This window comes from Hordeum vulgare, chromosome 2H (assembly GCF_904849725.1).
Source record: "Hordeum vulgare subsp. vulgare chromosome 2H, MorexV3_pseudomolecules_assembly, whole genome shotgun sequence".
Taxonomy (NCBI): domain Eukaryota; kingdom Viridiplantae; phylum Streptophyta; class Magnoliopsida; order Poales; family Poaceae; genus Hordeum; species Hordeum vulgare.
The window spans coordinates 489782768-489854856 of NC_058519.1; positions in this window are offsets into that span (position 1 = coordinate 489782768).

The following is a 72089-nucleotide window of genomic DNA, read 5'->3' on the forward strand; positions in this document are numbered from 1 at the left end:
GCATGAGGTTCAATAGCAATTCATATATCTTCGTTGTGGTGTTTGCATAAGTAAGATGCGATCCTACTAGATACCCATGGCAACCACGTAAAACATGCAACTACAATTAGAGGACGTCTAACTTGTTTTTGTAGGGTATGCTTGTGATGTGATATGGCCAACAATGTGATGTGATATATTGGATGTATGAGATGATCATGTTGTAATAGTTAATATCGACTTGCACGTCGATGCTACGGCAACCGGCAGGAGCCATAGGGTTGTTTTTAAACTAACGTTTGTGCTTGCAGATGCGTTTACTATATTGCTCGGACGTAGCTTTAGTAGTAATAGCATGAGTAGCAAGACAACCCCGATGGCGACACGTTGATGGAGATCATGATGATGGAGATCATGGTGTGACGACGGTGACAAGAAGATCGTGTCGGTGCTTTGGTGATGGAGATCAAGAAGCACATGATGATGGCCATATCATGTCACTTATGAATTGCATGTGATGTTAATCCTTTATGCACCTTATCTTGCTTAGAACTACGGTAGCATTATGAGGTGATCTCTCACTAAAATTTCAAGATGAAATTGTGTTCTCCCCGACTGTGCACTGTTGCGACAGTTCGTTGTTTCGAGACACCACGTGATGATCGGGTGTGATAAACTCAACGTTCACATACAACGGGTGCAAAACAGTTGCACAGGCGGAACACTCGGGTTAAGCTTGACGAGCCTAGCATGTGCATACATGGCCTCGAAACACATGAGACCGAAAGGTCGAGCATGAATCGTATAGTTGATATGATTAGCATAGAGATGCTTACCACTAAAACTATTCTCGACTCACGTGATGATCGGACTTGAGATAATGGATTTGGATCATGTACCACTCAAATGACTAGAGAGATGTACTTTTTGAGTGGGAGTTCTTAAGTAATATGATTAATTGAACTAATTTTCATGAACATAGTCTAATGGTCTTTGCGAATTGCGATGTAGCTTGCGCTATAGCTCTACTGCTTTTATATGTTCCTAGAGAAAAATTTAGTTGAAAGTTGATAGTAGCAAACTTTGCGGACTGAGTTTGTAAAACTGAGGATTGTCCTCATTGCTGCGCATAAGGCTTATGTCCTTAATGCACCACTCAGTGTGCTGCACCTTGAGCGTCGTCTGTGGATGTTGTGAACAAGTGACATACACGTATCTGATGACTACGCGATAGTTCAGTGCAAAATACTTAATGGCTTAGAAGCAAGGCGCCGAAGACGTTTTTGAAACGTCACGGAACATAAGAGATGTTCTAAAGAGATGAAATTGTGATTTCATGCTTGCGCCCTTGTTAAGAGGTATGAGACCTCCGACAAGATTCTTTGTCCACGAAGTAAAGGAGAAGAACTCAATCGTTGAGCGTGTGCTCAGATTATCTGAGTACGACAATCGCTTGAATCAAGTGGGAGTTAATCTTCCAGATGAGATAGTGATGGTTCTCCAAAGTCACTGCCACCAAGCTGTGAGAGCTTCGTGATGAACTATAACATATCAAGGATAGATACAATGATCCTTGAGCGATTCGCGATGTTTGACACTGCGGAAGTAGAAATCAAGAAGGAGCATCAATAGTTGATGGTTAGTAAAACCACTAAGTTTCAAGAAAGGCAAGGGCTAAAAGGGATACTTCGTGAAACGGCAAAACAGTTGCTGTACTAATGAAGAGACCCAAGAATAAATCCAAACCCGAAACTAAGTGCTTCTGTTATGAGGGGAACGGTCACGGAGGCGGAGCTACCCTAGATACTTGGTAGATAAGAAGGCTGGCAAAGTCGACAGAAGTATATTTGATATACATGATATTGATGTGTACTTTACCAGTACTCCTAGTAGCACGAGGGTATTGGATACCGGTTTGGTTGCTAAGTGATTAGTTACACGAAATGAAAGCTACGGAATAAACGGAGACTAGCTAAAGGTGAGGTGACGATACGTGTTGGAAGTGTTTCCAAGGTTGATATGATCAAATGTCGCACGCTCCCTCTATCATCGGGATTGGTGGTAAAACCCAAATAATTGTTATTTGGTGTTTGCTTTGAGCATGAACATGATTGGATCGTGTTTTTTGCAATACGATTATTCATTTAAAGAGAATAATAGTTATTCTATTTGCTTGAATAATTATCCTCAATGGTTTATTGAATCTCGATAGTAGTGTTACACATGTTCATAATATTAGTGCCAAAAGATACAAAGTAATAATGATAGTACCACTTAGTTGTGGCACTGCCACTTGAGTCATGTTGGTATAAAATGCATGAAGAAGCTCCATGTTGATGGATCTTTGTACTCATTCATTTTTGAAACGTTTGAGACATGCAAACCATACCTGTTGGTATGAAACGCATGAAGAAACTCCATGCGGATGGATCGTTTGGACTCACTTGATTTTGAATCACTTGAGACATGCAGATCATGCCACATGAAACAAGAGAGTAACTTGTTGGGAGTAATACATTTTGATGTGTGCAGTCCAATGAGTGCTGAGGCACGCAGTGGATATCGTTATGTTCTTACTTCACTGACGATTTGAGTAGATACATGAGTATTTACTTGATGAGTCACAAGTCTGAAATATTGAAAAGTTCAAAGCTATTTCAGAGTGAAGATCGTCATGACAAGAGGATAAACTGTCTACAGTATGATCATAGAGATGAATATCTGAGTTACGAGTTTTGGTACGCAGTTAAGACAATGTGGAAGTTGTTTCACAATTCATGCCACCTGGAACACCATAGTGTGATGATGTGTGTGAACGTCATAGCCACGCCCTATTTGATATGGTGCATACTATGATGTCTCTTATCGAATTACCACTATCGTTTATGGGTTATGCATTAGAGACAACCGCATTCACTCTAAATAGGGCACCACGTATTTCCGTTGAGATGACACAGTATAGAGTGAGGTTTAGAGAAATCTAAACTATCATTTCTTGAAAATTTGGGGCTGCGATGCTTATGTGAAAAAGTTTCAGTCTCATAAGCTCAAACCCAAAGCGGATAAAAGCATCTTCATAGGATATCCAAAACAGTTGGATACATCTCCTATCTCAGATCCGGAAAGAAAGTGTTTGTTTCTAGAGACGGATCCTTTCTCGAGCAAAGGTTTCTCTCGAAAGAATTGAGTGGGAGAGTGGTGGAACTTGATGAGGTTATTGAACGGTCACTTCAACCGGTGTGTAGCAGGGCACATGAAGTTGTTCCTGTGGCGCCTACACCAATTAAAGTGGAAGCCGATGATAGTGATCATTGAGCATCAGATCAAGTTATTACAGACCTCGTAGGTCAACAAGGTCGCGTACTACTACAGAGTGGTACGGTAACCCTATCTTGGAGATCATGTTGTTGGACAACAATGAACCTACGAGTTATGGAGAAGCAATGGTGGGCCCGGATTCCGACAAATGGCTGGAGGCCATGAAATCCGAGAGATAATCCATGTGTGAGAACAAAGTATAGACTTTGGAAGAACTGCTTGATGGTCGTAGTACTATTGAGTAAAGATGGATCTTTATAAGGAAGGCAGACGATGATGGTGAAACGTCACCATTAAGAAAAGCTCGACTTGTCGCAAAGATGTTTCCAACAATGTTCAAATGAGTTGACTATGATGAGACTTTCTCACTCATAGCGATGCTAAAAGTCTGTTGGAATTATGTTAGCAGTTGTTGCATTATTTATGAAATATTGCACATAGGATGTCAAAACATTGTTTCCTCGATGGTTTCCTTGAGGAAAGGTTGTATGTGATACAAACCAGAAGGTCTTGTCGATCCTAAGGGTGCTAACAAGTATGCAAGCTCTAGCGATCCTTCAATGGACTGGTGCGAGCATCTCCGAGTTGGAATATACACTTTGATGAGATGATCAATGATTTTGGGTTTGCACAAGGTTTATGAGAAACTTGTATTTCCAAAGAAGTGAGTGGGAGCACTATAGAATTTCTGATAAGTATATGTGGTTGACATATTGTTGATCAGAAGTAATGTAGAATTTCTGTGAAGCATAAAAGGTTGTTTGAAAGGAGTTTTTCAAAGGAATACCTGGATTGAGATACTTGAACGTTGAGCATCAAGATCTATGGAGATAGATCAAAACGCTTAATATAAGTTTCAACAAGATGCATGCCATGACAAGTTTTTGAAGGAGTTCAAAATAGATCAGCAAAGAAGGAGTTCTTGGTTGCGTTGTGAGGTGTGAATTTGAGTAAGACTCAAAATCCGACCACGACAGAATAAAGAGAATAGACGAAGGTCGTCTTCTATGCCTTAGCCGTAGACTCTAAAGTATGCCATGCTGAGTACCGCAGCTGATGTGTGCCTTGCAGCAAGTTTGTAAAGAGGTACAGAGAGTGATCCATGATTGAATCACTAGCAGCGGTCAAAATTTATCCTTGGTAACTGATGGACTAAGGAATTTTTCTCGATTATGGAGGTCGTTAAAGAGTTCGTCGTAAAGGCTTACGTTGATGCAAGCTTTGACACTAATCCGAATAACTATGAGTAGTGAAACGAATTCGTATAGTAGAGTAGATATTTGGAGTATTTCCGAATAGCACGTAGTAGCAGCATCTATAAGATGACATAAAGATTTGTAAAGAACACACGGATCTGAAAGTTTCAGAACCGTTGACTAAAACCTCTCTCACGAGCAAGACGTGATAAGACCCGAGAACTATATGGGTGTTAGATTCGTTAGAATCACATGGTGATGTGAACTAGATTATTGACTCTAGTGCAAGTGGGAGACTGTTGGAAATATGCCCTAGAGGCAATAATAAATTAGTTATTATTATATTTCTTTGTTAATGATAATCGTTTATTATCCATGCTATAATTGTATTGATTGGAAACACAATACTTGTGTGGATACATAGACAAAACACTGTCCCTAGTAAGCCTCTAGTTGACTAGCTCGTTGATCAAAGATGGTCAAGGTTTCCTGACCATAGGAAAGTGTTGTTACTTGATAACGGGATCACATCATTAGGAGAATCATGTGATGGATTAGACCCAAACTAATAAACCTAGCATGTTGATCGTGTCATTTTGTTGCTACTATTTTCTGCGTGTCAAGTATTTATTCCTATGACCATGAGATCATATAACTCGCTGACATCGGAGGAATGCTTTGTGTGTATCAAATGTCACAACGTAACTGGGTGACTATGAAGATGCTCTACAGGTATCTCCGAAGGTGTTCGTTGAGTTAGTATGGATCGAGACTGGGATTTGTCACTCCGTGTGACGAAGAGGTATCTCGGGGCCCACTCGGTAATACAACATCACACACAAGCCTTGCAAGCAATGTGACTTAGTGTAAGTCACGGTATCTTGTATTACGGAACGAGTAAAGAGACTTGCCGGTAAACGAGATTGAAATAGGTATGCGGATACTGACGATCGAATCTCGAGCAAGTAACATACCGAAGGACAAAGGGAATGACATACGGGATTATATGAATCCTTGGCACTGAGGTTCAAACGATAAGATCTTCGTAGAATATGTAGGATCCAATATGGGCATCCAGGTCCCGCTATTGGATATTGACCGAGGAGTCCCTCGGGTCATGTCTACATAGTTCTCGAACCCGCAGGGTCTGCACACTTAAGGTTTGGCGTTGTTTTATGCGTATTTGAGTTATATGGTTGGTTACCGAATGTTGTTTGGAGTCCCGGATGAGATCACGGATGTCACGAGGGTTTCCAAAATGGTCCGGATACGAAGATTGATATATAGGATGACCTCATTTGATTACCGGAAGGTTTTCGGAATTACCGAGAATGTACCGGGAAAGACGAATGGGTTCCGGATGTTCACCGGGGGGGGGGGGGGGGGGGCAACCCTCCCGAGGAAGCCCATAGGCCTTAGGGGTGCCGCACCAGCCCTTAGTGGGCTGGTAGGCAAGCCCAAGAAGGCCCCTATGCAGGAATAAAAGAAATCAAAGAGAAAAAAAAGGGGAAGTGGGAAGGAAGGGAAGGACTCCACCTTCCAATCCTAGTTGGACTAGGATTGGAGGAGGAATCCTGCTCCCCCCCTTCGGCCGACCCCCTTGGGGATCCTTGAGCCTCAAGGTAAGGCCCCTCCCCTCCCACCTATATATACGGAGGTTTTAGGGCTGATTTGAGATAACTTTGTCACGGCAGCCCGACCACATACCTCCACGGTTTTTCCTCTAGATCGCGTTTCTGCGGAGCTCGGGCGGAGCCCTGCTGAGATAATATCACCACCAACCTCCGGAGCACCGTCACGCTGCCGGAGAACTCATCTACCTCTCCGTCTCTCTTGCTGGACCAAGAAGGCCGAGATCATCGTCGAGCTGTACGTGTGCTGAACGCGGAGGTGCCGTCCGTTCGGCACTAGATCGGAGCCGATCGTGGGACGGATCACGGGACGGTTCATGGGACGGTTTGTGGGCGGATCGAGGGACGTGAGGACGTCACTACATCAACCGCGTTTCTTAACGCTTCGGTTGTGCGATCTACAAGGGTACGTAGATCGGAAATCCCCTCTCGTAGATGGACATCACCATGATAGGTCTTCGTGCGCGTAGGAAATTTTTTGTTTCCCATGCGACGTTCCCCAACACTTTCCCATGTGGATTTAATATGATCATTTTGGATGAAAAGGTCATGCTAGCAGGGTCACAGTCTGAACCGAGTCGTCATAATTTATAAAGCTCGCTCCAAAACCGAGCTTGGTGTAAAGTGTTGCGGTCTTGTGCTCCATTTAATAAATATGAGATGGAGGCAACCCTTTGATACAAAAAAACTTGCAACCTTCATATTTGCACGCTGCAGAGGTCCACTATGAATGTCACTCCAAACCCAATCTCCAACTTGGGACGGAAGTTTCAACTTGTTCCTCGCGTCATGACCCGGTCTTGAAGCCGTGCAACCTTTTAGGGGGTGTTTGTTTACAGGGATTTTTTGGTGTACGGACTAAAATAAGTCCCTTTTAGTCACATCTAAATCAAACAGGAGGGACTTTTAGGGGCAAAAAGTGGGCATTTCAGACTAAAGAAAGAAGTCCCTAAGGGAAAGTCTTTTTTGGGATTTTTTCCAACAATGCCCCTGCTTTTAGCATGTCATTTAAAAACCTCTAGTTCATTAGTAGGGGTAACATGGTCTTTTAGCATGTCATTTAATAACCTCTAGTCCATGTTTAGTCCCTGGAACCAAACAGGTAGGACTATGGACTTTTTAGTTGGTACTAAAAAAGTCCTAGGACTTTTTAAACAAATAGGGCCTCAGACACCACCGGAGAGTGATCACACTCCCATTAATGTCACATCCGCTCCGTGGGATTCCGTGACGGCCCCTCGGATGGCCACGACTCGGCATCATCTCATGGCTCCCTTGTGAGCAGCCTGGAAGGTTTAATGGGAGCAACAAGGATGCATGTGAGCGCGACCGTGCTTGTCATGAGAAGTGTGCCCCTTTGATGGTTGCCTAACGCGCGCACGTGCAAGCTCGTCAAGTGACCTCTTAATGGAGACAACAACAACCTATAAAAGGCCACCACAACCTCCCCTCTCCGGTGATTCTTTCCACCTATTCCTTTGCAAAATATTTTAAAAAATTCCAGCAGACCCCCTCAACCATTTCTCGGGCAGCTAGACGCCGCATTAGACTACCCACAATGGGAGTAACTAGGTAGTAACATAGATGCCACCTAAGTAAGAAATATAATGTGAAAACTAATTAATGAGAAGAGAGAGAAATTGAGTAACTTAGAATGTTACTCATAGTAGGAGTAACATAGCGGATACCGAGGCAAGATGAGTCTATAGGCTCATAAATGAAAGGTCAATGTTACAACCTTTATGTTACTATCCACTATGAAAGTAGTAACTTAGACTAGTAACACATGTATGTTACTACTCTATGTTACTCCCCATTGTGAGTAGTCTTAGGATTTGGGACCACACACCCGACCCCGCCCTCACCACCGACGTAGACGCATGGCCGACTTGGGGCGAGCGTACCGAGGCCATCTTCTGGGTCACTCTGGCACCCCCCCCCGTGGCACAGACGGGTTGCATGGATGTGTCGACCTAGGATAACTTCCCGACACGTGTTAGTATCATGGTACATAGCTCCAGACATAGATTTATTACTAATGCAGGATATATAACCCGATTACAAGGGGATCTACCCCATATAACTCCATAGCAGAGTTATTCCACAACACAAGAATTAAATCACAATGGAAGACTAGGTTGACGGCTGGGCTGGGATCAACAACTTACATGACTAGTTGAGGCAACAATCTGGCTTAGCCAACTCCTCCAGAATCTCGCCACGTGGAAGGCCAGGTAAGTACTTTGAATGTACTCGCCAGACAACAAATTACATTTCAATCAAGTAACATATAACAAAACGAGAGCAAAGATTAAGCAGTTATTAACTACAACATCATTATTTGCACAACAACACAAATAAGCTTACGACATAGCAATAAATACAGTTTCGTGGTGGGTGGAATGATAGAGTGGTTCCATCCATCACATCACTATTAAGAAAATGTCCTTGCAAGTTAGTCATAGAGGAAAAGCAAAATGAAGGCGGGAGAGTGAAGTGCGATCCTAAGTAAATTGTGTAAAATAAGTAAAAACAACACATAATAAATAATGTTATGAAACTAATAAAAGCACTAAGGCTTTCTTAGGGAGTTATACGTCTCCAATGTGTCTATAATTTTTGATTGTTCCATGCTATAACATTATCACTCTAGGATGCTTTTTGGGTGTTTATATACCAATTATTATTATTTCTAAGCACTAACCTATTGACCGAGTGCCCAGTGGAGTTGATGTTTTCTGCATGTTTTTGGCTTTTCAGGTTTACGGTACCAATCGAAGTCCAATTGCCTCGAAACTTTTTTATGACTTTTCTGGACCAAAAGAAGACGTGGAAGCATCGGGAGGAGACCAAACACTACATTAGGGAGGGAGCACACAAAAGGGTGCGTCCAGGTGGGTGGTCGCGCCCTGATGTGTGCTTCCCCCCTCTGCGTCTCCTCGCATACCTCTTTGTCCTATAAATTCTCAATTACCCGCAAGTTTCTGTTCCGCCATGAGGCCATTGGGATCCCTTTTCCGGTGCCCTGCGAGAGAGGGGATCAATCACGCATGACCTCTACATCAACCTTGCTGCTCCCATGGTGATGTGTGAGTAGTTTACCACAATTCCATGGGTCCATAGCTAGTACCTAGATCTCTCTCTCTCTCTCTCGATCTTCAATACAATGATCATTGCATCTCCGCTTTGATCTATCCGATGTAATCCTATTGTGCGGGGCATTTGTTGGGATCCAATGAATTGTGTGTTTATGTTAAGATTATTCATGATAAATATATAAGTCTTCTTTGAATTCTAATTATCATTCTTATTTGCATGATTATCGTAGCTTTGTAAATCTCTCCAAACTATTGAAATAGTTGGCCAACTAGATCGATATTTCGTCAGTGAGAGGGGTGCGTTGTAGTGGATTCAGTTTGACGGATTTTTGTATCCCACTAACAGAAGGGGAAAGGATACGTCTTTGTGTTGTTGCCACTAAGGATAAAATGACGGGGTAAATTCATATTGATTGAGTTCTCTTTTTCTACATCATGTCATCATTCTCCAAGCATTAGTCTGTTTCTCATGAACTTAATACATAGAGAGGCAAGAATTGAAACACTCTTAAAGTGGAGTAATAGTAGTAGGTGCAGGCAGCAGCCGACCTATTTGCATATGGACATGATGCCTATATACACATGGTCATTGTCGTGAATATCACAGATAACGACCGGTGCTTGTAGTAGTTTGAACAAATTGCTTGTCTTACATTGTCTACAACATGTCTTCTTGCGCCTAGCATTACTTCGTTTGTTATGAACTTAATACCATAGATGCATGCTGGATAGCGGTTGATTAGTGGAGTAATAGGAGTAGATGCAAAATAATTTTAGTTTAGTTTTTTATGGACGTGATGCATATATGCATGATCATTGCCATGAATAACATCATAACTATGCGATTTTCTATCAATTGTCCAACAATAATTTGTCTACCCACCGTATGCCTTGCTTTCGAGAGAGAAGCCTCTACTGAAAACAATGCTCCTCGGTCTACTTATTCGATTTGCTAAAAACCTAAATGTCTTACTGCCTTCTATTACTTTTTGTTTTACTTTTACTTATATATATATATATTTATCTCTATCAGAATTAATCCTTCCAAGTAGCGATTCCAAGCGGACCCTCTTGCCCGTGTTAGGTGCAAGCGTTTGGTTTTGTGTGTGCAGGCGCTAACGACGGGAGTTTGCCTTGATTTCCTATTGGTTCGATAAACCTTGGTTCTCAAGTGAGGGAAATACTTGCCACTTCTGTATTGCTTCGCCCTTCCTCTTTGGGGAACAGCCAACGCGACTCACAAGTAGGAGGAAAAAATTGTGGTGCCGTTGTCGGGGAGACATCATTCAATTCTCATCTGGTTCCTTCACATAAATTACCAATTACTTGTTCTACTCCTACGTGTATTTTTATACTTACATTTTGTTGCTTGTTATATAAAAATAAAAACACAAAAAACATTTCTATTTGCTTGTTTTGCTTGAAGTTGCTACCATGTCTGCTTTTGTGATTGCTAAGGAGGAAAGTGAGGGCACTAAGCCCAACGACAATGAACCCCCACTAATTTGGATACTAATATTTTGTAACATGAAGTGGGAATATTATTGGAAAAAGTGTTATTCAAGGTTTTTTCCCACTTGGACGGGAGCTTTGGTGAAAAATGATGAGCCTATCCTTAAAATAACTAATAGTTATGCGCAAACTATTTTGGCTGTCATTATTAAACTTGAAAGGCAATTTATGCATACACATCCAACTTTGCAAAGGTTATTCTATGAGTTCTGTGTTATAAATAATCCTACAGGTATTTTTTTGCTACATTTGCCCATGAATGAATATGATTATATAGTTCGGGAAGCTAGGGATTTTTTTTATCATTATGAGGGGTATTATGAATGCCCAATGATAGATGATATTCTTAACGATAGGGACTTTATGAGGAGATATATGTCTGGGAATGATCATGCTTTTGAGGAAAATGCTAAGAAAGAAGTACCAAACGTACACCTAATCCAGCACCTATTTAATAGTACCAATCACCAATATTCATGGACTGTTAAAGGTAAGAAATATGGGTTTGATGGAGAATGTTGTGATAAGGTTAGAGTTCTTATAGAATATGAATTTACTATCCCTTATGAAAAGCCACTTGAGAGCAATACCTTCCAAAATTGAACTTAGAAGATATAAAAGTTAGAAAAGATAGCTCTTTGCATTACTTACGGTCTCCTAAAAGGAAATCTATGTTAAAAGAAGGAATTAATAACTATGCCCATGGTGATAGTATGTACAAGGAGGTAATGGATATGAAGAGGAAAGACAACACTTGATACTATGCATTATGCCTAGCTAAGGGCATAAACAATAGCGACTGTTGGGAGGCAACCCAATAGTTATCTTAATTTTTTTGCTCTTACCTTCTTTTTTGGTGTGATAACATAATTACTGTTACTATAGTAATTGAGTTTTTTTGTTTTAGTTAGTGTTTGTGCCAAGTAAAGCCTTTGGGATGATTTGGATGATAGTAGAATTGATCATGTGCAAAAACACAAATTGTTTTGTTCAATATATAATTTCTCTTATTTTAATGGAACGTCTTTTTGATCTGATTTTTTTACATAGTATTGTTATGCAAATTTCCCAGATTTTACTATTTTTCAGAATTTTTGGAGTTATAGAAGTATGATTTTCGTAAATATCATTACACACTGTTCTGTTTTAGACACATTGTATTTTTTTCTTGCATAGTTTACTTGTTTTGATAATGTTATGGATTCTATCCGGGGTATAATTCATGGAGAAGTTAGAATACACTACCTATTATGCAATAACAAAATATTAATCAATTTATAACAATACCTAATGTTATGATATGTTCATTGTACTAATGGATTTGCGAGGATTCTGTTGAGTTTTGTGTGCTGAAGTTTTCAAGTTTAGGGTGAGACACCATTGGATGAAGGAATAAGGAGTGACAAGACCCTAAGCTTGGTGATTCCGAGTGCACCCCAAGGTAATATTCAAGAAATACACAAATGTCTAAGCTTGGGGATGCCCGAGATGGCATCCCCTTTTTGTCTATCGGTATGTCACTTGGAGCTATATTTTTATTCATCATATGATATGAGTTTTTCTTGGAGAGTCATGTATTATAGTTTGATTTTCTTTTAGTTTTCCACAATCATTGTTTTCTAGACGCACAACTATTGAGACACACACATTTTCATCATTATAGTTTGCTTATATATTTTGATCTAGGCAGTTGCTCTAGTGCTTCACTCATATATTCTTAGAGCATGATGATTGTTATATTTTAAAGAAATAATTGCAATCTCATGCTTCACTTAAGTCCCTTTGAGAGTCTAGGGAATAGGAATAGCAATTTGAACATGTTGTAAGACTAGGCCAAAAATAGTAGGTATTCAAGGAGGATATAAGAAAACCTTCATGTACCTCACCAAATAAGAAATGCATTTAATTATATTAACGTAGTAATATGAAGGGTATAGGTACGTGATCATTGGTTAGTAGAAATATCAGTATTAAAGCTTGCTGTTTTATTCTCATGTAAATATTGGTCATGGCAAGGTGATGGGGTGTGAGCATTTTTATGTCTAAAATAAAATCCTATCATGATGTTTGAATCACAGGCCCACGATGGCTAAATCCTACCAACCTATTCCCTAGGGGATGTAGTAGTAGTTTGCTTCAAGAGAGCTAAAATAAGGCTTTACAATAAGTATATGAGTTCTTTATGACTAATGTAAGTCCATGGATATACGCACTCTCACCTTTCCGCACTTTGCTAGCCACTTCGGTGCCATGCATTGACCTTTCTCACCTCGAGAATTGGTGCAAACTTTGCTGGTAAATCTAAACCCCCTAATATGATACGCTCTATCACACATAAGCCTCCTCATATCTACCTCAAAACAAGCACCATACCTACATATTATGGCATTTCCATAGCCATTCCGAGATATATTATCATGCAACTTACATCGTTCCCTCGTATGACTTGTGTGTTTACCATCATATTGCTTTACATGATCATATAGCGCTGAAATAGTATTTTTGGCAAAGCCACCGTTCATCATTGTTTACATATTATGCTAGATCATTGCACATCCTAGTACACTACCAGAGGCATTCATATAAAGTCATTTTGTATAGTTGTATCATTATATCGAGTTGTAAGGAAATAAAAGTGCGATGACCATCATTATGAGAGCATTGTACCAGTGATGAAAGGATGATGGAGACTCTGTTTCCCCCACAATTTGGGATGAGACTACGGACGAAAAATGAAAACATGGGTTAGGACAAATGAGACCACAAAGGAAAAAAGGATATAGAAAAAGAAAGTAAAAAGGGAGAAAATGATAGAAAAAGTGAGAAGGGACGATCCAACTATCCTTTTTCCACACTTGTGCTTCAAAGTAGCATCATGTTCTTCATATAGGGAGTCTCCAGAGTTGTCATTTTCATATACTAGTGGAATTTTTTCATTACAGAACTTGGATTGTATATTCTGATGACGGGCTTCCTCAAATGCACGAGGTCTTCTTTAGCAAGAAATTTGGATGCACACCCACTTAGTTTCATTTGAGCTTCAATAGACTTGTAGCTCTAGTACATCTGTTGCCTGACAATCTCTACTCCTTGCATTGATATCGATTGATGGGCATCTCCATAGCACATTAGTCCACCTAGTTGCTGCGAGACTTTCCGCCACCTTTGACTCCTTTGATATTTACCACCATACTTTGTGCCACCTATATGATACATTCATGGCTCACACTCATGTATTGAGTGAATTTGAAAATGCAAAGGGTGTTAGAGGTACGATCCAATTGCCTGGTTTGACAGTGAGGTCCTCATGATTTCTACTTATGCGATGAAGGTGAAGTCATGCCATGCTAATATGTTAAAATAAGTTGGGATAATATTCTTTAATGGTCTTATATTTTGAAAAAGTAATGAGTATGTTTCTCATATTCATGGATACTATTATGTTGATATAAATTGCTTCATCATTTCTCAACACTTATACGTGAAAGATATTACGTGTTAGCTAGTATGCCACACCATTTTTTCATGTTTTTATCATTTACCTACTCGTGGAGGAGCAGTAATTAAGCGTGCGATGCTGGTACGTCTCCAACGTATCTATAACTTTTGATTGTTTCATGCTACTATTTTATTAATCTTGTATCCTTTATATGGAACAATATGCTATTTTATATCATTTGTGGGAAATAACCAATTAACCAAGTGCCCAATGTTAGTTCCAGTTTTTTTGCGTGTTTTTGAATTTCGCAAAAATCAATACCAAACGGAGTACAAACACGGTGAAACGTTTTGAAGATTTTTTCTGGACCAAAATAGACCGAGGGAACCTCAGAAGAAGACCTGAGGAGCCATGAGGTGGGGATGAGCTTGGGGGCATGCCTAGGGGGTAGCGTGCACCTCGTGAGCTCATGGGCACGTCGTGGCATCTCCTGACCTAATTCCGCGTCCATAAATTATCAAATATTCCACAAATATTAGAGAGCCACCCGAAGCACTTTTTCCACCGACGCAACTTTTTGTTCCACCATGATCTCATGTGGAGACCTTTTCTGGTATCCCGTAGGACGAAGAATTGATCACTAAGGCCTTCTATGTAAACTTGTTGCCTCCATGATGATGTGTGGTTAGTTCACTGTAGACCTACGAGGCCATAACTAGTAGCTAGATGGCCTTTTCTCTCTCTTTGATCTTCAATACCATATTCTCCGCAATTCTCGTGGTGATCTATTCGATGTAATCCTATTTTGCGGCGTGTTTGTTGGGATCCGATGAATTGTGGGTTTATGATCAGATTATTCATTGAAAGTAATTGAGTCTTCTCTGAATTCTATTATGCATGATTGTTATAGCTTTGTATTTCTCTTCGATCTATCCATTTGGTTTGGACAACTATATTGATTTATCTTTAGTGGAAGTGGTGTGTTCTAGTATGTTCAATCTTGTGGTGCTCTATATCCCAGTGATATAAGGGGAGAAGACACATATTTGTATTGCTGCTTTTAAGGATAAAACGACGGGGTCCAACCATATTGCTTGTCTTACTTTGTCTACATCATGTCACCTTGCTCAAAGCTTTACTTCATTGGTTATGAACTTAATACCATAGATGCATGTTGGATAGCGGTCGATTGGTGGACTAGTAGTATTAGATGCAGAATCATTTAACTCTACTTGTTTATGGACATGATGCATATATGCATGATCAATGCCATGAATAACACCATAACTATGCACTTTTCTATCATTTTCCCAACAATAATTTATCTACCCACCGCATGCCTTGCTTTAGATGGAGAAGCCTCTAGTGAAAACTATGACCCCGGGGTCTACTTAATCATTTTTTCTAAAAAACTATATACATTGGTGCCTTTTATTACTTCTACTCTTATATATATATATATATATATATATATATATATATATATATATATATATCTACCATAATTAATCCTTGCAAGTAACGAGTCGAAGGGGATTAACCACCCTGTTGCCCGTGTTGGGTGCAAGCATTTGGTTTTGTGTGTGTACATGTTGACGACGGGAGTTTCCTTGATTCACTTATTGGTTCAATAAACCTTGATTCTCAACTAAGGGAAATACTTGTCGCTACCATATTTCTTCACCCTTCCTCTTCGCAGAAAAACCCAATGTAGGTCACAAGTAGTAAACTGGATCATCACGAAGAGATCATGCTTGAAGCTTGCCATCCATTATGGTGATAATGGACATGTGAAGATGTGTCATAGAGATACTCACCCATAGTAGAGTATGGGGACCAATAAACTTGTCTTCATCGAGTCATCACTATTAAGAAAGGTGCTCCAACTTTAGGAGGACAAGATCACCATGATCTAGCTCAAGCGTATTATGCAAAATACAAAGGTTTGTCCTTAATATGTTTTCTATTTTACCAGTATCATGGTGTTAGTTGGGATACCAGGTTATAGTAGCGATTGTCATACTATAAAGGGGGGGATCTCGAGTGAGTAGCTTGTTCGTATTGTTCGTAGAGAGCTCAAACCATTGCATTCAAGCCACCATCATCTTTCTTAGTTATTCTTTGACTTTTCTCTATTTGAGATTTTAGAGTTTGGATTCATCTTTATGACAAGCTCAGGTTCATCGAAAATGGATTTCATATGCATCATATTTCGCATTTTCAGTGTTGGAGATGTTGTCAATTCATGTTTGGGAAGGTTATATTCCTTATCCTACCTAGCATTTTTGGTCTTGGAGATGTTGTCATTGTTGGATAGTATTTTTCGTCATCTATCCAACAAGTTTGAGTTTTCTCATTTCTGAGCCCGTATGAAAAAGTTATGGCATTTTTAGTCTCCACACAACTTGCTTGTGCTCACGCGGTAGTACCGTTCGGTACCAAGGTAGTACCACTTAGGTGATATTTCCACACTAGACTACCACTGCTACTACCAACTGGGAAATCCTTTGTGTGCTAGTTTATGTTGCCTGTTTTCTTTAAGAGGTTGTAGATCTGTACTATCGCTTATGCAGTACTTCCACAGACGAGTGTCGCTCCTACTTCTGCTTGGATTCTAGCTTATGTATGTCTCTATTTTTAAGCGGTAAAAAAGCAGTTGTAGAGCGGTAGTATCGCTCAAAGCAGTAGTACCGCTTTACCACAGGTTGGGGCATAATAGTTGGATTTGTTTCCCACCTTTAAAAGGGGGTCTTCCTCCCCAATGGTTATGATCCTTTGATCTCGTGTTTTCCCCCATTCTTCCTCGTCTTTGAGTTTGCTAACTCTCAATACCTCCAATGATTCTTGCTCCTTTTCTGGGAAAAGAGAGAGGAGACGTAGATCCACATTTCCATCAATCACTTTATCCTCTATGTGAGGGGAACGCCTTGGATCTCGATCTTGGAGTTCTTTGTGTTGTCCTTGTTGTTCTTCTCATATATCTCCATAGCTTTTTTTGTTGTGGTGGTATTTTGGAGTGAGGGACTTGAGCACTTCAAGTGTTCTTTCCATTGCATTTGTTGCATTAGTTTGAATTCTCCATGGTGATATGTGGAAGTGAAAAGTTGAGAAGCTTGCTACTCTTGGGTGTTTGGGCACCCTACAACGTGTGCCTCTTGGGTACTTGGGTGCCGTGGACGGTTGGTGATACCACTAAGCTCAATCATTATGGTGTAAAGCCCCGGGAAAGCGTTAGGGTCTCCAATTAAGTTGTGGAGATTGCCCCAAGCAATTTTTACTAGTTTTGATGGACGCCCAAAGGGTTGCCAATTGTATGGGTTCGGTGACCACCCCTAATGGTAGCCATTTGTAGGGGTTCGGTGACCGCCCTCAATGGTACCTTAGCCGAATCATGACATATTGCATTGTGCGAGGGCTTGAGGAGATCACGGTGGGCCTCGTGTCATCTTGAGGAGCATTGTGCCTCCACAACACTCCAAACATAGATTAGCATATGCAAGGGTATGAACTTTGGGATATACCGCTGTCTCTACGTGCCTCGATTATCTCTTACATGAGCCCTTTCCTTATGCACTTTACTTTCTGATAGCCATAGTGTTTTGTCTTATATATCTTGCTCTCAGTTAGTTGTTTATATTACTTAGCATAAGTTGTTTGTGCACATACGCGAGCCTAGTTGTTTTAGGTTTTGTGTTTGTCAAATTAAATGCTAGTTTCATTCCACATTTGTTCAAGCCTACACCATAATTATTTTAAAGCACCTATTCACCCCTCTAAGGTATATCCATGTCCTTTTAGCCGCGACTCCCCCTAGAATAGAAAATAAGAGAAAATCCGTCAAGGATTTTGAGGCAAGGGGAAGATATATAGTGAAGGAGGTACGGAAGGCGTTGCCTATAGGCTCCACTTTCCCCCTCTCACGGCTAGGCCTTCGGCTGCCAGGCAGGGTCATGTGGGCACAATGTGTGGCGTCCTAGCATGCCCATGTGGCTCCATGGATCATTCCTCACACTACTGCAGGGTGGTGCTAAGATGACACTTGCATCAGAGACCCTTTGACAAAACTGTGTGCGATGCATGAATCACAAAAGGTATATTTCAAGGTCTATTGCCAACAATACGAACTATGTGTGATGTGTCATGGGAATGAACCTCACAGTAGAGGTGTGGGGTACGAAAGGAGAGGACAGACTCCTAGCTACGGCAAGCTTGTACACAAGATGTATGAGTTAGGCCCCTCTCGTGGAGGTAACAGCCCTACGTCTCAGTGCTCGGGAGCTCTTGAAGTGTGGAATGCGTGTTACAAGGGGTGCAAGCCCTTGTGCCAGAGGGGAAGGGTGGCTTATATAGACTGCGATGCCCCAAATCAATATACGGCAACTAAGGGTTCGATCAATGGAGTTTAAAAGCGTATGTTAGTGATAACGTACGTAATTAATGTTACTTATGACGAGCAGCCGAACGCTTGCTTTATGACCACCCTGGAGTGGCTTTTTCTCTTCTACATTGATTGTCTTCTAGTCCTTCCGAGTGGAAGTTGATTGTCGAGTGAAGGGGGAAATCCTTCGAGTGATTGCTTACCGAGTGATTTAGACGCGATGGATATCTAGTCAGAGCCCTCCTTGTAGTCTTCAAGTCTTTAATGAGGTGCCCTTAGGTAGGACATGTAGGTCAGGCCTACGCCCCTACCCTAGGTACTTATCCCCATCATTAGCCCCCGAATGTACCGGGGTTCGAGTGATGAAGGGGCCGATGCAAATTTTATCGAGGCATATAGATCTTGAACGTGCTTCGAGGCTTAGTAGAATTGTGCATTGTTTGAAGTCTTCGTCATTCACCCTGATTGATTCATGTTGTGAAGTACGTCCGAGTGAATTTGAGCATTGAAGTTGATCCGAGTGACTAACGGGATCTTGACATGTGATGGATCACTTCGCCAGGTCTGGATTTCATGGGATTCGAAATTTTGGTTAGCGCGTGTCACGCGGTGATGACGCAAAAACCAAGGCAAGTGGGATAAGGACGCCTCGATTATCGCGCCGCCCTTATTGCCACGTATCGCTCCTCATCTGTTATCTGGATAGACAAAGATCTGGCGGGCCCATCAGTCAGCGACTCACTCGGGCGGTTATAAATCCGGTCAACGCTAGGGTTGGAGCAGTGCCTTTTCTTGATTCTCCTCTGTTTCCTCTCCATCTCCGCCCCGCAGGTGCTGCTTTGATCTGCTTCCGCCGCTGCTGAGATGAAAAAAAGGCAAGATGAGCAAGCTTGAGCGCGTCAAGAAGGGAAGAAAGTCGAATAAGTCAGGCGGCCTATCCACGCTTCTGCCAGGGTGGATCCAGGGAGATTTTCTCCCGTCAACCGTCCAGAAGGAGGATGTTCTGGAGCTCATCGAGCACGTGATGATAGCTGAGAAGTCATGGAGGCTGCATGAGGGGGAGGTCAAGCCGGAGCCATGTGAAGGAGAACGGGTCCTCCTCCTCACTCATATCGAGCAAGGTTTTTCTTTGCCCCCTCATCCTTTCCTCCGTGGTTTTCTAAATTACTTTGGTGCACAAATTTATCATCTTCCTCCCAATTCCATCGCATACCTTGCAGCATTCGTAACGTTGTGCGAATTCTTTCTAGGTTGTCCCCCTCATTGGGGACTGTTTAAACACATCTTGACCGTGCGCTCCCAATCGGTGAAGAAAACTAATAGGAGTGATAGTAGAACTCAAGTCATTCAGTTGTGTGGTGGTCTTGGGATTCAGAAGAGGAGTAGGAGTACGTATCCTCATATGACCCTTCCCGAGTCAGTCTCAAACTGGCAGTCAACTTCGTTTTACTGTAATGATATCGCATCTCCAAATATGTCGACTGGCCTCCCCCCATTTACTTTGGAACGACCAACTGTTCCTAGAACGATAAACGTGTCGGATGAGGAGAAGGTTCAGGTAGGGATGCTAGTAAATGAGGTAGTTAACTTGTTCCGTGGCGGAGTGACTGGGATGGACTTGCTTGAAACATTCCCCGGTCGGCGTATTCAGCCTCTTCAGGCAAGGGATCATGCCATGTAGCATTATTTGGGCCCTAAGGATTCCACTCGGTCGCACACACAGGAGGTTTGTGAAGAAACCGTGGCTCAGTGGCTCAAAGTAATCAATGGAGTCTGCGACAATCCATTAGGAGCCAAGCGAGTCTTGCCTTTCTCTGCTGAAAACAAGCCACGGAACATGGTGAGTTATTTCCTTGCCGATTACTTTCATATCCTTGTCGAGTGATTGAATCTTCCGGCGACTGACTTTGCTATTTTTACATCTTGTAGGAGTGGAAAAACATGCATTCGCCCGTGCCGAACGGGGATCAGCTTGACGTCGGTGAGGAAAGCTAAGGTGGCAATGTCGACAACGACTATGCTGAGGACAGCGAGGGGAGCGAAGACGACTCAGAGGAAAGTGAGGAAGAGATCTAGTCTCCTCTGCGCACCGAGTCTCGATCCAAGCATCACCATGATCCGGGAGCTACCCCAAGCAAGAACTTAGTGTCAAGCACTAGGAATGCCAAGCGTGACCGAGCTACCGCAACTGAGTCGGCTGAAAAGGCTGCCAAACAACCCAAACTTGACGCTCCCAAGGCCTGGAAGGCTTTGCCCCGAATGCAGGATTGCTGTGTCAGTCGCTTCAACGTGGCTGTTTACCCCTTTCTTTCTTTTGTCGTTGTGAAATTTCATGCCTTTCATGCACGAGTGGAATTTGTTTCCAGAGCTGCTACCTTGGTGACATAGCCTCCTGGAGATGAAGACCCCATGTACCTGGACGATGTGGACATGGCCACCTCCCATCGAGGTATGACAAGTCTTCATTCTGTTCTGTTTTCTGGATATTATTCATCGATTGGACTAACTGACATTGTCGATTGACAGCTACGGACGTCATCCACTTGGAGGACGATGAAAATCTGTAGTGGTCGATTGATTAATTGGCTAAAACCATGCCTGAAACGCCGATGTCGAGTGCTCCTCCATCCATTTCGCTTGTTGTGACTACAACTCCTCTAGCCAGTTCAATTGTTGTGACTATAGTGCCGACTGCGCCTCTTTCGATAACTCCTATTACCTCTGCTGCGATGCCGACTCCTTCAATGCTTGCATATCCGCTGCACCGTGTCCCAAAAGACCATATTCGAGCTGCTAAAGGGGCCATGATTCAGGCCGAACAAATGATCCTGCAGACAAGGAGGCATATGAGGCTAGCAAGTTGGCATACGATGCCAGCTCGACGCTTCAAGCTAACGTCCGAGTAAGTGCGATTGTAAGTTCATTTCCGATTGAATTTTGTCCATCTTGACTTTGCACCCACTGGGTGTTTTCTTTTGTCGTATGGTTGCTTGTTTCTGATCCAGTGGGGGTACGATGAGTGAACCCAGTGGGTGTAGTCCCCGAGACTGCTATCGAGTGCTTGCATCGGCAGGGGTCTGATTGAAAGACACACTCTTCTCTTTTTTTGACTCGGCTAGGCCGGACCTGGTCGAGTGGTTTTGTATCAAGTGGGGGCACGCTGAGTGCACCCACTGGGTGTAGTCCCCGAGACCGATGTCGAGTGCTTGCATCGGCACGGGTCTGATTGGAAGACACACTCTCTTTTTTTTGACTTGGCCAGGCCGGACTTGGTCGAGGGGTTTTGTATCCAGTGAGGGCACGCTGAGTGCACCCACTTGGTGTAGTCCCCGAGACTATTGTCGATCGTTTACGAAGGGCAATAGTCTTAAGAACTTGGACAAAGGTCCTTTTTCGTACTTAGACTACTTGCGCCACTCTGTCTGTCGAGTGAATATGTTTCTTTAGTATTGAATCTTTGTCTTAGTAATGGAAAGGTCTGAACCAGCAAGGATTATCCTACGAGTTTCATGGACATAATTTCCATCGACCATGATATGACGCTTTGTAGGTGAGTGTGGGTGGGGGCGGCGGGCCGCCATTCGGTCGACTGAACTGCACTTCTCCACTCAGGCCTTGTTTGGTACTAGTGTTTTTGAGGAGATTGATGGGGATAATCCCCCAAGGGATTGGGTGAAACCCCAACCTTCACCCAATCCCTTCAAATCCCCATTTATCCCCAATACACTAGGTAGGGGTAGTGTATTGGGTATTGAGACAAATGCACTATAATTTGGGGATTTGATGGGAAATGTGGGGATGAAACATGTTAAATACACTAGAACCAAATGGTGTTATGGGATATGTGGGGATTGAGGGGTTTGACCGGGATAATCCCCACAAATTCCCTAAAATATACTAGTACCAAACAAGGCCTCAGGAGTGGAAAAATATTAGTGTTGATTGAACTATTTCCTTGATGTTTTTTAGAAAACCTGTGATATTGGAGGCAAATATGCCAACTTGGAATCAGAGAAGAACCAGCTTCAGCTGGATCACAACCGATGACCTGAATGTCTTGAAGAAGGCACTCGTGGATACGGATAAAGTCCTCAGAGAGGCTAAGGAGAAATCCGAGGCCGCTGAGGAGAAGCTCTTGGCAGTCGGCAAGATAGAAGAAGAGAATGCCAAACTGAAGAAAGAACGAACCGAGTGGGTCAAAAAGCTTGAGCAGATGGCCAAAAGGGGAAATGCCATGGATAAGTATCTGGGGGACTTCATGAGAAAGATGCTCAACATGCTTACTGGTTTGCTTCTTTCACCGAGTGAATCTCTTCAGACTTTACCGAATGAATTGTGACTGACTTTTCATTTTTCCTCGCACAGAATTCTGCCAGGATTTTGATAAGTTGACTAAAGAAGTGGCGCCACATCCGGACCCTATCAAGTCACCTGTTTGAGATCCTGTGTCCATGAATATGTTTTGCCTCAATGCTCGTCTTTTGAAGGTCCAAGGGTACGTCGCCCGACTACGAACCGCGTTGGATAAGATCAACAAGGAGCTGTGGCCTAAAGACACCCTTCAGACTGATCTGGAGTCAATAATGAGCCGCTTGGACCAGATTCCCAACAGGGTGCAGGCATGGAAGAAGTCTGCTGCATGTTGCGGAGCCGACGTGACTCTTTCGCTCGTCCGAGTCCATTGCAAGGAGGCTAGGGAAGATAAGCTGAAGGTGCTCCAGGTGGATAATATGAAGAAACTCCGGTTTGAGGACTTCATGGAGACCTTCATCGACGTGGCCACTTGCATTGCTGATAGGATCGACCTTGACACCTTTTTTGAGCCTGACAGTCCCGGTGAGCCTTAAAAAGAAACTTCTATTGCAGTCCAAACTTTTATTCGCCTCGGTATGCCGAGTGTTAATGTATCCGTTAAAACTTCATTCGGGTGTTAAACCCGAGTACTTTCGTCCGCATAGAAAACTTTAATCCGTGGTGGATATCTTTGAGTGTATCTGCGTTTGGCTGAGTTTGTTTGGTTTTTGAATGTTCTTGACATTCGAGAAAATTCCTTACTTAAGCGAAGTCTGATTCGTAGTTAAGTCTTCGAGTGAATACGTTGCTATTCACTTGGCGGGATTTTCTAACTTAGGCGAAGACATGTTCGTAGCTAAGCCCCCGAGTGAGAGGATTGCTCGTCACTCAGAGTGTCACACCCTGTTTTTCACCACCAATGTTTTAAGTTGCAAAAATGAGGGCTTGTTAAAACCTTTTCTAATGATGATGTGAATGCTATGAATGCCTTGTATGAATGTATGCTTGTTTGCTTGTTGATCCAAACCCATGGAAAATTTATTTATTTTTAAAATGAATTTCCAAAACTCTTTTCTTTGACATAAGATCACCTCTACCTTGCTTGGGTTACACTACTAGCTCATGATGCCTAGTAGCACTCCCAACCAAAGTTGGTGATCTGAACTCAAATACTATTATTATTTGCCAAAAACATTATTTAATGATTTAAAACATTATATTTCTATTTTAAATGCATGTCTGTTTCTAAGGCGAGGGCTGAATATGAGGCAACGAAGATGGCTTGAGTTAATCAAGGATTACGACCTCAGCATTCAGTACCACCCCGGTAAGGCAAACGTGGTAGCCGATGCTTTAAGCCGGAAGGCCGACACCTTGAACGTTATGCTCAAGGAGCGGTTACCCGCCTTGTATGAAGAGATGGAAAGCTTCGGACAAGAGTTGGTCGGACCAGGATACCTGGCCAACCTCGAAGTCAAACCAACTCTGGCTGATGATATCAAGGAAGCCCACAAGGGGCACAAGAGTATTGAAGGCCTCAAGAGAAAGATACGAGAAGGCAAGGCCCCACGGTTTTTGGTTGATGATCAAGGAGTGGTGTGGTACGGGAAACGTTTATGCGTGCCCAACAAGGCCAAACTCAAGGACTTGATCCTGCAAGAGTCCCATGACACGCCATACTCCATCCATCCCGGTGGTACCAAGATGTATCAAGACCTCCAAGAACGATTCTGGTGGCATGGCATGAGGAGAGAAATAGGCTCCTACGTCGCTAAATGCGATGTATGCCAGCGGGTTAAGGCTGAGCATCAGCGACCTGCTGGGCTGCTACAACCTCTTCAAGTGCCAGAATGGAAATGGGACAAGGTCGGCATGGACTTCATTACCGGACTACCCCGGTCAAGCAGGGGTCATGACTCCATATGGGTCATCGTCGACCATTTAACTAAGGTGTCTCATTTCATTCCGGTCAACACCACCTACGGGGGCGACAAGTTGGCTAGCCTCTACATTGAGCGCATCGTTAGCCTTCATGGAGTTCCTAAGGAGATCGTGTCCGACCGCGGCACACAGTTCCCCTCAAGATTCTGGAAGAAGTTTCAAGAAGCTCTCGGAACCAAGCTCTCTTTCAGCACGGCTTTCCACCCGCAGACGGGCGAACAGATCGAGAGGGTAAACCAGATACTCGAGGACATGCTCCGTGCATGTGTCTTGGCTCATGGTGCCAAATGGGAAGACTGTCTGTCGTTTGCTGAGTTCTCATACAACAACAGCTATCAGTCCAGTCTTCAAATGGCTCCATTCGAGGTGCTATATGGGCGAAAGTGCCGCACCCCACTCAATTGGTCCGAAACCGGTGAAGGACTAGTTTTTGGGCCAGAAGCGCTGCAGGAAGCAGAGAGGAAGGTGCAGCTTGTCCAAGAAAACTTGAAGGCGGCTAAGTCCCGACAGAAGAGCTATGCGGACTCCCACCACAAGGATGTGGAGTTCATTCCCGGAGACCAGGTGTACCTGCGCGTTACGCCTCTCAAGGGAACCAAGCGTTTCCACGTCAAGGGGAAGCTAGCCCCAAGGTTTATTGGACCCTTCAAGATCGCGGCAAGGTGCGGGGAAGTGGCTTATCAGTTGGAGCTACCCCCAGAACTTTCGGGTGTGCACAACGTGTTCCACGTGTCACAACTCCGGAAGTGCTTACAAGTGCGGAACCATTCCGTTGATTGCAGGGACATTGGTCACCAAGCTGTTGACCTTCAACCGGACCTTACCTATCGCGAGAAGCTGGTTCGCATTCTGGATGAAGCAGAGCGTTGCACCAGAAGCCACACCATCAAGTATTTCAAGGTTCAGTGGAGCAACCATACCGAAGCAGAAGCAACATGGGAACGTGAAGACTATCTCCGATCAGAATTTCCACAGCTATTTAACGCCTAGCTTAGGAATCTCGGGGACGAGATTCTTGTAAGAGGGATAGGTCTGTCACACCTTGTTTTTCACCACCAATGTTTTAAGTTGCAAAAATCAGGGCTTGTTAAAACTTTTTATAGTGTTGTTGTGAATGCTATGAATGCCTTGTATGAATATATGCTTGTTTGCTTGTTGATCCAAACCCATGGCAAATTTATTTATTTTTAAAATGAATTCCCAAAACTCTTTTCTTTGACATCAGATCACCTCTACCTTGCTTGGGTTACACTACTAGCTCATGATGCCTAGTAGCACTCCCAACCAAAGTTGGTGATTTGAACTCAAATACTATTATTATTTTCCAAAAACATTATTTAATGATTTAAAACATTAATTTTCTATTTTAAATGCATGTCTGTTTCTAAGGCGAGGAATGATATTCCCACAAGGAAATATGCTTCAACCCTATTTTGTATTATAATTATTTGAGTAAAACCCTGAAAACCATTCCTGTCTGTTTTAACCTTTTGAGATATTTCCAAAGGAAATATTCTCAATAAAATCCCATTAAATTACAGGAGCCTCCCCAAGCCATATTTGGTGCCCCCCTAAAATCTCACCTTGATCCAAGGTGGAGAAGGTCACCGAATGAGCCTAAAACCCTCTCTGTCCAGAATAGAGTTGGAACAACTCTACATAGAAAAGTTTGTCCAATGGGGCTGAAACTTTGTAGGGGTGTTTGGCACCTCAAATGAGGACTCGACACCAAAAATGAGATCTGCTAGACTCTGTTTGGTCACACTCCCTTTGGAGAGGACATATCTGGCCACTTTGATGCATTTTCAAGTTTACAAAGCTAGACTTGTTCAATGGAGCTCAAAATTGGTGGAAACCCCTACTTTAACCCCAAGACCAAACCTGTTAAGTTGCAGTTCCAGTGGTTGAGTGGAAGCACCCCAAACCACTGTCGAACACCTTTTGACAGCAAGGTAAAAACCCACCTAGCCACTGTTTTACCCAATGTGAGAGCCTCAAACTTGGTGTATTAGTGCCCCAGACCAACCTAAACACCCAGTCAACTGGCCCCTCCCCATTTCAAAGCACAAGTGACTAGAACTCCAATTTGTGCCACAGATCAGGGCTGAAAACACTAGTGAAACCTGTCCCCTTGACCAGCCAGTGCTCTCACTAGCACACAACGGCTAAATACACTCCCAGCAACACCCAAGACATGAGGGACACGTCTGAAGTGCCCCAGAGCGCGCCAGCATGCCGTGGCATGCCAAAACTGCGCTCTGGACACGCTACAGGGAGCAACCGAGAAGGGGACGAAGCTCCCGGCCGGTTCCAACCTCCCCCGAAGTGTCCAAGACCTCCCCCGACAACTCCTCAGTGTAAAGAAGCCTCCAGGGACCCTCCTCCCCCGCGCTAGAGCTCGGGCGACGCGTGCCCGCGCGCACCCGACTCGGTCGAGCATGCACGGACGCTGCAGCTCGACCCCACGCCTTCTCCCTCTCCGGCCAATGCTTCAGAGCGTCCTAAACCACGTTCGGAGACCATGGTTTCGCAGCCAGCTCCTCACTATGCACGCACGCGCGCCGCGGTGAGTCACCGGCGCACCGAGTTCGGCTCACCGTCGCGAGCCTATAAATAGGCCTCCCCGGCACCTCAGCACCCCTCCAGCAGCCTCTGCACGACCATTAGCTCCCCCCTAGCCACCCAATCGAGCTCGTAGAGCCCCGGTGCTCGAGATCGACCGAGGCCCCTCCGCCTCGGAGCTCCGGTCGATCTCCGGCTACACGCCGGCTCCTGCGTAACTCGACCCACCAGAGCACTCCCCTCGACACCAGGAACCTTCCCCCCAACAGCCCCGAGCTTTTCCGTGCCCCTAGCTACCAGTTCAACCACATCCCGAAACCCCTCCGCCACGGCCAAATTGTCGCCGGCGACTCCGAGCCTCTCCGGCGCTGTCCCGACCACCTGCAGGTAGGCGGAGGCATGCTGAACCCATTCCTGCCCTTAGCTAGGCCCATGGACGACGGTAGAATCGCCGGAGTTCGTCTCCTCCTCCCTGGCCGGAGGTAGGGGAATAACTCGACAGGTGGGCTCAACCTGTCGGCGTCCTGGAGCTGCCCCACGCGCGGCCACAACCGCTGACCCTAGGGGACCGCATGTCAGGTTCAAACCTGGCGCGCGCGCGCATGGCAGCCTGCTTCCCAGGCCAAGCTTTGGCCTTTTTCTTTTATTTTTAAACTTGATACTAAAATAATTTTTGTAAAAATAACTACGAAGTGGAAAAATATAATTCTTCCACTCATATTTTTCTAAAAATGAGTAGTATTTGATTCTGCCATTGTTGATATTTTTCAAAAACAGAATGTGTTTTATAATAATATAAAGGCATTAAAAGCAATAGTTTGGCTCTGTTTAGTAATTATTAAAAATGCTTAGCTAGTAAAAACTAAGAGAAAACATTTTTCAAAATAACAACCTGAATTTAACCAAGTTTTGCAACATTTTCAAAAGTGATTTGTGATCTGTTTTTGTGTGAGCGATTTCTTATTTATTCTATTCTCGACGATAGAATTACCGAGTGACGAAGGATTCGGAGCGGAAGACCTCGAAGACCCCGGATACTTAGCTTACCAAGGCAAGCAACCCTTTGACCATGACTTAAGCATATGAATTGATGCATGGTAGAATAGCAAGTACTTTTCCGTTGCTTGTGATCATAGTGCCGGTTCATCATTGGTATGATGGTACTGAAGGCTTCTTCGAAGCACTTGCATGGTGGTGATGTTATACATATGGCTCCTCGGAGCACAAGCATGATGAGCTTGACCCTACCATCTATGAGGATCATGCTACTGTCATGTTGACTAGTAGAGTTAGAGAACCATTGCATTGAGCTTGACCCTACCCCTTGAGGGTCATGCTAATACCATGTTGACAAGTAAAAGTATATTATCATGAGCATGATGATGAGTTAAATCAAAGGTTTATGAAAAACCCATCGGGTGCCACTAATGCCCGAGGGTGATGATGAGTTGGTGGTTACTTTTGGTGAAGTGATGCACCGGTGTTTTGTGTGAGTATGGTTTCGGAAATGGGATTAGATTTATGATGTGTCGACCGTCCCAACCTTACCAGTACGACCACGTTACCCCTTTATGGGACAGGGCTTTGTTGATTACTCTGGTCGGTGCTAGCAAAGAGTCACATTACTAGTGGCGGGAGTGATTGTCGTCACTCTCGTGATGGGGTCGTGCCAGGTAGGACGACTATGCCATTATTATGAGTTCCAGGCACACCGTTGGTCCCCGCATGGTTGATACTGTCCAGAGTCAGTGCTCGTAAGACGTACAACATGTGGGCTGGGTACCAATCGAGTGGACCTCTTTGTCTAGTATCGTCAGGGGAAAGATGATGATCGGGTACTTACCTCAGGTATATGTGATATACCGCGAGTCGTGCATGACACGGAAGTTTTCCGGATCTCGTGGGTCCAGCGTACTACCTCTGCAGAGTATCAAACTATTCGAATAGCCTTGTCCACGGTCAAGGACAGTTGGGTAATCCTGCTTAAACTACGTCCAGTGTTTCCACATAAACCAAGTGTGAGTGAGTGTGTGTGTGGTATTAAAAAGGTGTTATCATAATGATAATATGACCAAGTTTGGTGACTTGGCATATAGGGTAAACCCGGATGGTTTAGCCCTCAGTTGATACATTGAGGTTATGACAAGTCCGATGACTTGGCATATAGGGTGAACCCGGTTGGTTCAGCCCTTAGCAGATATGTTGATATTTGTAACCTATTCTTCAAGAGTAATTCTTTAACTTTTCATGATCATACCACCCAGATGAGTTATACTAGAAATGCATGATATTGTCATCCTTCATTTTCATTATTCATACCATTGGTTGTTTGTGAGTACATTCAAAGTACTCATTGGCTTGCCATTGGTTATATTATTGACCAGACAAGGAAGGACCGGAGTTTGGCGATGAGTACGTCTTCGGAGACGGACCTGCGATCTAGGACGCTTCCAAGTCAGAATGCCTGTCGGTGTAGGCTTGATGGCATGGGCACCCGATTAGCCCTTATGAGTTTCCGCTACCCGTTGTATCCGTTTTATTTGGCCTTAGGCCCTGTTTGTGAACCTGACCCTTCGGTCATTTGATGTAATATTCGGTATTTGGATGTAAGACTCTATTATGCAGTATCTATGTTCAATGAGCATTGATCCTTGGGATCACTTGGCACGGCGATCTCGACTTACCAGTCGGGGTCCCCACAGAACTGGTATCAGAGCATCCTGACTATAGGAAGCCTTAGGTAGCAAGGACGTTAGCCGAAAACGATTAGTACACGAGCCTTACACAACTTTGCACCTAAAACCTTCTGATTCTCTCTCTCCTATATCTTGTAGATGACCACCGTACGTGAGACGCTTCTGGAGACCGGTTTTCCCCTACTCCCGGTGGATAGTCTCGAGAAGTGCCACGTATGCCGCACATCCATCTTCCTCTACCACGAGCACTGGGTCAACGCCGACACCAAGGAATATCACGTGGACGTGATAGTGAAGGCTAATGACTCCCCGACTAGTTGGTTCTTTGAAGGACCACAAATGAGGGAACTGATGCTGGCAGTGGAGACAGCCGCATGAGAGGCGCTCGTGCGTCTCCGCGATATCGTCCCTGAGATGGCTGATGAGCCCGCTACTCGTCACCTGCCTTTTCTTAAGGAAGGAGTGGACGGGAGTTGGACGCTCACCCCATCGTCTGATGATGGGATGCCATTAAGGTTTCAGACCTACTTCAGTCTCTCATCCGACACCTTGATGCACCTTCTGGTTAAGGAATCAACGAAGCTTCGCCAAGAACTGCACCAAGTCAAGGGCCTACTTCACACCGAGAAGATGAAGAATCACAAGGTGAAGAAAGCAGGCGCACCTGAAGGAAGGTCCGGTGTTGCCACCAGAGGTGGTGTGCTACCAATCCGGGCTGTCCCTCTTTAGAGTCGCCGCCTAACAGCGGAAGAGTATACTGAGCTCTTCGCCGCCTCAGTAAAGAGACGCCGTGATGTGCCGATTCTTTCTTCCACTCCGTTGAAGGAAGAAGACACCGACGAAGACGAAGATCCTGCCGAACCCACTTTTGAGAGCGAGCAGTCCGCCGCGTAGGATTTCAGCGTAGGCAACTAGGAGTACCCCTGAGCGTAGGATATCCATGTATCCGATCTTTGGAGTTATGAGTGTGTATGATGTAAGCCGCATTCTGCCTTAGGCAGCCTGTATGCGACTACGTCACTTGTTTTCAAAGAATGCAAATTCTGTTTCCAGGACTTTGGTTTTAAAAACTCGCACTTGCACACATTTGGACCCCCTCTTACTAGAGCAAACCCTTGTGGTTTCAAGCAAGGCGGATTTTTGACCTGTCTGTTTCCATGATAGGATGGTGAATGCAACCCGCAACAGCACCTTCGGCAACCCTGGCTCCACCTCCTCAGGTCAGCCGCAGGGAACCAAAGGAGAAGCTCACGCTGGAGATCACCATGAGCAGCATGGCAATGTTCCTCCGCCACCTCCTCCCGAGAACTTGACTATGGCTTAGTTCCTTCATGCTCTTCGCGAGGAGCGTCAAGCTAACAATGCCGCTATTCAGCAGCTGGCTCAAGTCCTAGTGAACAACCCGCCGCAGAACGGGAATGGTAATGGCCGCTCTACTCTCTCAGAGTTTATGCGGACTACGCCTCCCATATTCATGGAGACGATTGAACCATCGGATGCCAATGATTGGATTCACACTATTGAAGACCTCCTTGCGCTGGTTAAATGCACCGATGAACGTGAGAAGGTCCTTTATGCCTCTCACTGTCTTGGAGGCACCGCCAGGGCTTGGTGGGATGGTTTCCAGATCATGCGAGATGGAAAAGTCATCACTTGGGCAATGTTCAAGGAAGGATTCCGCGCGGCTCATATTCCGCCAGGAATGATGACCATCAAGAAGCGGGAATTCCGAGCCTTGAGGCAGGGCAGTGGAACTGTTAAGGAATATATGCAGGAGTTTAACCTCTTGTCGAGGTATGCCCCTGAGGATGTTAACACTGATGCCGCTAAGGTGGAACGCTTCATGGAAGGATTGCAGCAGTCCCTGCAATACCAGTTGGTATTTTGCGACTACAAAACCTTCAGCGACCTGGTTAACAAGGCACTTATGCTGGAAGACAAGCGTCGTGCGATGGATGACACCTGTAAGCGCAAGATGATAGGCAGTGGAGGACCCACTAATGCAAGACCAAGACCATGGCAGTCAACACCTGCAAGGCCCAACTATCAGCAGCAGCAGTACAAGACCCCGGTGTTCCTTCAGAATTATCAGCCTCAAGTCAACACCAAGCCAGTTTCCAACCCGCTGAATAATAGTGGAGTCAAGAACAACCCTCCGGGTCAGGTCACCTGTTTTGGGTGTGGTCAAACCAGGCACTATTCCAGCCAGTGTCCCAACAAGAAGCCCGATGCACCGCATCCCAATGCACTCAACCCAGGTCAAGGAGCACCAGGAAGAAACTAGGTTCCCCGCAATCAGTAGTTCAACAACAGGGGGCGGATCAATCACATCACCACCGAAGAGGCGCAGGAAGACCCGGACTGCATTCTCGGTACGTTCCTCGTCAACTCCACCCCAGCCACAGTGTCGTTTGATTGTGGTGCTTCGCATTCTTTTGTTACTCAAAGCTTTGCAGAGAAGTGTGGTTTAAAACCCACTCTGCTTCGCGGGCAGATGGCAATTCAAACCACGGGAACAGTGTTGATGTCCAATCTAGGGTGTAGAAGGGTCGAGATAGTTATCAATGGGACGAGCTTCTTGGCAGACCTCATTGTTCTTAAGTCGCAAGGCTTAGAAGTAATTCTCGGCATGGATTGGCTGGCCAAGCACCAGAGTCTCTTGGAATGTGCAAACAGGGCCATTACCATGACAAGCGACCAAGGGGTCAAGGTCAAGTATGTCTCTGAGCCGGTATCAGCTCAAGTACCTCGAATCAACAGCCTATCCGAGGTAGAGCTCGACCAAGTGCCAGTAGTCTGTGAGTACCCGGACGTCTTTCCTGACGAGCTACCCGGAATGCCTCCTGACCGAGACATCAAGTTCATCATCGAGCTCATGCCCGGGTCAAGGCCTATTTATAAGAAGCCTTACAAGATGGGATCCAAGGAGCTAGCAGAGCTGAAGAAGCAGCTGGAGGAGCAACTCAGGAAATGATTCATTCGCCCGAGTGCGTCACCTTGGGGATCACCTGTTCTGTTGTATCAAAGAAGGATGGTACCATTCGACTCTGCGTCGATTACCGTTCTCTCAACAAAGTCACAATCAAGAACAAGTATCCGCTCCCCAAGATAGAAGACCTATTTGACCAGTTAAATGGAGCTAAGGTATTTTCCAAGATCGATCTTCGATCCAGATATTACCAGTTGAAGCTTCGACCCGAGGACATACCCAAGACTGCATTCGTGACCTGATACGGTCTGTATGAGTGCACAGTCATGCCCTTCGGATTGACAAATGCCCCAGCCTATTTCATGTACCTCATGAACAAGGTCTTCATGGAGTATTTGGATAAGTTTGTCGTCGTATTCATCGATGACATACTAATCTTCTCAAAATCCGAAGAAGAGCATGAGCAACACTTGAGGATAGTTCTGGGAAAGGTTCGAGAGCACCAACTGTATGCCAAGTTCAACAAGTGTCAATTCTGGCTGAACGAAGTTGGATTTTTGGGTCATATCATGACGGCAAGTGGATTGGCAGTAGATGTTGGGGAACGTCGCATGGGAAACAAAAATTTTCCTACGCGCACGAAGACCTATGATGGTGATGTCCATCTACGAGAGGGGATGAGTGATCTACGTACCCTTGTAGATCGTACAGCAGAAGCGTTTAGAGAACGCGGTTGATGTAGTGGAACGTCCTCACGTCCCTCGATCCGCCCCGCGAACAATCCCGCGATCAGTCCCACGATCTAGTACCGAACGGACGGCACCTCCGCGTTCAGCACACGTACAGCTCGACGATGATCTCGGCCTTCTTGATCCAGCAAGAGAGACGGAGAGGTAGAAGAGTTTTCCGGCAGCGTGACGGCGCTCCGGAGGTTGGTGATGATCTTGTCTCAGCAGGGCTCCGCCCGAGCTCCGCAGAAACACGATCTAGAGGAAAAACTATGGAGGTATGTGGTCGGGCAGCCGTGAGAAAGTCGTCTCAAATCTGCCCTAAAAGCCCCATATATATAGGAGGAGGGAGGGGGACCTTGCCTTGGGGTCCAAGGGATCCCCAAGGGGTCGGCCGAGCCAGGGGGGAGGACTCTCCCCCCCCAAACCGAGTCCTACTTGGTTTGGTGGGAGGGAGTCCTTCCCCCTTCCCACTTCTTCCTTTTTTTTTCTTTCCTTTGATTTTTTCTCTCTTGGCGCATAGGGGATTGGTGGGCTGTCCCACCAGCCCACTAAGGGCTGGTGTGACCCCCCAAATGCCTATGGGCTTCCCCGGAGTGGGTTGCCCCCCTCCGGTGAACTCCCGGAACCCATTCGTCATTCCCGGTACATTCCCGGTAACTCCGAAAACCTTCCGGTAATCAAATGAGGTCATCCTATATATCAATCTTCGTTTCCGGACTATTCCGGAAACCCTCGTGACGTCCGTGATATCATCCGGGACTCCGAACAACATTCGGTAACCAACCATATAACTCAAATACGCATAAAACAACGTCGAACCTTAAGTGTGCAGACCCTGCGGGTTCGAGAACTATGTAGACATGACCCGAGAGACTCCTCGGTCAATATCCAACAACGGGACCTGGATGCCCATATTGGATCCTACATATTCTACGAAGATCTTATCGTTTGAACCTCAGTGCCAAGGATTCGTATAATCCCGTATGTCATTCCCTTTGTCCTTCGGTATGTTACTTGCCCGAGATTCGATCGTCAGTATCCGTATACCTATTTCAACCTCGTTTACCGGCAAGTCTCTTTACTCGTTCCGTAATACAAGATCCCGCAACTTACACTAAGTTACATTGCTTGCAAGGCTTGTGTGTGATGTTGTATTACCGAGTGGGCCCCGAGATACCTCTCCGTCACACGGAGTGACAAATCCCAGTCTTGATCCATACTAACTCAACTAACACCTTCGGAGATACCTGTAGAGCATCTTTATAGTCACCCAGTTACGTTGCGACGTTTGATACACACAAAGCATTCCTCCGGTGTCAGTGAGTTATATGATCTCATGGTCATAGGAATAAATACTTGACACGCAGAAACAGTAGCAACAAAATGACACGATCAACATGCTACGTCTATTAGTTTGGGTCTAGTCCATCACGTGATTCTCCCAATGACGTGATCCAGTTATCAAGCAACAACACCTTGTTTATAATCAGAAGACACTGACTATCATCGATCAACTGGCTAGCCAACTAGAGGCATGCTAGGGACGGTGTTTTGTCTATGTATCCACACATGTAAATGAGTCTTCATTCAATACAATTGTAGCATGGATAATAAACTATTATCTTGATACAAAAATTATAATAATAACTATACATTTATTATTGCCTCTAGGGCATAATTCCAACAGTCTCCCACTTGCACTAGAGTCAATAATCTAGCCCTCACATCACCATGTGAATTACATTGTAATAAATCTAACACCCATACAGTTCTGGTGTCGATCATGTTTTGGCCGTGGAAGAGGCTTAGTCAGCGGGTCTGCTACATTCAGATCCGTGTGCACTTTGCATATATTTACGTCCTCCTCCTCGACGTAGTCGCGGATGAGGTTGAAGCGTCGTTTGATGTGTCTGGTCTTCTTGTGAAACCTTGGTTCCTTTGCTAAGGCAATGGCACCAGTGTTGTCACAGAACAAGGTTATTGGATCCAGTGCACTTGGCACCACTCCAAGATCCGTCATGAACTGCTTCATCCAGACACCCTCCTTAGCCGCCTCCGAGGCAGCCATGTACTCCGCTTCACATGTAGAATCTGCTACGACGCTTTGCTTGGAACTGCACCAGCTTACTGCACCCCCATTAAGAATAAATACGTATCCGGTTTGCGACTTAGAGTCGTCCGGATCTGTGTCAAAGCTTGCATCGACGTAACCTTTTACGGCGAGCTCTTCGTCACCTCCATACACGAGAAACATCTCCTTAGTCCTTTTCAGGTACTTCAGGATATTCTTGACCGCCGTCCAGTGATCCACTCCTGGATTACTCTGGAACCTACCTGCCATACTTATGGCCAGGCTAACATCCGGTCTAGTGCACAGCATTGCATACATGATAGAGCCTATGGCTGAAGCATAGGGGACGGAGCGCATATGCTCTCTATCTTCATCAGTTGCTGGGCACTGAGTCTTACTCAATCTCGTACCTTGTAACACTGGCAAGAACCCTTTCTTGGACTGTTCCATTTTGAACCTCTTCAAAACTTTATCAAGGTATGTGCTTTGTGAAAGTCCTATCAGGCGTTTTGATCTATCCCTATAGATCTTAATGCCTAGAATGTAAGCAGCTTCTCCTAGGTCCTTCATAGAGAAACTTTTATTCAAGTAACCTTTTATGCTCTCCAAATGCTCTACGTTGTTTCCAATCAGTAATATGTCATCCACATATAATATTAGAAACGCCACAGAGCTCCCACTCACTTTCTTGTAAATACAAGATTCTCCAACCACTTGTATAAACCCAAATGCCTTGATCACCTCATCAAAGCGTTTGTTCCAACTCCGAGATGCTTGCACCAGTCCATAAATGGATCGCTGGAGCTTGCACACCTTGTCAGCATTTTTAGGATCGACAAAACCTTCGGGTTGCATCATATACAACTCTTCCTTAAGGAAACCGTTAAGGAACGCCGTTTTGACATCCATCTGCCAGATTTCATAATCGAAAAATGCAGCTATTGCTAACATGATTCTGACGGACTTAAGCATCGCTACGGGAGAGAAAGTCTCATCGTAGTCAATTCCTGGAACTTGTGAAAAACCCTTTGCCACAAGTCGAGCTTTATAAACGGTCACATTACCGTCAGCGTCCGTCTTCTTCTTAAAGATCCATTTGTTCTGAATAGCCTTGCGGCCCTCAGGCAGCATCTCCAAAGTCCACACTTTGTTCTCATACATGGCTCCTATCTCGGATTTCATGGCTTCTAGCCATTTGTTGGAATCTGGGCCCACCATTGCTTCTTCATAATTTGCAGGTTCATTGTTGTCTAACAACATTATTGATAAGACGGGATTACCGTACCACTGTGGAGCAGCGCGTGATCTCGTCGACCTGCGTGGTTCAACAGAAACTTGAACTGGAGTTTCATGATCATCATCATTAACTTCCTCCTCAACCGGCGTTGCAATGACAGAGGTTTCCCCTTGCCCTGCGCCACCATCCAGAGGGATGAGAGGTTTGACAACCTCGTCAAGTTCTATCTTCCTCCCACTCAATTCTCTCGAGAGAAACTCCTTCTCGAGAAAAGTTCCGTTCTTAGCAACAAACACTTTGCCCTCGGATTTGAGATAGAAGGTGTACCCAACTGTCTCTTTTGGGTAGCCTATGAAGACGCACCTTCCCGCTTTGGGTTCCAGCGTTTCAGGCTGAAGCTTTTTGACATAAGCATCACATCCCCAAACTTTAAGAAATGACAACTTTGGCCTTTTGCCATACCACAGTTCGTACGGTGTCGTCTCAACGGATTTTGATGGTGCCCTATTTAAAGTGAATGCAGCTGTTTCTAATGCATAACCCCAAAACGATAACGGCAAATCAGTAAGAGACATCATAGATCGCACCATTTCTAACAAAGTACGATTACGACGTTCGGACACACCATTACGCTGTGGTGTTCCAGGCGGTGTTAACTGCGAAACAATTCCACATTGTCTTAAGTGAGTACCAAACTCGAAACTCAGATATTCACCCCCACGATCAGACCGTAGGAACTTGATCTTTTTGTTACGATGATTTTCCACTTCACTCTGAAATTGCTTGAACTTTTCAAATGTTTCAGACTTGTGCTTCATCAAGTAGACATAACCATATCTACTTAAATCGTCAGTGAAGGTGAGAAAATAACGATATCCGCCGCGTGCCTCCACGCTCATTGGACCACACACATCAGTATGTATGATTTCCAACAAGTCACTTGCACGCTCCATTGTTTCGGAGAACGGAGTCTTAGTCATCTTGCCCATGAGGCATGGTTCGCACGTGTCAAGTGAATCAAAGTCAAGTGACTCCAAAAGTCCATTAGCATGGAGTTTCTTCATGCGCTTTACACCAATATGACCCAAGCGGCAGTGCCACAAAAATATGGCGCTATCATTGTTTACTCTAACTCTTTTGGTCTCAATGTTATGTATATGCGTATCTCTATCAAGATTCAATATGAACAATCCTCTCACATTCGGTGCATGACCATAAAAGATGTTACTCATAGAAATAGAACAACCATTATTCTCAGACTTAAAAGAGTAACCGTCTCGCAATAAACAAGATCCAGATATAATGTTCATGCTCAACGCAGGCACTAAATAACAATGATTTAAGTTCATCACTAATCCCGATGGTAGTTGAAGTGACACTGTGCCGACGGCGATTGCATCAACCTTGGAACCGTTTCCTACGCGCATCGTCACTTCGTCTTTCGCCAGCCTTCGTCTATTCCGCAGTTCCTGCTTCGAGTTGCAAATGTGAGCAACAGAACCGGTATCGAATACCCAGGCACTACTACGAGAGCTGGTTAAGTACACATAAATAACATGTATATCAAATATACCTGATTTTTCTTTGCCCGCCTTCTTATCTGCCAGATACTTGGGGCAATTGCGCTTCCAGTGACCCATACCCTTGCAATAGAAGCACTCTGTTTCAGGCTTAGGTCCAGCCTTGGGTTTCTTCGGCGGATTGGCAACAGGCTTGCCGCTCTTCTTCGAATTGCCCTTATTGCCTTTGCCGTTTCTCTTGAAACTAGTGGTCTTGCTCACCATCAACACTTGATGCTCTTTACGGAGTTCAGACTCTGCGACTTTCAGCATCGCAAACAACTCGCCGGGAGACTTGTTCATCCCTTGCATGTTGTAGTTCAACACAAAGCCTTTATAGCTTGGCGGCAGTGATTGAAGGATTCTGTCAGTGATAGCTTCTTGCGGGAGTTCAATCCCCAGTTCAGCTAGACGGTTTGAGTACCCAGACATTTTGAGCACATGTTCACTGACAGACGAGTTTTCCTCCATCTTGCAAGCATAGAATTTATCGGAGGTCTCATACCTCTCGATCCGGGCGTTCTTCTGAAAGATAAACTTCAACTCCTGGAACATCTCAAATGCTCCATGACGCTCAAAGCGACGTTGAAGTCCCGGTTCTAAGCCATACAAGACTGCACATTGAACTATGGAGTAGTCCTCCTTACGTGCTAACCAAGCGTTCTTAACATCCTGATCAGCCGTAGCGGGTGGTTCATCTCCTAGCGCAGCATTAAGGACATAATCCTTCTTTCCAGCTTGTAAGATTAGCTTAAGATTACGAGCCCAGTCTACAAAGTTGCTTCCATCATCTTTCAACTTAGCTTTCTCTAGGAACGTATTAAAATTCAGGATGACACTTGCGTGAGCCATGATCTACAACACAAATATATTCAAAGTGGACTTAGACTATGTTCAAGATAACTAGAGTTCAACTTAATCAAATTATATGCTAAACTCCCACTCAAAAAGTACATCTCTCTAGTCATTTGAGTGGTTCATGATCCACTTACACTATCCCAAGTCCGATCATCACGTGAGTTGAGTATAGTTTCAGTGGTAAGCATCCCTATGCTAATCATATCAACTATATGATTCATGATCGACCTTTCGGTCTCATGTGTTCCGAGGCCATGTCTGCACATGCTAGGCTCGTCAAGCTTAACCCGAGTGTTCCGCGTGCGCAACTGTTTTGCACCCGTTGTATGTGAACGTTGAGTCTATCACACCCGATCATCACGTGGTGTCTCAAAACGACGAACTATAGCAACGGTGCACAGTCGGGGAGAACACAATTTCGTCTTGAAATTTTAGTGAGAGATCACCTCATAATGCTACCGTCGTTCTAAGCAAAATAAGGTGCAAAAAAAGGATTAACATCACATGCAATTCATACGTGACATGATATGGCCATCATCACATGCTTCTTGATCTCCATCACCAAAGCACCGGCACGATCTTCTAGTCACCGGCGCCACACCATGATCATCCATCAACGTGTTGCCATCGGGGTTGTCATGCTACTTATGCTATTACTACTAAAGCTACATCCTAGCAAAATAGTAAACGCATCTGCAAGCACAAACGTTAGTGTAAAGACAACCCTATGGCTCCTGCCGGTTGTCGTACCATCGACATGCAAGTCGATATTTCTATTACAACATGATCATCTCATACATCCAATATATCACATCACATCGTTGGCCATATCACATCACAATCATACCCTGCAAAAACAAGTTAGACGTCCTCTAATTTTGTTGTTGCATGTTTTACGTGGTGACCAAGGGTATCTAGTAGGATCGCATCTTACTTACGCAAACACCAGAACGGAGATATATGAGTTGCTATTTAACCTCATCCAAGGACCTCCTCGGTCAAATCCGATTCAACTAAAGTTGGAGAAACCGTCACTTGCCAGTCATCTTTGAGCAAAGGGGGTTACTCGTAACGATGAAACCAGTCTCTCGTAAGCGTACGAGTAATGTCGGTCCAAGCCGCTTCAATCCAACAATACCGCGGAATCAAGAAAAGACTAAGGAGGGCAGCAAAACGCACATCACCGCCCACAAAACCTTTTGTGTTCTACTCGAGAAGACATCTACGCATGAACCTAGCTCATGATGCCACTGTTGGGGAACGTCGCATGGGAAACAAAAAATTTCCTACGCGCACGAAGACCTATCATGGTGATGTCCATCTACGAGAGGGGATGAGTGATCTACGTACCCTTGTAGATCGTACAGCAGAAGCGTTTAGAGAACGCGGTTGATGTAGTGGAACGTCCTCACGTCCCTCGATCCGCCCCGCGAACAATCCCGCGATCGGTCCCACGATCTAGTACCGAACGGACGGCACCTCCGCGTTCAACACACGTACAGCTCGACGATGATCTCGGCCTTCTTGATCCAGCAAGAGAGACGGAGAGGTAGAAGAGTTCTCCGGCAGCGTGACGGCGCTCCGGAGGTTGGTGATGATCTTGTCTCAGCAGGGCTCCGCCCGAGCTCCGCAGAAACACGATCTAGAGGAAAAACTATGGAGGTATGTGGTCGGGCAGCCGTGAGAAAGTCGTCTCAAATCTGCCCTAAAAGCCCCATATATATAGGAGGAGGGAGGGGGACCTTGACTTGGGGTCCAAGGGATCCCCAAGGGGTCGGCCGAGCGAGGGGGGAGGACTCTCCCCCCCCAAACCGAGTCCTACTTGGTTTGGTGGGAGGGAGTCCTTCCCCCTTCCCACTTCTTCCTTTTTTTTTCTTTCCTTTGATTTTTTCTCTCTTGGCGCATAGGGGATTGGTGGGCTGTCCCACCAGCCCACTAAGGGCTGGTATGACCCCCCAAATGCCTATGGGCTTCCCCGGAGTGGGTTGCCCCCCTCCGGTGAACTCCCGGAACCCATTCGTCATTCCCGGTACATTCCCGGTAACTCCGAAAACCTTCCGGTAATCAAATGAGGTCATCCTATATATCAATCTTCGTTTCCGGACTATTCCGGAAACCCTCGTGACGTCCGTGATCTCATCCGGGACTCCGAACAACATCCGGTAACCAACCATATAACTCAAATACGCATAAAACAACGTCGAACCTTAAGTGTGCAGACCCTGCGGGTTCGAGAACTATGTAGACATGACCCGAGAGACTCCTCGGTCAATATCCAACAGCGGGACCTGGATGCCCATATTGGATCCTACATATTCTACGAAGATCTTATCGTTTGAACCTCAGTGCCAAGGATTCGTATAATCCCGTATGTCATTCCCTTTGTCCTTCGGTATGTTACTTGCCCGAGATTCGATCGTCAGTATCCATATACCTATTTCAACCTCGTTTACCGGCAAGTCTCTTTACTCGTTCCGTAATACAAGATCCCGCAACTTACACTAAGTTACATTGCTTGCAAGGCTTGTGTGTGATGTTGTATTACCGAGTGGGCCCCGAGATACCTCTCCGTCACACGGAGTGACAAATCCCAGTCTTGATCCATACTAACTCAACTAACACCTTCGGAGATACCTGTAGAGCATCTTTATAGTCACCCAGTTACGTTGCGACGTTTGATACGCACAAAGCATTCCTCCGGTGTCAGTGAGTTATATGATCTCATGGTCATAGGAATAAATACTTGACACGCAGAAAACAGTAGCAACAAAATGACACGATCAACATGCTACGTCTATTAGTTTGGGTCTAGTCCATCACGTGATTCTCCCAATGACGTGATCCAGTTATCAAGCAACAACACCTTGTTTATAATCAGAAGACACTGACTATCATCGATCAACTGGCTAGCCAACTAGAGGCATGCTAGGGACGGTGTTTTGTCTATGTATCCACACATGTAAATGAGTCTTCATTCAATACAATTGTAGCATGGATAATAAACTATTATCTTGATACAGGAATTATAATAATAACTATACATTTATTATTGCCTCTAGGGCATAATTCCAACAGTAGATCCATCCAAGATTACCACAGTGGCCAACTAGGAATCGCCGAGAGACGTGAAGGATGTTAGCAGTTTCCTCGGGTTCGCGGGATACTACCGCAAGTTCGTAGAGGGATTCTCCAGCATCGCTCGACCTATGACTCACCTTTTGAAGAAAGGTCGGAAGTTCGAATGGACACCGGCATGTGAAGCGAGCTTCCAAGAGTTGAAGAAAAGACTAACTACCGCCCCGGTACTATCTACCCCAGACATCAACAAGGAGTTTGTGATTTAATGTGATGCCTCCGGAACCGGACTTGGTGGAGTCTTAATGCAAGATGGCAGAGTCGTGGCGAATCTGTCACAGAAACTGTGTCCACATGAGGAGAACTACGCCACCCATGATCTCGAGTTAGCAGCAGTAGTGCATGCCTTGAAGACATGGCGACATTACCTTCTGGGGAAGCGATGTGAAATATACACGCACCACAAGAGTCTGAAATATATCTTCACCCAAAGGGAGCTGAATATGAGGCAACAAAGATGGCTTGAGTTAATCAAGGATTACGACCTCAACATTCAGTAACACCCCGGTAAGGCAAACGTGGTAGCCGATGCTTTAAGCCGGAAGGCCGGCACCTTGAACGTTATGCTCAAGGAGCGGTTACCCGCCTTGTATGAAGAGATGGAAAGCTTCGGACTAGAGTTGGTCGGACCAGGATACCTGGCGAACCTCAAAGTCAAACCAACTCTGGCTGATGATATCAAGGAAGCCCAGAAGGGGCACAAGAGTATTGAAGGCCTCAAGAGAAAGTTACGGGAAGGCAAGGCTCCAGGGTTCTCGGTTGATGATCAAGGAGTGGTGTGGTACGGGAAACGTTTATGCGTGCCCAACAAGGTCGAACTCAAGGACTTGATCCTGCAAGAGTCCCATGACACGCCATACTCCATCCATCCCGGTGGTACCAAGATGTATCAAGACCTCCGAGAATGATTCTGGTGGCATGGCATGAGGAGAGAAATAGGCTCCTACGTCGCTAAGTGCGATGTATGCCAGCGGGTCAAGGCTGAGCATCAGCGACCTGCTGGGCTGCTACAACCTCTTCAAGTGCCAGAATGGAAATGGGACAAGGTCGGCATGGACTTCATTACCGGACTACCCCGGTCAAGCAGGGGTCATGACTCCATATGGGTCATCGTCGACCATTTAACTAAGGTGTCTCATTTCATTCCGGTCAACACCACCTACGGGGGCGACAAGTTGGCTAGCCTCTACATTGAGCGCATCGTTAGCCTTCATGGAGTTCCTAAGGAGACCGTGTCCGACCGCGGCATGCAGTTCACCTCATGATTCTGGAAGAAGTTCCAAGAAGCTCTCGGAACCAAGCTCTCTTTCAGCACGGCTTTCCACCCGCAGACGGGCGGATAGACCGAGAGGGTAAACCAGATACTCGAGAACATGCTCCGTGCATCTGTCTTGGCTCATGGTGCCAAATGGGAAGACTGTCTACCGTTTGCTGAGTTCTCATACAACAACAACAACCAATCCAGTCTTGAAATGGCTCCATTCGAGGTGCTATATGGGCGAAAGTGCCGCACCTCATTCAATTTGTCCTAATCCGGTGAAGGACTAGTTTTGGGCCAGAAGCGCTACAGGAAGCGGAGAGGAAGGTGCAGCTTGTCCAAGAAAACCTGAAGGCGGCTAAGTCCCGACAGAAGAGCTATGTGGACTCCCACCGCAAGGATGTGGAGTTCATTCCCGGAGACCAGGTGTACCTGCGCGTTACGCCTCTCAAGGGAACCAAGCGTTTCCACGTCAAGGGGAAGCTAGCCCCAAGGTTTATTGGACCCTTCAAGATCGCGGCAAGGCACGGGGAAGTGGCTTATCAGTTGGAGCTACCCCCAGAACTTTCGGGTGTGCACAACGTGTTCCACATGTCACAACTCCGGAAGTGCTTACAAGTGCCGAACCGTTCCGATCATTGCAAGGACATTGATCACCAAGCTGTTGACCGTCAACCGGACCTTACCTATCGCGAGAAGCTGATTCGCATTCTGGAGGAAGCAGAGCGTTGCACTAGAAGCCGCACCATCAAGTATTTAAAGGTTCAGTGGAGCAACCATACCGAAGCAGAAGCAACATGGGAACGTGAAGACTATCTCCGATCAGAATTTCCACAGCTATTTAACGCCTAGCTTAGGAATCTCGGGGACGAGATTCTTGTAAGAGGGATAGGTCTGTCACACCCTGTTTTTCACCACCAATGTTTTAAGTTGCAAAAATCAGGGCTTGTTAAAAGTTTTTCTAATGATGTTGTGAATGTAATGAATGCATTATATGAATGTATGCTTGTTTTTTTCTTGATCCAAACCCATGGCAAATTTATTTATTTTTAAAATGAATTTCCAAAACTCTTTTCTTTGACATCAGATCACCTCTACCTTGCTTGGGTTATGTCGGGGGGATAACCCCGGGGTAGGCTCATCAAGCGTGCTCCTTCATTTCCGGCCCAATGGACATGAAGATATGGAGATTCCCAAGGCCCAAGTCTTCTGGACGGCTAGGCATCACCTGCCGGCTGGAAGACAAGGCGGCCACCTTTCTGGCCGGCCAGGCAGCCTCTGCCGGCTGGAATGCACGCGGCCTCCCCTTCAGAGCCGGCCTGGTCCCGCCAGGCGGACTGGGGAGGAGGCGGCCACCCTCAAACAGGCTTACCAAGCAGGCTAGCCGGCTAAGGATCACCAGTCACATCAGATCGTAGGTCAGGAAAGGACCTCACGATTAAAGGTAGCCACGCGTGAGCAAGGGTACTGGATCAAGACGCCCGGGAGGTACGAACGTCGGCGGCCACGCCGCTGACCTACCCTGGCTCTGATCCATCACCTAGCCTAATGTTAGACCGTCCCACTCCTACTCGATTACTGCACTCGGCGTGGGGAACAGTGGAGGCGGTCGTACAACTTGCCCATGAAGAATCTCGCGGGGCGACGCTTGACGTACAACGCGTGCTCGGCGTCAACCTTACGCGGGAGCCCCATTGTCAGGTAAACGAGACCATCCAGCCGGCAGGCCCCTCATCGACAAGACAAGACCCTTGTGGGCCCCTGGCCAGCCGGCGAAGCAGCCAGCCGGGTCCCACGCTTGTATCCTTTATCCATATTGTAGGCTGGCAGGTTCGTCTTTAAAACCCCCCGGCTGCCCCCCATGTAGAGAGCGGGGTAGAGACGAGCCGGCTGCTCCCCTCTTCCTCCTCCCAACACAGCTCCAGGAGCAACATTGTACTTTGTTCCCATACATAAAACACACAAGCATGATTAGGGGTATTATCTCTACGGAGAGCCCTGAACCTGGGTACATCGTGCGTCCCATGCGTGTACCAACCTCGTTCCCAGCGCCCACCTTTGTCCCTTCGGTTCTCACCGACTTTAGCCTACCTATGGCATATGTTGTGAGTATTCACCGACATTTGGCGCCCACCGTGGGGCCGATCGCGGCATCGGCTCGCTTTACGCGCTGGGCGGGGCACCGCACCTACACCACCGGATGCATCGCGTCCGGACCAGTCTGCATGCCCATGGAGCTCGCTTTCGATGAGGCGACGCCCATGATGATCGACGACCCCGTCCGCCATGCGGATTCGGACGAAGATTCTGATGACGAGGCGCTCCCTAGCGTCGTCGTCGCCGCTATGGAGAACCTCAACGTTCTCTTCAGCGACCTTCGCCTCAACGACGACCCGCGCTACCTCGACGAGGACTACGACGTGGAGGCACTCTGTGCCAGCTTTAGCAGGCTCTCTATCGCTGAGATGCCTGCCCACGACGTTTACCCTAGTAATGTCCTTATCTTCGACGGCCCTCCGCTGTCGGTAGGGTTCTTCTCCCCTTACCACGTTGCCGCCATCTCCAACACTGTGGAGGTGATGGTTATCAGCGCCGGCACTAGCGCGGCTCCCGGCAAGGCCTCCGCAGGTGCCGGCGAGCCCGCTGCGGCCGCCGCTGATACCCTTCGGGTCACCATCGCCGGCCTGAAGACACCGGTCGCCGCTTCCGCCGACCCTGCCGATGCTCGGGCCTCGCTGGAGGAGGCTCGTAGGCGTATCTTGGAGGAGGGCATTGCCGTTGCCTCGGTGAAACGTCGGTTGGAGGCTACGCACCGCGAGTAAAACTCCGCATACGGCCACACTCCGATTTCCGAGGCCCCTAGTCGGCTTGGATCGGTCCGCAGTCGCGGCCGGTTCGTTGCCGAAGTTCTAGGCGGTGATCTGCCCACCTACCAGACTCATGCGGCCAACATGCAGGCGGCGCAGGCGGCCATGGAGGAGATGGCGAGCCTGGAAGGCGAGGAGCGTGCCTTCCAGGAGAAGCGTGTCAAGGATCTCCTTGACGCCGCTAACCAGCAACACACTCGGATTGACCCTGGTCAGGCTCAATCGGAGCCCCCGGGACCGAACTCGAGGGCTCGCCGCAACCCTACCGGCCAGCACCACGCCGAAGGATCTTCCTCGCATCGCCCTTCCGGATGGAGGGGCGAGGGAAGCCAAGACCGGCGCTCGCGGCACCAGAGCGAGCACACCTCGGGTTACATCACGGAGGCGACGAGGGCGATTTGGAGTACGGGGATCTTCGCCCGTGAAGGACTCATGCCTCCGGCTCCTGAGGCGCCTCCCCTCTCGTCACCGGGGCTGGCGCCCCCGCCACCCAAGATGAGCGGGACGCTCGCCGATGCATCATCGCCCTAGCCCATGCGGCCCTCCTAGAGGAAGACGGACCCGTTGGTCTGGCGTGCTTCGGCCCCCGGATCCGAGGGGAGCCGTTCCCCCGAGGCTTCACCTTGCCTCTGGATACGCCAAAATATAACGGCACGGCCAAGCCAGAAGACTGGCTGATCGACTACACCACGACCGTGGGCATCGCGAGGGGCAACAAGCGCGTAGCGGTTTGCTACGTGCCACTCATGCTGGCCGGCTCGGCCCGGACGTGGCTTAACAGCCTCCCGGCGAGCAGCGACAACTCCTGGGTGGACTTCGAGGAGGCGTTCGTCCGCAACTTCCCCGGCACCTACAAGCGCCCTGGTCGGCCTCGCGAGCTGGCCATGTGCGTCCAGAAGGCCGACGAACCCCTCCGCGACTACATCACCCGGTGGACCGAGCTCCGCAACTCCTGTGAGGGGGTGCATGAGGTACAAGCCATACAGTACTTCATCGACGGATGCCGAGATGGCACCCTCCTCAAGCACAAGCTCATGTGCGCCGAGCCCACCTCTTTGGCGGTGCTCATGGCCAAGGCGGACAAGTACACCACAGCCGACTCCGCAATGCGCATCAAGGTGACCGCCTTGGACAAGGTTGTGCCTGCGCCGGCTACTCCCAAGCCGGCTGGGGACAACCGAGGCGGCCAGAACAACTACAAGCGCAAGGCGGATCAGATGGCCAACAACAAGCTAGTGGCCAACGTGGAGGGCAAGGCGTCGGCTTCCCAAGCCGCCCCCACGAAAGCGTCGCAATCAGGGCAACCCCAACTCGCAGCCCATGCAGTCTCTCAAGCAGCTGCTCGACGCCCCCTGCAAGATACATTCGGGGGCGACGCCGTCTACCCATACCCTTCGACAGTGCACCGTCGCACGCCGGCTGTCACAAGGGGAGGGGATGCCGGCTCCCCAGGGTGCGCACGCGGCGCCCCGTGCACGGGCTCCCCATCACGCTCCGCTTCCACCACCGCCGCCTCGCGACGACGGCCCACACCCTGACGACTACCCGCATCAAGACGGAGCGTTAGTCATCTTCACCAGTGAAGGCGACGACAAGCACAGCCCGCGCCAAAGGCGGCGCGAGGTAAACGCCACTGTCCCCCCGGTTCCCCAATACTTGCATTGGTCCGACAAACCAATTACATGGAGCCGGGTGGACCACACTGCGGTGATGCCCAACCCGGGGTCATACGCACTCGTCCTCGACCCCACGTTCGCCTCCAAGAGGCTCACGTGCCGATTCTCCCGGGTGCTGGTCGATGGCGGCAGCAGCATCAACATCCTCTACCTCGACACTCTCCGCAAGCTCGGGCTCAAGGAGACGGACGTCCTGCCAACCAACACTGTCTTCCACGGCATCATGCCTGGGCAGTCGTGCTTGCCCATCGGCAAGATCCAGCTGGACGTCCTCTTCGGCGACAAGGCCCACTTCCGCCGAGAGTCCATATGGTTCGAGGTGGTGGACCCCTGCAGCCCGTATCACGCGCTGCTGGGGAGACCGACTCTGGTCAAATTCATGGCTATCCCGCACTACGCCTACCAGAAAATGAAGATGTCGGGTCCCAAGGACATCATCACTGTTGTTGGCGACTACAAGAAGTCGCTCGAGTGTGCCCAAGATAGCAGCCGCCTCGCCGACGCCTTGGTGATTGCCGAGGAGAAGCGGAAGATCAACCGGCTCGTGGCCCAGGCTACCGAGCAGCCGACGATTCCTTCTCCTCCGTCCCAATCGGCCGGCGAGGGCTCTTTCAAGCCGGCTAAAGAGACCAAGCAGGTCCCACTCGACCCCGCCAACCCAAAGCAGTGCTTCACCATCGGGGCTAGCCTCAGCCTAAAATAGGAAGGCGAGCTCGTCGACTTCCTCCGTGAGAATTGGGAATCTTTGCATGGTCCCCCAAGGACATGCCGGGTGTTCCGAGGAAGTACGCCGAGCACAAACTTCACGTGCGACCGGATGCAAAGCCGGTGAAACAACCTTTGCGCCGCTTCGCCGAGGGGAAGCGGCGCACAATCATAGAAGAGATCACCCGGCTCCTTGCAGCCGGCTTCATCATGGAGGTTTTCCACCCGTACTGGCTGGCGAACCCAGTCCTGGTGCTGAAGAAGAACAACACATGGCGAATGTGCATCGACTACACTAGCCTGAATAAGGCCTGTTCGAAAGACCCTTTCGCGTTGCCTAGGATAGATCAAGTGATCGACACCACTGCAGGCTGCGAACTGCTGTCATTTCTGTATGCTTATTCAGGCTACCATCAAATCAAGCTGGATCCAGCTGATCGCCTGAAGACCTCCTTCATCACGCCCTTCGGGGCCTACTGCTACACCACCATGACGTTCGGTCTGAAGAACGCAGGTGCGACATTCCAACGCTGCATGCAGCAGTGCCTACTGCCATAGATTGGCAGAAACATCCACGTCTATGTGGATGACATCATCGTCAAGATGAAGCAGCACTTCAGCCTCCTCGACAACCTGCGAGAGACATTCGCCAATCTGCACGAATACAATATCCGGCTCAATCCGGAGAAGTGCGTCTTCGGGGTCCCAGGCGGCAAACTCTTGGGGTTCTTCGTATCCGCCCGCGGCATCGAAGCGAACCCTGATAAGATCAGCACCATCGAGCGGATGGTGCGGCCGGCTCGGATCCTTGACGTCCAGAAGTTCGCCGGCTGCTTGGCGTCCCTCAGCCGGTTCGTCAGCCAGCTTGGCGAGAAGGCCCTTCCACTCTACCAGCTCATGAAGAAGACGATGAAGTTCAAGTGGAACGACCAGGCGGCCGAAGCCTTCCGCGACCTCAAGTGGGTACTCTCGAGCCTGCCAATCTTGGCAGCCCCATCTGAAAGGGAACCCATACTCATATACATCGCGGCGATCATTCACGTGGTCAGCGTAGTGTTGGTAGTTCAGCGGAAAGAGGAAGCCAAGGCCCTGCCAGTGCAGCGCCCTGTCTACTACCTTAGTGAGGTCTTGTCCGCCTCTAAGCAGAACTACCCTCATTATAAAAAATGTGTTATGGTGTTTACCTTGCTGCAAAGAAATTAAAACAATATTTCCAAGAGCATGCCATCACTATGGGGAGCACTCCTCCGCTCTCAGAGATCATGGGCAACCCTGATGCCACGGGCAGAATTGCCAAATGGTCCATCGCCATGGCGGACCACGATATTCAGTACGAGCCTCACACCGCCATCAAATCACAGGTGGTGGCCGACTTCCTAGTCGACTGGGCCGAGACCCAGTTCGAGCCACCGCCTCCGGACTCCACGCATTGGCGGATGCACTTCGACGGCTTGAAGATGCGGACAGGACTGGGAGCCGGCATCATCTTGACGTCCCCGAAAGGGGACCAGCTCAAGTACGCTCTCCAGATCCATTTCGCCGCCTCCAACAACGTCGCCGAGTACGAAGCACTGGCTCACGGCCTCCGGCTTGCCAAGAAGATTGGCATCCGACGGCTCATATGCTTCGGCGATTCAGACTTGGTGGTACAGCAGGTCTCTGGCAAATGGGACGCCAGGGACGCCAACATGGCAAGCTACCGCTTCGTCATCCAGCAACTCAGCGGCCCCTTCGAGGGTTGTGAGTTCCACCATGTTACCAAGGCAGAAAATGAGGCGGCAGATACGCTGGCAAAGATCGGCTCCACGAGGCAGGCCATCCCAGCCGGCGTCTCCCTCGAGCAACTCCACAAGCCGTCTCCTGAGTCGGCATCAATCTTTCTACCGGCCGACTGTACAGTACAAGCGCCGCCGGCTCCGCCAGTTATGCCGGCTACGGACCCCATGCCAGCTGCACTGATGGCACCGGCTCCAAATACGGCACCGACTAAGTCTACGGTGCAAGCGTCGTCGGCTCCACCAACTACGCCGGCTTCGGATCCTAATCCGGCTCCATTGGTCCACCCGACTCCAACAACGACAACCCCGGCTCTGCCCGGGCTCGAATCCTCCCAGTGGGTGGACGTCCTGGAGATAGACGATGAGCCGGCTGCGGCAATAACACCAGAGACGCCATCAAGCTCGGGGGCTGCAGAAGCTCCCAACAGTCAAGAAGAAGCGGAGGAAACCCTTGTGTCGGCTCCATCATGGGCTCAGGCCATTCTGGCCTTCCTTCTTCGTGGCGAACTTCCTCAGAACGAGGCGGAGGCGAGACAGACCCAGCGCAGGTCCGCCGCCTATGCCATCATCAATCGCGAGCTGGTGCGACGCATCACGACCGATGTGTTCCAACATTGCATCGAATCAGAAAAGGGCAGGAGATTCTTAGAGACATCCACCAGGGAGAGTGTGGGCATCATGCCGCCTCCAGAACCCTGGTGGCCAAAGCATTCCGCCATGGATTCTACTGGCCCACGGCCCTCGAGGAGGCTGTGGATGTGGTGGACAAATGTGAAGGCTGCGAACGCTTCAGTGCACAAAGCCATATGCCGCCTTCAGCACTGAAAACCATTCCCTTATCAAGGCCATTCGCCGTCTGGGGACTGGACATGGTTGGGCCCTTCAAGACGGCTCGCGGAGGGATGACGCATCTTCTGGTAGCCGTCGACAAGTTCACCAAGTGGATCGAAGCCAGGCCTATCAAGAAGCTTGACGGCCCCACTGCTGTCAGGTTTATCATAGACATCTCTGTCCGATATGGCGTCCCCCATAGCATCATCACTGACAATGGCACCAACTTCGCCAAGGGCGCCCTGGCGCTCTACTGTTCCAAGGTAGGTATCCGGTTTGACCTGGCCTCAGTGGCACACCCCCAGTCAAACGACCAAGCGGAGAGGGCCAACAGCCTGATCCTAGCTTGCATCAAGCCAAGGCTGGTGGCACCACTCGTCAGGTCAGCCGACTGCTGGATCGAAGAACTTCCGGCTGTACTGTGGAGCCTCCGCACCATGCCCAACCGGTCGACCGGCTTCACTCCATTCTTTCCGGTATACGGGTCTGAGGCTATCATCCCCACGGATGTCGAATTCGACTCGCCTCGGGTCACCCTATACACAGAAACAGAGGCGAAGGAGGCCAGAGAAGACCGTGTGGATCTCCTCGAGGAAGCAAGGGACTTGGCTTTGAGCCGGACGGCCATCTACCAACAGAAGCTGAGATAGTACCACAACAAAAGGATCAGGCCCCTCTCTTTCAGGGAGGGAGACATGGTCCTCAGAAGAATCCACCGCACTGCCGGCCAGCACAAGCTCTCACCCCCCTGCGAGGGACCCTTCATCATCAGTAGGGCGTTACACAACAACGCTTACTACCTGATTGACGCCCAGAAGCCAAGGAAGCGCAAGAGAGACGACTCCGGCCAAGAAAGAGAGCGCCCATGGAACGCGGAGTTGCTTCGCCTGTTCTATCGCTAAAAGGCGGAAGACAATCAAAGGAAAGAGCATACACATGTATCTTCCTCCCTCTTCAGGGAACAAAGAAGGCAATAAAAAGGACATGCTCCATGTTTCTTTTTGTCAAGAGTTCTCACTCACGTGTACGGGCTACACAGCGTACCACCTCTTGTTGGCTTGCTTAAGCTCGGAGGCTACGCATTGCGGCCCCTTGCTAGCTTTAAACAAGCTCGGGGGCTCGCCAGCCGCTCGGACGATCAAATCCTTGTAGTCGGGCACATAGTGTACTGGCTGAATCCCGGTCCATCGCTTGAACCTGTGGGCTGGCTCCGGTCGCTTGGTTCGCGATGTGACGCCGGGTCAGGTCGAATACATGCACAGTTCGGCTATACTTGGGACGACCGGCTCGGGCCGACTCGATCATATATACGATCTCCTTCAAGACTCAAAACGGCCTCCGACTGCCGGAAACAACAAATATGGTGAAAAAAGCAGGCTCCATGCTTTATCTTGCTAAAAGAGTTTTCACTCAGTGTACGGGCTACACCGCGTACCACCTCTTGCAGGCTTGCTTAAGCTCGGAGGCTACGCAGAAAAAAGCAGGCTCCATGCTTTCTCTTGCTAAAAGAGTTTTCACTCAGTGTACGGGCTACACCGCGTACCACCTCTTGCTGGCTTGCTCAAGCTCGGAGGCTACGCAGCGCGACCGCTTGCTAGCTTTAAACAAGCTCGAGGGCTCGCTAGCCGCTCGGACGGTCAATCCTTGTAGTCAGGCACATAGTGTACCGGCTGACTCCCGATCCATTGCTTGAACCTGCGGGCTGGCTCCGGTCGCTCGGTTCGCGATGTGACGCCTGGTCAGGTCGAATACATGCACAGTCCGGCTATACTAGTGATGACCGGCTCGAGTTGGTTCATTCTAGCCGGCCTCTGATTGGCTTATGTCTTGTTCTTTACGTCTTGAGGGATTCGGATAAGAGAAGTCAACCTGGAATCAAAAGATGGGATCATAAGACAACACGCTTGGTGACGAATATAATGCTGAATATATACATTCATAAAAAGCATTGGCCCACGGCCCACGTTCGTTACATCCCGCCGGGGGTAGAACAAAAAACACAAAAGGATGCCAGTTACGGGACAGCGGCCTCAGGGATCGTCTCGGCTGCCGCTCCAGATGTGGTAGCATCGCCGCCTCTGGCTCCTCCCGAGGTGGATGCGCCGTCTCCCCCGTTACGGCCCCCGGCTCCGCTGATCCCGGAGTCGGCATACGCCCCACCGCTGGAGGCGGCTGCAGATTCCGTATCCCTGGCCGCCTCGTCGGCGCTGCCATCGACGTCGTAGGGCTGAAGGCCGTGCAGATCCTCAGCGATCACGCCGCCGTTCTCGCCCCGCTCCAAGACGAAGTCATCCCAGGCGGTGTACTCGGCGACGGCGCTGGCTCTCACCCGGAGCTCCTCCTCCATGCCTTGCAGCTCCGCCTCTGAGCCGTCGCGCTGGGCAGCCAGCTTGCCCAAGTTCAGGTTGCGATACCATGACTTGGCCAAGTGCAGGGCCATATAATCCCAGACCGCCCTGCGGAGGCTCGCCAGGCGTCCAGGCGCTCTCCACCCGTTGCGAGCCAGCGGGCAAGCCGGCTCATGGTCGTCGGCTCCACGCCCTCCGGCCATAGGGCCGCCACCATCGACGAACCTGTAACTTGGAGCTGAGTCACAAACTCGCTCAAGACGTGCAGGCGGGCCCGAAGGCCCACGCCGATCTCGTCTACACTCCAGCTGGAGGTAGTATCCACCTCCTGCCCGACCGCGCGGCGCTCCTCACGGCTCACCTCAACAGCGGTGTCGGCTGCGACCTGGGTCTCGGAGAAGAGATTTGGGGTAAAGATAGCCGGGACGTAAGAACACAACAAGAGGAGGAGACGGCGAAAAAACCAAACGCAAAACAAGGAAAGGAAACCTACGCTGGAAGGCGCCGTCGGTCTCATGAAAGACCTCGAGGACCTCGCGCTCCCGCACCTCACTCGCATGAGTGAGGCGGGCGATTTCCTCCTGGAGGGTCGCGGCGGACTCCAGCGCCTTACCCAGTTGCGCTTGTTTCTGGGTAAGGGCTGCATCCTTCGCCCTCAAGGCGGCGTCCTTGAGGTTCGCTTCCTCAAGATGGAGAGACGCGAGGCGGTCTATGTTAGCGGAGTAGGAGGCCTCCTTCTCCTACAACATGGCCTGCAGCCGCTCCAGCTCGACCCGGCCGGCCGCCTCGAGCACCTTCTTCTCCGCCCGAAGAAGGTCCAGCTGCTCTTGGAGCCGGCCGCCGGCTTCACGAAGGGCATCACGCGCCGCGGCAGCCTCGCACAGCCAAACTTCAAGCTCGGCGATCCGGCTATCAACCCCCAGGTGCTCGTCCCGAAGCTCGTTGTACGCCTGTACCTGAGCATCGTATAGAGCCTGCCAAAGGGGAGAGAAAGGGAACAAGATTAAGATTCAACCTGGTTAAAAGCATAACCAGCCCGATTCTTGGGGGCTACACCCAGTGGGTGCGCTTGCGCGCCCCCACTGAAGAAAATATGCAGAAGAAAAAGGCCTCCAAGAGATTCGGACCGGTTGGTAATCAACCCGCCCGATTCTCGGGGGCTACGCCGAGTGGGTGCGCTGTCGCGCCCCCACTGACGTCAAGAGAAGAGAAAAAAGCGCAAAGAAAAACAGGCAAGGCCTACCTGGGTGCGGGCTTCCAGGCGCTCCATGTCGCCGCGTACCAGGCGGGCCGCCTGCTCCACCTTCGTTCGGCCGCTGTCAAACAGCGTCACCAGCTCCGGCATGCAGGAAAGAACGGTGCCGGCGGGCAATCGTAGGCGGGCCGCGTTCGTCGCCCGCCATGACTTCATGGGCAGGCTCCCAGGCCGCCCCTGCCCTTGGCGCAACAGGGCCCCCCTGGCGGACGACGATGGCGCCGGCTCCTGGTGCCGGCTCGATGGCAGGCTCGGGCACCGTCCGAGCCGGCTCTACCTCCTCCGCAGGAGGTGGATGAGCCGCATACGGCGCATCCATGGTCACCCTGGAGCATCAGGGGCCGCGTCCGGCGTGGTCAGATCCAGCGCCGGTGCGTCAGGAGCCGCTTCGGCCGTGGGAGAAACCGGGATCGTCTCTAGGACCACCTGCTCCGGGGTTGCCGGTTCAGACGGCTGGGCCCCTTCGGTCCTTGGGTCCGGCCTGGAGGCGGCCTCGCTAGCTGGCTCCTCCACACAAGCATGTGTGGAGGGGTCCTGTCTAGCCTTCGCACGCTTATCCGCCGGCCTCTCTACCCGGCTGGGGCAAGGCTGGCCCACGGCTGTCTTCCCTACGGCCGTGTCCCATCGGCGCTTGGATTCTATCTCGAGCTCCCTGTCGGCAGCATCAGCTGCTGCCCAGCCGGCCCGCTCGGCTGCGGAGGCGGTGTCTTCATCCGCATCCTCTGCCTCCCTATCAAGCCAGGCTTCTCAGGAACAAAGTTCATCTCAAAATACGGAAGAGAGAAAAGGAGGAAACCATACCCGACAACTACTGGGGCCTGATTCCGGCCACCGCCACGGCGCCTCTTGGCGCCGTCTGCCCGGCTGGAGGACCCGACGCCGGTCGCTTAGAGGCCGGCCGGGAAGCTGTGGCACCCTTGCCCTTCTTCCCGGCTGCCTCGTCAGCAGCGGTCGCTCCGCCACCTTGACGCCGGTCGCGCAACGGTAGTGGGCCGGTGACCTCCTCCACCTCGTCGGAGTCTCCTTCGAAGGTTGTATCAGAGCAGAATGAGGCTTCCTCATTGTCGTCCGTCCAGTCTACTAGGGCGTGCCGCGGGTACTCACCAGACAGCTCGGTCCCTTCCGACTCCAAGGGATCTCCCGTGCCGGCGGATGAGTCCGAGCGGGGCTCCATCGCATCCTCATCCTCCATCTCGGAGGCGCCAGACGCCTCCACGTCGGGAGCAGGCTGAGGGAGGGACCCCTGCAGGGTCTGGAACATCTACAAAAAAGGAATTTAACCAAGTTCAACAAACGCCGCCGGCTCCAAAACAAAACAATTGAAAAGAAGGGAGTAAGGCTACCATCGGAGGCGGATGACCCCGGTTGAACGGGGACATCCCCCATGTTCATTCCCCACCCTCATCCATGCGGGCGGTGGATATCAGGTTAACCCTTCGCGCTACAGCGCCCGGGGTGAACCTCTTGATGGACAGCCGGCACGGATCAAGCCGGCCGCTCATCTGGCAGACCAGATGCGGCCGCCTCTGTAGAGGCAGAATCGGGCGAACCACCATGGTGGCGAGAAGGTCGCGACCGAGGAGGCCGCTCTCCCTCAAGATATTGAGGTGGGTGCGAATGAGCGCCACCTCAGGATGCGGCTTGGGAGTCTTCGCATCCCAGTTCTGCCGAGTCGGAGGGGCGATGGCGAACAGGGGCATGTTGAGGGCGTCCTGGGTCGGGTCGGTACTCCTCACGTAGAAGAACCACTTCTGCCAATGCTTGACGGAATCTTGCAAAGGCATTTGGGGGAAGCCGGAGTTCGGGCGATGATGCACCAACGCGGCCCCGCACGGCGTCATGGGACGCGGCCCCTTGAGCTTCTCCACCTCAGATTTCTCCATGGCGATGGATTGTTGATTGAAGAAGAACAAGCTCCGCCACAGATCGACGCGAGGCTCGATCCCCACGAAGCCCTCCCACAGGACCATGAAGGCGGCCAGCTGCAGTATGGCGTTTGGCACGAGATGATGCGGTTGCAGGCCGAAGAAATGGAGCCACTCGGCGAAGAAAGAACTAGCCGGGAGCCCGAAACCCCGGTAGAAATGCTCGGCGAAGACCACGACCTCTCCCGCGACAGGTGCGGGAGAGGCCTCGGAGCCAGGAAGGCGCACCGACACTTGGGAGGCCGGGGGCTGGAGTCGATGATGACGGAGCACATCGATGAGCTCCTCATCGATATTGCTGCCCAGCCAGGCCCCCTGCAACGACGCCTGCTGCGCCGACGACCTCTTCGAAGAAGATCCACCGGCCATGGTTGCGGGTGGCGAAGACTCGAAGCGGTCGACGGAGGTCTCGACGGCGAAGATGAAGAAGACGAAGGCACGAGCTCTTCTTTCTCGGGACACAAGGAGGAAGAGAGCACAGAGAGGGGTGAGAAGAGGGGGCGAATGGCCTCCTCGAAACCCTCGCGTCCCATTTAAACCCCCACGAAGCATCGTGGGGAGGGGATCCGGTGCGCGCCGGGCCCCATTAATCCCATGTATTACGGGCGGTAACGCCCCCCTAAGCCCAACCGTCGTGGAGTAAATCCGCAGAAGATCACCCGTGCGGAGGCCGAGGGGGCATCATGGCGGGACCCAAGGCCCAGACCCGGTCCCGTCAGCAGTAATCGCCATCATTACGCCAGGCGGGGCCTGGCACGTGGCGTTCTCCGGGCCAGTTACGACTGGACCGAGGCGTCGCTTCGAAGCTACCCGGCTCCGAAGCTGGTGTCCTTCACCACAAACAACCGCCAAAATATCAAGACAAACCAACAAGACGGTGAGGCCGCCCACCAGCAGGCGGTAGACCTCGCTAGCTTCGGGGACTACTGTCGGGGGGATAACCCCGGGGTAGGCTCATCAAGCCCGCTCCTTCATTTCCGGCCCAATGGACATGAAGATATGGAGATTCCCAAGGCCTAAGTCTTCTGGCCGGCTAGGCATCACCTGCCGGCTGGAAGACGAGGCGGCCACCTTTCTGGCCGGCCAGGCAGCCCCTGCCGGCTGGAATGCAGGCGGCCTTCCCTTCAGAGCCGGCCTGGTCATGCTAGCCGGACTAGGGAGGAGGCAGCCACCCTCAAGCTGACTGACCAAGAAGGCTAGCCGGCTGAGGATCACCAGTCACATCAGATCGTAGGTCAGGAAAGGACCTCACGATTAAAGGTAGCCACGCGTCAACAAAGGTACTAGATCAAGACGCCCGACAGGTACGAACGTCGGCGGCCACGCCGCTGACCTACCCTGGCTCTGATCCATCACCTAGCCTGATGTCGGACCATCCCACTCCCACTCCATTACTGCACTCGACATGGCGAACAGTGGAGGCGGTCATACAACCTGCCCATGAAGAATCTCGCGGGGCGACGCTTGATGTACAGCGCGTGCTCGGCGTCAACCTTACACGGGAGCCCCATTGGCCAGCCGGCGGGTCCCACAGGTAAACGAGACATCCAGCCGGCGGACCCCTCATCGACAAGACAAGACCCTTCTGGACCCGTGGCCAGCCGGCAAAGCAGCCAACCGGGTCCCACGCTTGTACCCTTTATCCATAGTGTAGGCCAGCGGGTTCGTCTATAAAACCCCCCGGCCGCCCCCCATGTAGAGGGGCCGATCACTTGCCAGTCATTCAACACTACACACTCACCAACCAACAGAGAGCGAGGTAGAGACGAGCCGGCTGCTCCCCTCTTCCTCCTCCCAACACAGCTCTAGGAGCAACATTGTACTCTGTTCCGATACATCAAACACACAAGCAGGATTAGGGGTATTATCTCTACGGAGAGCCCTGAACCTGGGTACATCATGCGTCCCATGCATGTACCAACCTCGTTCCGAGCGCCCACCTTTGTCCCTTCGGTTCTCACCGACTTTAGACTACCTATGGCATATGTTGTGAGTATTCACCGACAGGTTACACTACTAGCTTTTTGATGCCTAGTAGCACTCCCAACCAAAGTTGGTGATGTGAACTCAAATACTATTATTATTTGCCAAAAACATTATTTAATGATTTAAAACATTATTTTTCTATTTTAAATGCATGTGTGTTTCTAAGGCCGGGAATGATATTCCCACAAGGAAAAATGCTTCTTTGCCTTAGAAAATTCTGAGTAAAATCATGGAAACTAAGAAGGACATATAATTTCCATATACAAGATTTTCAACCCTATTTTATATTATAATTATTTGAGTAAAACCCTGAAAACCATTCCTGTCTGTTTTAACCTTTTGAGATATTTCCAAAGGAAATATTCTCAATAAAATCCCATTAAATTACAGGAGCCTCCCCAAGCCATATTTGCCGCCCCCATAAAATCTCGCCTTGATCCAAGGTGGGGAAGGTCACCAAATGAGCCTAAAACCCTCTCTGTCCAGAATAGAGTTGGAACAACTCTACATAGCAAAGTTTGTCCAATGGGGCTGAAATGTTGCAGGGGTGTTTGGCACCTCAAATGAGGACTCCACACCAAAAATGAGATTTGCTAGATTCTGTTTGGTCACACTCCCTTTGGAGAGGACAGATCTGGACACTTTGATGCATTTTCAAGTTTACAAAGCTAAACTTGTTCAATGGAGCTCAAAATTGGTGGAAACCCCTACTTTAACCCCAAGACCAAACCTGTTAAGTTGCAGTTCCAGTGGTGGAGTGGAAGCACACAAACCACTGTCGAACACCTTTTGACAGCAAGGTAAAAACCCACCTAGCCACTGTTTTACCCAATGTCAGAGCCTCAAACTTGGTGTATTAGTGCCCCAGACCAACCTAAACACCCAGTCAACTGGCCCCTCCCCAGTTCAAAGCACAAGTGAAAAGAACTCCAATTTGTGCCACAAATCAGGGCTGACAACACTAGTGAAACCTGCCCCCCTTGACCAGCCAGTGCTCTCACTAGCACACAACGGCTAAATACACTCCCAGCAACACCCATGACATGAGGGACACGTCTAAAGTGCCCCAGAGCGCGCCAGCATGCCGTGGCATGCCAAAACTGCGCTCTGGACGCGCTACAGGGAGCAACCGAGAAGGGGACGACGCTCCCGGCCGGTTCCAACCTCCCCCGAAGTGTCCAAGACCTCCCCCGACAACCACTCAGTGTAAAGCAGCTTCTAGGGACCCTCCTCCCCCACGCTAGAGCTCGGGCGACGCATGCCCGCGCGCACCCGACTCGGCCGAGCATGCACGGACGCTGCAGCTCGACCCCACGCCTTCTCCCTCTACGGCCGATGTTTTAGAGCGTCCTAAACCACGTCCGGAGACCGTGGTTTCGCAGCCAGCTCCTCACTGTGCACGCACGCGCACCGTGGTGAGTCACCGGTGCATCGAGTTCGGCTCACCGTCGCGAGCCTATAAATAGGCCTCCCCGGCACCTCAGCACCCCTCCAGCAGCCTCTGCACGACCATTAGCTCCCCTAGCCACCCAATCGAGCTCGCAGAGCCCCGGTGCTCGAGTTCGACCGAGGCCCCTCCGCCTCGGAGCTCCGATCGATCTCCGGCTACACGCCGGCTCCTGCGACACTCGACCCATCCGAGCACTCACCTCGACACCAGGATCCTTTCCCCCAACAACCCCGAGCTTTTCCGTGCGCCTAGCTACCAGTTCAACCACATCCCGAAACCCCTCCGCCACGGCCACCTCGTCGCCGGCGACTCCGAGCCTCTCCGGCGCTGTCCCGACCACCTGCAGGTAGGCGGAGGCATGCTGAACCCATCCTGCCCTTAGTTAGGCCCATGGACGACGGTAGCCTCGCCGGAGTTCGTCTCCTCCTCCCTGGCCGGAGGTAGGGGAAGAACCCGACAGGTGGGCTCCACCTGTCGGCGTCCTGGAGCTGCCCCACGCGCAGCCACAGCCGCAGGTTCAAACCTGGCGCGCGCGCGCCTGGCAGTCTGCTGGCTGGCTGGGCCGGCCTGCTTCCCAGGCCAGGCTTTGGCCTTTTTCTTTTATTTTTAAACCTGAGACTAAAATGATTTTTGTAAAAATAACTACCTAGTGGAAAAATATAATTCTTCCACTGATATTTTTTCTAAAAATGAGTAGTATTTGATTCTGCCATTGTTGATATTTTTCAAAAATAGAATCTGTTTTATAATAATATAAAGGAATTAAAAGCAATAGTTTGCCTCTATTTAGTAATTATTAAAAATGCTTAGCTAGTAAAAACTAAGAGAAAACATTTTTCAAAATAAAAACTTGAATTTAACCAAGTTTTGCAACATTTTCAAAAGTGATTTGTGATCTGTTTTTGTGTGAGCTATTTCTTATTTATTCTATTCTCGACGATAGAATTACCGAGTGATGAAGGATTCGGAGCGGAAGACCTCGAAGACCCCAGATACTTAGCTGACCAAGGCAAGCAGCCCTTTGACCATGACTTAAGCATATGAATTGATGCATGCTGGAATAGCAAGTACTTTTCCGTTGCATGTGATCATAGTGCCGGTTCATCATTGGTATGATGGTACCGAAGGCTTCTTCAAAGCACTTGCATGATGGTGATGTTATACATTTGGCTCCTCGGAGCACAAGCATGATGAGCTTGACCCTACCATCTATGAGGATAATGCTACTGTCATGTTGACTAGTAGAGTTAGAGAAGCATTGCATTGAGCTTGACGCTACCCCTTGAGGGTCATGCTAATACCATGTTGACAAGTAAAAGTATGTTATCATGAGCATGATGATGAGTTAAATCAAAGGTTTCTGAAAACCCCGTCGGGTGCCACTAATGCCCGAGGGTGATGATGAGTTGGTGGTCACTTTTGGTGAAGTGATGCACCGGTGTTTTGTGTGAGTATGATTTCAGAAATGGGATTAGATTTATGACGTGTCGACCGTCCCAACCTTGCCAGTACGACCACGTTACCCCTTTATGGGATGGGGCTTTGTTGATTACTCTGGTCGGTGCTAGCAAAGAGCCACATTACTAGTGGAGGGAGTGATTGTCGTCACTCTCGTGATGGGGTCGTGCCAGGTAGGACGACTATGCCATTATCATGAGTTCCATGCACACCGTTGGTCCCCGCATGGTTGATGCTGTCCAGAGTCGGTGCTCGTAAGACGTACAACATGTGGGCTGGGTACCAATCGAGTGGACCTCTTTGTCTAGTATCTTCAGGGGAAAGATGATGATTGGGTACTTACCTCGGGTATATGTGATATACCGCGAGTCATGGATGACACGGAAGTTTCCCGGATCTCGTGGGTCCAGCGTACTACCTCTGCAGAGTGTCAAACTATTTGAATAGTCATGTCCATGGTCAAGGACAGTTGGGTAATCCTTCTTAAACTACGTCCAGCGTTTCTGCATAAACCAAGTGTGAGTGAGTGTGTGTGTGGTGTTAAAAAGGTGTTATCATAATGATAATATGACCAAGTTCGGTGACTTGGCATATAGGGTAAACCCGGATGGTTTAGCCCTTAGTTGATACATTGAGGTTATGACAAGTCCGATGACTTGGCATATAGGGTGAACCCAGTTGGTTCAGCCCTTAGCAGATATGTTGATATTTGTAACCTGTTCTTCAAGAGTAATTCTTTAACTTGATGCATATTCATGATCATACCACCCAGATGAGTTATACTAGAAATGCATGATATTGTCATCCTTCATTTTCATTATTCATATCATGGGCTGTTTGCGAGTACATTCAAAGTACTCATTGGCTTGCCACTGGTTATATTATTGACCAGACAAGAAAGGACCGGAGTTTGGCGATGAGTACGTCTTTGGAGACGGACCTGCGATCTAGGACGCTTACAAGTCAGAATGCCTGTCGGTGTAGGCTTGATGGCATGGGCACCCGCTTAGACCTTATGAGTTTCCGCTACCCGTTGTACCCGTTTTATTTGGCCTTAGGCCCTGTTTGTGAACCTGACCCTTCGGTCATTTGATATAATATTCGGTATTTGGATGTAAGACTCTATTATGCAGTATCTGTGTTCAGTGAGCATTGATCCTTGGGATCACTGGGCACGGCGATCTCGACTTACCAGTTGGGGTCCCCACACGGAGTGAATTCTATACTTAGGTGAAGACATGTTCGCAGCTAAGTCCCCGAGTGAGAGGGTTGCTCGTCACTCGAAGTGAGTTTTGTAGTTAGGCGAAGGCTGGTTCGCGGCTAAGCATCCGAGTGAATAGGTTGCTATTCACTCAGAGAGGTTTTTAAACTTAGGCGAAAACATGTTTGCAGCTAAGCCCCCGAGTGAGAAGATTGCTCTTCACTCGTAGTGAGTTTTGTACTTAGGCGAAGACTGGTACGCGGCTAAGCATCCAAGTGAATCACTCGGACATGTTTTTTAACTTAGGCGAATATATGTTCGCAGCTAAGCGCCCGAGTGAGAGAATTTCTCGTCACTCAGATTGAGTTTTATACTTAGGGAAGACTGGTTCGCGGCTAAGCATCCGAGTGAATCACTCGGAGAGGTTTTTTAACTTTGGCGAAAATATGTTCGCAGCTAATCCCCCGAGCGAGAGGATTTCTCGTCACTCGGGGTGAGTTTTATGGTTAGGCGAAGACATGTTCACAGCTAAGCCCCCGAGTGGGAGGATTGCTCGTCACTCGGAGTGAGTTTTATACTTAGGCGAAGACTGGTTCGTAGCTAAGCCCCCGAGTGAGAGGATTGCTCGTCACTCGGAGTGAGTTTTATACTTAAGCGAAGACTGGTTCACATCTAAGCCCCCGAGTGAGAGGATTGCTCGTCACTTGGAGTGAGTTTTATACTTAGGTGAAGACTGGTTTGCAGCTAAGCCCCTGAGTTAGAGGATTTCTCATCACTCGGAGTGAGTTTTATACTTAGGCTAAGGCTGGTTTGCGGCTAAGCATCCGAGTGAATATGTTGCTATTCACTCAGAGAGGTTTTTAACTTAGGCGAAAACATTTTCGCCGCTAAGCACCCGAGTGAGAGGATTGCTCGTCACTCGAAGTATATTTTGAATGTGAAATTGCACGATCAGAATCGACAAAAACTGTAGGAATCATGACTTTGACAAGCAACATTGTTCAGAAACTCTCTTATTACATCAAACCAATCGGTTGTCAAGCATAAAAGCGTCGGAGTAGGTCTGCCTTCCAAGCACGTGGTTTGTCGATTCTCTTCTTGAGGTTGTAAAGGTGATAGGCTCCATTGTTCAGTAATTTGGTGACGATGAAAGGTCCTTCCTATGTGGGGGCAAGCTTATGAGGTCGCCGTTGATCCACTCGGAGCACCAGATCGCCTTCGTGGAACGCCCGACTCATGACATGCCTCGAATGGAAGCGACATAGATCTTGTTGGTATATTGTCGACCGAATCAAGGCGAGTTCACACTCTTCTTCTAGGAGATCTACTTCGCCCTGTCACGCCTGTTCAACCTCAGCCTTAGAATATAGATCCACATGGGGACAATTGTGAAGTAGATCACTCGGTAAGACGGCTTCAGCTCCATACACCAAGCAGAGGGTGTGCTTCTAGTCGGCCGATTGGGAGTTGTCCTCAAGCCCCACATAACAGACGGTAATTCAGATACCTAGGCTCCAGCTACATGTTCTAAGTCTCGCATGAGTCGAGGCTTCAACCCTTGAAGGATAAGGCCATTCGCCCGCTCAGCTTGTCCATTGGTTTGGAGGTGTCCGACGGACGCATAATCCACCAGGGTGCCTTGAGCAGAGCAAAAGCGTTCGAACTCTTCCGAGTCGAAGTTAGAACCATTCTATGTGATGATGCTGGGAGGAACTCCGTACCAGAATGTTATTTCCTTCATAAACTTGATTGCGGTGCGCAAGTCCAGCTTCTTTATAGGTTTGGCTTCGATCCATTTAGTGAACTTGTCGACTGCAACAAGCAGGTGTGTGTATCCACTCTAGCCTGATCGGAAAGGATCGACCATATCCAAACCCCAAACAACAAACAACCAGACGAGTGGGATAGTCTTCAAGGATGATGCAGGCTTGTGAGACAAGTTAGTGTAGAACTGACAGCCTTCACAGTGATCAACGACATCATTAGCCATCCCATTAGCGCGCGGCCAGAAGAACCCAACTTGGTATGCTTTGGCAACAATAGTCTGAGAGGACGAATGATGACCACAGGCCCCATAGTGGATTTCCTCCACGATCAGTCGGCCCTCCTCAGGGGAGATGCACTATTGAGGTACGCCAGTAACACTTTCTCTGTAAAGTTGATCGCCCATCACGGTAAAGGCCTTTGATCCGCGGACAATCTGCTTAGCTTCAGCTTCGTCTTCTCGGAGTTCTTGCCTTAGAATGTATGCAATGTATGGTATTTTCCAATCGGGCATGATCACCAGAATTTCGATGACTAAATCAACGACTACTGGAACAACAATCTCAGTCGGATTGGAGGTGTTTATCGGTTGTGGGGGCTCTTCAGTGAAAGGATCCTCTTGCACCGAAGGAGTATGTAAGTGTTCTAGGAACACATTGCTGGGGACAGGTTTGCGAGTGGACCCAATCTTGGCCAACTCATCAGCTGCATGATTTTTCAATCGGGGAACATGATGGAGTTCGAGACCCTCGAACTTCTTCTCAAGCTTCCTTACCGCATGACAATACCCAATCATGGCAGGGGCCTTGACATCCCATTCCCTCATCACTTGATTAACCACAAAATCCGAGTCGCCATATACCATCAGGCGCTTGACGCCGAGTGAGATGGTCATACGCAACCCATAGAGGAGAGCTTCATATTCAGCCTCATTGTTGTAGGAATCAAAGTGAATCTAGAGAGCATAGTTGAGCTTGTCGCCTTTTGGGGACACCAATACCACACCAGCACCAGACCCATTCAACATTTTAGAGCCATCAAAGAACATGGTCCAGTATGCCGAGTGAATTTGAGTTGGCTGCTGTTGATCCACCCACTCGGCCATGAAATCAGCAAGCGCTTGAGACCAGATAGCTTTCTTTGCTTTGAACTTGATGTCAAAGTATAACAGCCTGATGGCCCATTTAGCCACGCGACGAGATGCGTCCCGATTGTTAAGAATCTCTGACAATGGAGCATCGCTGACGACTGATACCAAATGATCTTGAAAGTAGTGCTCCACCTTCTTCGCTGACACATATATTCCATAGAGGAGCTTCTCGTAATGAAGGTACCTTTGCTTCGAAGGGGTCAACACTTCAGAAATGTAGTAGACAGGACACTGGACTTGGTAGGCATTGCCTTCCTCTTCTCGCTCGATAGTCAGAACTATCTTGATGACTTGATTAGTAGTTGCGATGTATAAGAGCAGGGGTTCTTTGCTGTGCGTATCAACAAGCATCGGCTGGGTGGAAAGCAGGGCTTTTAGCTCGACAAACGTTGCTTCTTCCTCATCATTCCACTCGAACACATCAGACTTCTTCATGAGTCAATACACAGGCAATGCCTTCTCACCGAGACGAGAAATGAACCGACTCAATGCCGCTAGGCAGCCTGTGAGCCTCTGAACATCGTGCACACGCACAAGGATTTAAATTCGGATGATGGTGCCGATCTTCTTGGGGTTGACATCGATCCCATGTTCGGAAGCGAGGAAACCGAGTAACTTGCCACCAGGAACTCAGAAAGCGCACTTAGCTGGATTCAACTTGATATCGTACTTCCACGGATTAGCCAATGTTTCTGCCAAGTCAGTGAGAAGGTCGGAACCTTTGCTGAGACTTGTATATGATATCATCCATGTAGGCCTCAACATTCTGACTGATTTGATCAAGCATGCATTTCTGGATCATACACATGAATGTAGTGCCATCATTCTTCAAACCAAAAGGCATGATGATATAGTAGAAACACCCGAAAGGGGTGATGAAGGTCGTTTTTATTTCATCTGGACCAAACAGATGAATCAGATGGTATCTAGAGTATGCATCGAGAAAGGATAAACGCTTGCACCGCGTAGTCGAGTCGACAATTTAATCCATGCACGGGAGCGGAAAGTGATCTTTTGGGCAAACCTTATTGATGTTCTTGAGATCAATACACATACGAAGGGACTTGTCCTTCTTAGGGACCATAACGACATTTGCGAGACACTCGGAGTGGTAGACCTCATGTCCGAACTTTGCCTCCAAGAGTTGAGCCACTTCCTCGCTGATTGCTTTCCGTTTCTCTGCTACAGATCAACACAAATGCTCTTTAATAGGCTTTGCTTTTGTATCCACTCTCAGTCGGTGCTCAGCCAGTTCCCTAGGTACAACCGGCATGTCAGCATGCTTCCATGCAAAGATGTCCCAGTACTCACGGAGGAACTGGATGAGCTCGACTTCCTATTTACAGTCGAGTGTTGTTGAGATGTTGGTCGGGGCAGCATTAGGATTTGTCGGGTGGATGTCTATTTTTTTGACTTCACCCGCCGATTGAAAAGCGGACTCAGAAGCAGGCTTCTTGGAGTGCATCAGGTCGGCAGGATTGGTGTTCTTCTGGTATTCCTCCAGCTCAACCACAGCCATTAGTTGATCAATGATCTTGGAGCCTTGTTGCAAGCACTCCTCGGCTCTCTGTCGATTGCCTGTGACTGTGATGACGCCCTTGGGCCCTGGCATATTCATCTTGAGATACACGTAACATGGGCATGCCATCAAACACGCATAAGCGGGGCGACCAAGGATGGCATGATAAGCACTCTGAAAATCCACAACTTCGAATGTTAATTTCTTCTTGCGAAAGTTCTTGTCTATGCCGAATACCACATCCAGCGCAATCTTGCCGAGTGACTTGGCCCTTTTCCTAGGGATGACCCCGTGGAACTGCATATTACTTTCACTCAGTCGGGACATCGGAATGCCCATTCCTTTGAGGTTGTCTCCATAAAGAATGTTCAACCCACTCCCACCATCCATCAAAACCTTGCAAAAACGAATGCGTCCCACAACTCGGTCTACAACCAAAGCTTGTCGACCAGGGGTAGCGACATGAGCAGGGTGGTCCGACTAATCGAACTTTATGGAAGTATGAGATCATTTGAGGTATGAGGGGGTGGTCGGCGCTGCCATGTTGACCTTTGTGTTTATGACCTTCAATCGACTTCTGCTCTCTACATTAGCAAAATTCATCAGGGTGGCGTTGATATCTGGAAACTCTTGTTTATCTTCTTCATACTCCTTCTCAGGAGTCTTCTCACTCGACGGATTATCTCTGAATTGTTGGACCAACAGTCCACACTGACGAGTAGTATGTTTGGGCAATATCAGATTTCCATCTTCATCTTTCTTCATGTGGATTACGCACGGTAAATCCAGAACATCTGACTTATTATTCACCTTGTTGGGGGGGAGGGAATTTCCCTTTGGGCTTTCCCTTGAACTTTCGTTGTGCCGCCAGGGCGGCTCCTTGTGCTGGAGTGGAACCACCAGCCTTGCGCCTCTGTTTTTGCTTGAAATTGCCGCCAGCATCATTGTCGACTACTTTTCCCTTACCGTTGCGGAGGCGGTCTTCTTCTTCACCATTGGCGTATCGCGCAGCAATCTCCATCATTTTGCTCATGGACATGTCACCTGTTTGACCGAACTTCAGATATAACTCTTTGTACCTGACACCAGCCTTGAAGGCACAGACTGCCTAGTGCTCAGAAACGTTTTCCACCGTGTGATGAATGGTGGTCCAATGCTACATATAATCTCCAATGACTCATTTGGCTTCTGCACACAATGCTACAACTCGGACAAACCAGCAGGGTTGTTGCACGTGCCCTGGAATGTTTTGCTGAACACTCGGGCGAGATCCTCCTAGCAATAGATGCTAGAAGGAGCTAACTGATTCAGCCACACCCTCGCCGAACCATCCAACATTAGAGACAAATGCTTCATGGCGACATTGTCGTTACCTCCGCCAATCTGCACTGCCACCCGATAGTTGTCGGCATTCTGGGAATGGGGTTACCCACACCTGCCAGCCCGTGACCTATGGCTGGCCCACTTGATCGACCACAAACCAGTAGGCTCGGCACTGCTCAAGACAAGTCCCTCGCGAGGGGCCAAGCCTCGTGAGGAGGAACGACATCAAGACCCGCAGGGGGGGGGGCTCCTCAGGACCCCTTCAAAGTGGCAGATATTCCGAGGCGAGGCACATCTTCGGGAGTCAAGGATGACGCAAGGGAAGGACATACGAGCAGCAGACATGCAGGGTGGCGTAGTTTTCCCTTTAGTGCAAAGGAGGCAAGGGCGTACCAGAAGTTCCGAAGGCATCTCAAAAAGGTTTCCTTTCCGGTGCAACAAGGCTGACCGCCCGCGAGTAGATCAGACGTCATTCTCAGGCCCGCCCCTGTAGTGCACATAGCGACTTTGCACGCGAAGACCACCTTTGGGCAGGGGAAGCATGTTCCCCTGTCCCCTTTCGAAGTTGGCCATTGTGGGATCCCTTCCCGCTGAAACGATAAGGGAAGAGGACCCATGCCGCCACTATATATAGAGGATGGGATACTTCGCAGGGGGGGTCGATTCATTCACCTACTGGCACCACGCAAGGTCACCCAGCCTCTGGAGGCGCCCAAGCGCTGTATTAGTGCATCCACCAACCTCCGCGAGAGGCAATCCACGAAAGCAGGAGTAGGGTTTTACGCGTCACAACGGCCCGAACCTGGGTAAACTGCTGTGTTCTGTGTCTCCCTCACCATCGAGTGAGTTCTTTACCTTATTCATCTATTAGTGAGTTGGGCGAACCGAAGCTGTCAAGTGGAGTCCATGTGCACCCCTGAGTTCGAATCCTTAGGGTTTTGCGGAGCCTGAAATCCGACATTTGGTGCCCCGGGTAGGGGGTGCGTGTCAGAACCTCTAAGCCAACAACAAGGGCCAGATCTCGACTCGGCGACTCCATGGCAAGTGCAACCTCCAACAATCGCCGGTCCACGGAGGTGGACGACATCCGAGGGAGCTGGGCCGCCCCCTCGGTCGCCTATTTCCTCGGCGGATCGCAGGCGCCACCTTTCGGCCGTCACGTCAAGTGTTTCGTGCAGCGGGAGGGGGGGGGGCTCGCCCAAGGCCCGAGCCCCCGGAACGCCGCGTGTGGCCAGACGTCAACATCACCTTCGGCGTCGACGATCACCCCAAGGCCACGACGGACGCCAGGACGCTCCCCATGTTGTGCACGCCGATCATATCCGACGTGGCCATGTCCAAAACGCTCATCAACGATGGCGCGTGCCTCAACGTCATCTCAGTGGAGGCCTTTGACGCGTTGTGGTTACCCCGAGAGCGGCTTGCACCCCTAAAGCCCTTCTCTGGAGTGGTCGCAGGATCCGTCACCCCTATGGGACGGATTCGCCTCCCCATCACATTCGGCAGACGCTCCAACTTCTGTACCCAGCAGATCGACTTCGACGTCGCCCACATCCACCTTCCATACAATGCAATACTTGGCTACCCCGACCTCACGCAGTTCATGGCGGTGACGCATCCGGGTTACAACGTCGTCAAGATGCCCGGGAGCGGCAGCGTGCTCACCATCGAGGGGGACATCAAGCATGCCTCTCAGGTGCTCAAGCTCTCCAACAATTTCACGGTCGTGGCGCCTGCCAACTTCAGGGGCGAGGCACGTGCCATGGAGGACCCAGGGGATGTCCACGACGTCGCGTCCGTGAAGAAGAAGCAGTTGTTCTCCCAGGACCGGGCGGAGACGAAGCAAGTTCCGGTGGATTAAGAATCTCGGCTACCACCTTCACCATTGGCGTGAACCTCCCTCAAGACCAAGAGAAGGCATTGGTGGGCTTCCTCAGGGCGAACAAGGACGTGTTCGCTTGGAGCACCTCTGACCTGGGGTGGGGGGGTCCCGAGGGACGTCATCGAGCACCGCCTCATGGTGTGCCCGAACGCGCGCCCAGTGAAGCAGAAGGCGAGGAGGCAAGCCTGCTACTGCGACAACAGACCTTCCCTGACAACGGTGCCCGGAATCCTACTGCTACGGGCTACGCCTTTAGGGACTTCCTTGGCAAATATGCAAAGGATTTCCCCGCGGCCTTGGAGCCTTGCGTTGTTGTTCCCTTGAAGAGGAAAGGGTGATGTAGCACAGTGGCGGTACGTATTTCCCTCAGTTTGAGAACCAAGGTGTCGATAAAGTGGGAGGATCACGTCGAGTCACAAGTACCTGCACAAACACAAAGAGCTTGCACCCAACGCTATTAAGGGGTTGTCAATCCCTTATAGATTGTTTGCAAAGTGAGAACTAAAAGCAAAAAGTAAACAAAGCAAAGTAAAAGTGAAAGTGGAGACGATAGTTGTGAATAGACCCGGGGGCCGTAGTGTTCGCTAGTGGCTTCTCTGATGAAAGCAAGTAGACGATGGGTGAACGAATTACTGTCGAGCAATGGATAGAACCGCGCAAAGTCGTGACGTTATCTATGGCAATGATTATATCTATAGGCATCACGTCCAAAACAAGTAGACCGATACTTTCTGCATCTACTACTATTACTCCACAAGTCGACCGCTATCCAACATGCATCTAGTGTATTAAGTTCAAGAGAACAGAGTAACACCTTAAGCAAGATGACATGATGTAGATGGACAATCTCATAACTATGATAAAATCCCATCTTGTTACCCTTGATGGCAACAACATGATGCGTGCCTTGCTGCCCCTTCTGTCACTGGGAAAGGTCACCACACGGTATGAACCCAAAACCAAGCACTTCTCCCATTGCAAGAATCATAGATCTAGTTGGCCAAACAAAACCCAAGACTTGGAGAGACTTACAAGGATATCAAATCATGCATATGATAAATCAGCAAAGACTCAAATATAATTCATAGATAATCTGATCAAAAATCCACAATTCATCGGATCTCGACAAACACACCGCCAAAGAGGATTA